General features: G+C 38.7%; 1 protein-coding gene and 2 pseudogenes across 1 annotated transcript; 1 reads left to right on the top strand and 2 right to left on the bottom strand.

The window, feature by feature from the left end:
- Positions 1–11,362: 11,362 nt before the first annotated feature.
- Positions 11,363–11,992, top strand: LOC117024013 (60S ribosomal protein L15-like; annotated as a pseudogene).
- Positions 11,993–32,628: 20,636 nt separating this feature from the next.
- On the bottom strand, positions 32,629–45,435 carry TMCO5A (transmembrane and coiled-coil domains 5A). The gene is made up of 11 exons (XM_033106864.1): positions 45,401–45,435; positions 44,246–44,395; positions 43,716–43,836; positions 43,296–43,346; positions 42,521–42,592; positions 39,989–40,045; positions 39,475–39,534; positions 38,983–39,047; positions 37,880–37,937; positions 33,159–33,177; positions 32,629–32,849 (listed from the first exon to the last, which is right to left on the bottom strand). Exons 1-11 carry the CDS (start codon positions 45,433–45,435, stop codon positions 32,629–32,631), a joined length of 909 nt encoding a protein of 302 aa, XP_032962755.1.
- On the bottom strand, positions 35,557–35,672 carry LOC117024338 (uncharacterized; annotated as a pseudogene).
- Positions 45,436–72,089: the final 26,654 nt, after the last annotated feature.

Consider the following 72,089-nt stretch of genomic DNA (forward strand, 5'->3'; position numbering starts at 1 on the left):
GGGTCTCATGACATAGTGCTCAAAATATCCAGATTTTAAGAAAATAAATCACTTGTTATATCAACAACCAGGAAGATCTCATACCAAATGAGAAAAGACAATTAAAGATGCCAACACTGAGATGTAAGAAATATGAGACTAATGTGCCAAAGACTTTAAAGCAGTCATTATAAAAATCACTCAGTGAGCAATTATGAACACATATGAAACAAATGAAAAAAAAAAAGAAACTTTCAGTAAAGAAATAGAAGATATAAGGAAGAATGAAATAGAAATTATGCAACAGAAAAATATAATAACTGAAATACAAAGCTCAGTTTATGGGTCCAACAATAGAATGGGGAGGAAAGAGGAAAGAAATCAGTGAACTGGAGAATATAACACTAGATATTACCCAAACTGGATAACAGAGAGAAAATAGACTGACAAAGAATTTAACAGCGCCTCAGGGACCTGTAGGCCTATAACAAAGACCTAACATTTATGTCATCAGAGTGCTGGAAGGAAAGAACTTTAAAAGTACTTGAAGAAATAATGACTGAAAACCTTCTAAATAGGGCAAAAATATAAATTTACAGATCCAAGAAGCTGAGCTAACTCTAAAGAGTATCAACCAAAACGCACACTAAGATACATCATAATCAAACATGTGTAAACTAAAGACAGAAAAACTTGAAAGCAGTGAGAGGAAAATGGTACCTGACATATGGAGGCAAACAATTTGAATCATAGTGGTAATTTATCAGAAACCATGGAGACAGAAGGAACTGATATAATACTTTTTTCAAGTGCTGAAAGAAAAGAACTGTCAGCCCACGATCCTATGTCCAGCAAAAATATCCTTCAGGAATAAAAGGGAAAGCAAAACATTTTTGGATGAAGGGAAACTTGGAGGATTTGTTGTCAGTAGACATACCTAATAACTAAAGGAAATGTTAGTTATTCTCTCTTTCTTCTTTCTTTCTATCAGAAAAGAAATGGTAAAAGAAGTAATCTTAGACCATCAGAAAGAGAATTATTTAAGATAATTACAAACAGGAGGGTAGGAGGATATTACAATGATAAGATTTCTACACTTCACTCAAACTGGTAAAAGGACTATTAGAGTATGATAATTTACATGTATGTATATGTGCATAATATATATATATACATATATATATATATATATATATACAGACACACATGTATGAAATGTAATACATAGAGCAATCACTGAAAAGCTATACAAAGAGATACACTCAAATGTTCAAGTAATTCATAAGAATGCAGGAAAGGAAAACAAATAAAAAATAGGAAAAACAAACAGAAAACAAAATATGACATGACAAATTTAAGCCCTAATATATTAATAATTATATTATGTGTAATTGTCCAAATCCACCAATTAAATGATAGATATTGACAAAGTGAATTGAAAAAGATGACCCAATTACATGCTGCTTATAAGAGGCTCTCTTGAAATATAACAATATAGGTATGTTGAAAGTAAAATGGTGGAAAAAGAGAAATTATGTAAACATTAATCAAAAGAAAGCAGGAGTAGCTATATTAATATCAGATAAAGTAAACGTCAAAACAAAGAAATTTACTAGAGAAATAGAGGGACATTATATAATGTAAAAAGGCCAATCTACCAAAAAAATCTTGTTGCAATCCCGACTATGTATGTACCAAACAACAAAGCTGCAAAATATGTGAAACAAAACCTGATAAAATTGAGAGGAGAAATAGGCAAATCTATAATCATAGTTGGAGACTTCAGCACTTCTCTCAACAATTGATAGAACTATTAGGTTAGTGCAAAATTAATTGCGCGTTTTGCAATTGTTTTTAACCTTTTAAACCACAATTACTTTCACACCAACCTAACAGATGGAAAATTAGCAAAGATATAGAAGAACTCAGTAACCAACAGGATCAAATTGATAATTGAAGAATATACCTTGCCAACAGCAGTAAAATACATATTTTTTTCAAGTGCCCACGGAACATATACCAAGATAGGTAATCTCCATGTTTATAAAAGAAAAAAAAACAACCCTCAACAATTTTAGGAGACTTGAAGTCATACATATTGTACTCTCCTACCACAATGGAATTAACCCAAATATCAATAACATAATGATAACAGGAAAATCTCCAAAGCTTAGAAAATAAACAAAATACCTCTGAATAATCCATAGGTCAAAGAAGATGTCTCAAGGGAAAAATATTAAAAAATCAAGCTGAACTCAATAAAAGTAAACATTAACCTGAATGAAAATAAAAATAAAGCATTTCAAAATTTATGGAACAAGACAAAGATATCTAGTCTTACCACTCTTATTCAACATAGTGCTTGAAGTTCTAACCAGTGCAATAAGGCAAAAAAAAAGGGCATGCAGATTAGAAAGGAAGAAATAAAACTGCCCCTATTTGCAGGTGACATGATTTTCTATGCAGAAAAGTTCAAGGACTCTACAAAAAAAGAAAAAAAAATCTTCTAGAAGAAACGAGTTCAGCAAGGTAGCAGGATACAAGATCGACATTCAAAAATTAATTGTATTTCTATATCCTACCAATGAATATGTGGACACTGAAATTTAAAATACTATATTATTTATAATTACTCAAAAAATAAAATAATAAAAAAAATCATGTATAGGACATATATGCTAAAATGAAAAAAATGCTGATGAAAGAAATCAAAGATTACCTACATGTACAGTGAGTGACATACTATCTTTATGGATTGGAAGAGTTAACAAAGTAAAGATGTAGTTCTCTCTAAATTGATATGCAGATTTAATGTAGTCCCTATCAATGTAACAGCAAGATATTTATGTAGATAATATTATTCTAAAATTCATGAGGAAATTCAAAAGTACTGGAATCAGTAAAACAATTTGATAAAGACAAAAATTGTTGGAGGAATCAGTCTACCTGATGTCAAGACTTATTATTGAGTTACAGTAATCAAGATTGTGTGGTATTGGTAGAGGAATAGACACATAAATCAATGGAACAGAATTGTGAACCCAGAAATAGATACACACAAATATGCCCAACTTATTTTTGACTAAGGTGAAAAATTAATTCAATGGCAAGCTACAGTCTGGGAGAAAATATTTGCAAGCAACAGATCTGACAAAAGAATACTATCTAGAATATATAAATAACTCTTAAAACTCAGCAGTTTCTTAAAAAAATCCAATGAGAAAAATTTATGAAGAGATTTCACTAAAGAGAATATGCTGGTGGCAAATAAGCACATTAGAAGATGTTCAATATCATTAACCATTAGGGAAATGTAAATTATAACCACAATGAGATATCACTCCACACCTATCAGAATGACTAAAATAAATCAATCAATAAATAAGTAAGTAAGTAAATAAATAAATAAGTAAAACATCACCGAAAGCTAGTGAGGATGCAGAGAAACTGGATTGGATTACTCATACATTGCTGATAGGAATGTGAAAAATCCTAGTCACTCTGGAAAATATTTTTGCAGTTTCTTAAAAAAAAAAAATATAAAACTAAATATGCAATAAGCATTCCAATAGGTGTGTAGTAGTATCTCACTGTTTCTTCCTAATCCCATTTTGACACTCTGTCCTCTAATTAATTGTCATTGTCTAAAAAAAAAGTCTTTGCTATGAGTATCTTTAAATGCCCTGGAAGTAATTATGTTTTCCCCTTTTTCTACTGCCATGGTGACGCATTATGGCATTTTGAAAACTGGGTAGGTAGGTATAGAGACCGTTTTATATGAGAAAATAAGTGCATGTTAAATAAAGAAAATATACATGAAGCAAAAACCAGGTAATATTCTGGTTTAAGTTTAGGAAGGATTGTATGATAGGCAGAAGCATGGCCTCCCAAAGAGATATCCAATCTCTGGAACTTGTGAATATATGATATTAACTTTCCTGGCAAAGGACTTTGCAGATGTGATTAAATTAAGGATCTTCAGGTGGGGAGATTATCCTGGTGGGACCGCTGTAATCACAAGTGTCTTTGTATTATACAAGGGAGGCAAGAGGTATAAATCAGACAGAGGACGTCAGGACAGGAGCAAAGGTCTGAGAGAAGATGGTACACTGCTGGCTTTGAAGATAAGAGGAAAAGGCCACGAGCCAAGACATACAGCTTGCCTTAGAAGCCGGAAAAGAAATGGATTCACCCATGGAGCCTCCAGAAGGAAACTTAAGTTGTCTAGGAGCCCACCAAGAGCAACCTTGTCAGCATCAATTCAGGGGCTTTTATGAATAACAAAAGTTACTCCTCTTACTCCCATCACTCAGGAAATTCCAAGGGTTTCAGAAACTCTTGTGTTTGGAACTGGGACACAGACCTTATCATTACAATATCACAAGCAGCAATTGAAATCAGGTAAAAATTGTCTTTAATCTTAAAGTTTGGTATCTGGCAAAATGAAATAGAAAGAAATACTATTAGTGTGAGCTTTAGGAAATCTCGATAAATGTGTTTTATTTGCTATTTTCAGTTGTTGCATATTAACGTAATAGACTGGCTCTTTGAGACTGTCAAACTCAAAATGTTTCATAGATTGGATTAAGGAAATTGGAGCAATACCACGGCATCATGCAGGGTATGCAGCGTCTAATGTCCCTGGGTGTTAGTAAATTTGTAGAGCTGAGACTAGAGTTCCTGCCTCTACACTGATGATGAAAGTGTGCCCAATATTGATTTATTGCCTCTGAGCTCCAAGTCCATTCTTCATCATTATGCTTGAAATGGATCTTGTAAACATTTCTTCTTTGTCTCTTGGCACCATGTTAAGTTTGTCAATAGAGTGCAAAAGAGGCACCCTGCAGGCAGGAACTTCTCTTCCTCGTTCAGATGTGCTGTTCTTTCCTTCTTGTTCCTGTGGTGCTGGTCATCCTGCTGCAGAACAGCCTGTGGAGGTGACGTACAGCAAGTTTCAGTGGTACCATCTTCAGGGAGCTTCCTAGGTCACTGGCTTCCCATTGAGCCAAGCAGTATTCTTGTGGGTGGCTTCCAGGTGAGTTGTGTGGGTCCTTCCGACAACTGCCCAGTGAACTCCACAGTACCCTTTGCTGGCAGCTTCCATTGGCGGCCAGTGATGGTTCTCTGCCCACCAGCCTTGGCCCCTGACTGTGGACCAGTTGTGGCCTAAGGCAGCCCAGCAACTTCTCTTCAGTCCAGGAGACTACATTCATAGCTCTCTAACCAGGTCTGATTCCCAGCCTTGGGGAGGGGCCTCCTTCCTCCTTGGGTTCTGTCATGCAGACCTAGGGTAATCTTTAGGATTCTCTTTTATCTCTTCTTGATAGCTGTAAATAGTTAATAACTCTTACTATTAAATCTTCCCTGTTCAAATGACTGTGGAGTTTCTGTCTTCTGATTAGTCTTTGACTGATACGAGGACATGAAGCCAAGGAAAGGATGTGATCTACGTGGGGCTAAGTTCACACAGTAACTTCACTTCCTTTCAGAATCCTGGATCTATTTTTCTTGTTCTAGCGTGGATTTTGATGTTGCTTACAAACATTTCCTGAGTACATATTGTGTATTTGAGAACTAATCAGTGTATCTAAAAGGAGTTCATAATGAGCAACACACACACACCCCACACACACACCCCACACACAATCACTCACTGCATTAGGATTGAGACAATAGGCTCTAGACCCTAACTCTAACTAGCACTGAGAGTGAAAGAGACTATCAGAGAGAAATCACTGAGCTTTTCTCTTACCGAGTTTGATTAGACAGATTTAAGATATTTTCAGCTCAAAGGCTGTATGATGTTTGATCTGAGTGGTATGAACATTCAAAGAGCAAAATGTTAGTGAAGTAATAGGACCGTTTTGAAGGCTAGCCACAGATTCTGAGGTGGAGAGAGACAGATGTGACAGTGAGACATAGGGTATAGCCATTGAAAATGAGAAGAGACGTTCTGGGCTGGAAGTTGCAGTCCTTGTGCCAAAGGCAGGGAAATCTAGAAAAATCCTCTCATCACAACAGTGGCTGGTAGAAGTCATTCCTCAGCAATCACATAGCAGATGTTTTTTTTTTTCAGAGTTGGAGGAGTTACACAGAAATACATGGAAACAGATGTAAAGCCACATAAATATTGTTGATATTTCTGTTTTATTTTAAAGTTTGAGTTGAGCATTTGCAGATTGAAAGACTGGGAGTTTTTTTTTTTTTTTTTAATTAACAATCCTGCATTCTCCAATAAGCAGATCAACTGAGTTAGATTAGTTCAATATTCAGAAACAATCCACTGATGATGAAGAGGCAGGATAGCTATCAAATAAAAAGATTGTTTGCATTAATTATCCTGGGGCATTAATGGTCTTAGACCTAGTGGATGACTTCTAACAAAGACAATGGAGCAAAACGATGGTTAAAAAGATGTTGACTTCCATCTTCTCCCCTGTCTCTTGACTCTCTGTTGCGCACTCTGATGAATTCAGCTGCCACGTTGTGAGCTGCCCTGTGGAGAAGCACATATGACGAGGAACTGAGGGCAGCCTCTGACCAACATTCAGTGAGAATCTGAGGCCCTGAGTCTAGCAGCTTGTGAAGAACTGAATCCTGCGTAGATTTTTCCTCATTCAGGTGTTAAGATGAGACCACAGCCCACATTGCAGTTACAGCCTTGTGAGAACCTTTAAGGCAGAGACGCCTAGCTTAGCTGTGCTCAGTTTTTCTGACACAGAGAAACTGTGAAATAATAAAGGTTTGTGTTAAGTCCCACGTTTTTTATGCAGCAAGAGGGAATCCATTACCTATAGAAAATGTGTTCATTTCTATGGCTGCTCTATCAAATTACCACATACTTGTTGGTTTAAAACAGCGAAGTTTATTCCTCTCACAATTCTGGGGGACAGAAGTACAAACTCTATCAGTGGGCTGAACTCAAGTGTCGCAGGGCTTCATTCCCTCCTCAGGTTTCTAGGGGAGACTCATTTCCTTGCCTCTTCCTGCTTCTGGTGGCTGCTGGGCATTCTTTGGCTTGTGACCACGTTGCTCCAATCTTGAAGGCCAGCTCCTTCAAATCTCTCTCTGTTCCATCTTCACATAAGCATTTCGCATGCGCGTGCGTGCGTGTGTGTGTGTGTGTGTGTGTGTGTGTGTGAGAGAGAGAGAGAGAGAGAGAGAGAGAGAGAGAGAGAGAGAGAGAGATTGATTTTCCCTCTGTCTTCCTCTACAGGATGCCTGTGGTTGTCATTAGGGCTCACTGAGATAATGCTGATATTCTTCCTGTCTCAAGATCCTTACTTAATCACATCTCCAAAAATGCTTTTTCTATGTAAGATAACATTTACAAGTTCCAGGTTATTGGACATGAATATCTTATGGAGGCTATTTTTTCAGCCTACCACAAATAGCTAACATTTTAAAACTCTTGTGCTGTAGATACCATGGTAAAAACTTTATGTGTATTTTTCATTTACATGGTTCATTCCTCATTTATGTACAAAGAAACTGAGTCTCAGAGAGTTAAAGTGACTTGACTTGGGTTACACATCTATTAAGCACTGAAGCCAGATGGTACCCAAACCATCTGACCTCAGAGCTTGTACAGCTAACTGCTATGTTGTGTTAGCTCCCTATAGGTTCATATACTTACCTAACTAATCGAAAAGGGTGTTCTATTTTAAAACCACATGCAATGTATTCAGCAGTTGGGTTCTTAGTAACAGTGTGTCTTTTGGTACTGTTGACAGTCTAAGTTAAAAGAAACCCTTCAGTTATTTTTAAAAGATAGATACTTGAACTGTGAGGACATTATCTAACATTTGGAACCAAAATCCTGTTGCCTAGAGAGAAGATAGACCAAGTCATTCACCTTTCTTATAGAATGGATCCTGGATGAGGTCTCTTCTTTTTTGGATGTGCCACATTTACATAAACCAGTCTCTGATGTGGTGGATTGAAAAAGCTGGAATAGCCAAACTACTCTTTTCTACAAGATTCTCTAGGAAAACATTATTTTGAGCACTTAGAGGCATCATTGGTTTTGGGTGGATTTATTTTAGCTTTCCTGGGAAAAGGGGTCTAGAGATGAAATCCAAATGAAGAAAGAGAAGAGGTGATTCTTGCATTTATCAGTGTTCAAAATGAGAATGTGTATAATGATTCCAGATTAGGTTCTGGTTAGCATTTTCTGTGTTATTCCTTTTACAATTTGCTGATTTTCTCTGTATGACCCAGTAGTCTAAAAAATTCAGATCACACAGAAACTTCAGCCCTGTGCAGATTTAAACTTTAGGCTTATGAATCTCTTTTCCATATGTTTCTTCGTGGAAGCAGATTCCAAAGTTAAGGAAGTAATGGTGTTGGAGGCCTTAGCGCTAATCTTGAGCTTTTGTTTTTATTGCCACTGCATTAATGATGCCATAGCCATCCATTCCCCAATGTGACATGCCCGAGCAGGTGTGCAGATGGTTAAAGGACTAGGGATATGGGACTCAGATGGCAGATGGTGATGCCTTGTCAATGTTCCAACTGGACTTTGAACATTCTGTTCCCCTCTGACTTGCATCACTTCATATGGCAACCTCATTTGGAGGTGAATTGTTCTTTGCTGTTTTCTTTTTTTTTTTTCCATGTTGGAGTTGACCTCATGCCTGGCACTGTGTGAAATGTATTGGCCTAGTTTCTGCGCCAGAGATGACAGAGGCTTATTGGTATTTAGTGTATGCTTTGTCATGTTGATTTTAGAAAATAAAGCCTGAAGAGATCCTCTAATTTTATTGAGATTACTCAGTCTCTGGCACTATTCTATTTACCTTAGAATAGTATCTTTCTAAGGACAGATGCTTCATGGATAAAGGAGTCAAATTAGTTGGGATGCTTCATGGAAGAAGGTATTTTGAGGGGAAAGGAGGTAAGGAAATGTTGATTCTCCTCCCCCATTACCTCTGTAACAAACATGTTGACACCCATACCTTATCTCTTTTACACCTCTCTAAATATAGCCTTGGTAGACGTTTCTGGCATGTTCATAGCTTCCCACCTTAAGCTCTCTTCTTTGCCTGAGGGATTTCTTCAGCACTTTGGGAGCTTCCATGGGCTCTCTGAAGGTACAACTCCAAGTGTGGGAGCATGCCCTCAAGATAACCCTCAACCATTGGGAGGTTGGACTTGATAAATGCCTAAAATTTCCCACCTTCTGGAATAATTTTGAAGCTACAACATAGTTTCTCAAAGAGTTTCCAGTAGATTTGAGCTCTAGTTGCTCATAGCAGTAACTTGTTCATTAATATAAGCTGTATTGCTTTTTTCTTTTCCCTGTCTCAATCTTGGCTATTTCATTTGTGTTTCCTGTTTTTGCCTCTGACTAAAACTACCTGTACCCAAGTCCTTGCCTGAGAGTCTGCTTTTGAAACACCCTTCCTTTTGATAGTCCTAATGCATATTAGCTTTGCAGTCTTGGAGTAGAGAAATTCATTTAATCCTGTTTATAAATTATCATTCCACAAATATTTGTTATTTTTTCACTTTAAAATTCTGTCTATCTAATGTTCTTTACAATATGATTTCTGAATTATTTTGGTTCTTGGATTGTTAATAGTGTTTCATGAAAGAGAGTCCACAGATTCCCTTTCACAGCACATTTTTGTTTTTGAGTACCCTTGGCAAAACCTCAAGGTCACAGTTCTGCAAGGGACCATAGAGTCTAGTTACATAATTTTATCAGTAAAGAAACTAAGACCTAATAATCAATAGCATTGTAAAGACTATGTAAGATATCAGGTGGGTAAGATATCAGGTGGACTTATCAGAGGGATCACTTCATAGATTATATAAATGCCTAACCACTGTGCTGTACACCTGAAACTAATATAAAATCATATTGAATGTCAACTATAATTAAATATATATATGTATGTATATATATATATACACACACACATATATATATATACATTTTAAGAAAGGAAAACTGTATTAAAATTATAATACTCAATATATACCAATAACAAAAGATGAATACAAGTCACATTTGACTTCTGCAATTACAAGAGGCCCTCAAAGTGTTTACCATCAGTGTAATTTTAATACAGTTTTTTCCTTTTTTAAAACGTATATACATGTTTTTGGCACCCTCTGTATATATGGTCACGGGAGTAAAGTACAGCCGAGGGAATATGGTATTCAATGCCATACCAGTCAGTGGTATTGTAATTGCTGTGTATGACGCCAGTAGACTTGTGGGCGGATTATCACTTTGTGAGGGGTGTAAATGTCTAATCATTATGTTGTTTCATGCACCTGAAACTAATATAAAAAAATAAAATGCACACACAAAAAAAAGAAAGAAACTAAAACCTAGAGTGGTGAACTGTTATCTGGTTCAAACATCTGAGATTTCATAGGGAGTGTGCAGATATTGTTTAACCCAATGATTAGTAACTATGGCTTATAGGCAGAAATTAGCCTACTGTCTATGTTTGTTTGGTTTGCAAGTTAAGAATAGTTTTACATTTTTAAATGGTTGAAAAAAATGTTTTATTAAATATTTCAAGACGTGAAAATCAGTAAGAGATACAAATTTCAATGTCCATAAATAAAGTTTTATTGGAACATAGACACACACATTTGCTTATATATTGTCTATAGCAGCTTTAGTGCTGTAGTGGCAGAGTTGAGTAGTTGTGATAGAGACTAAGATATTTACTGTCTGATTCTTTACAGAAAATGTTTGACAATCCCTGCATTAGATTCTCAAGCCATTGTGAAGGGAATTGCATAACTAAATATGAATATTGGCATAAGTCAACAGTGTAGCAGAGAAGTCACAAATTTGGGAGTAGTGCATGGGAATTCTATTCCATGCAGCACTGCTAACAAGCTTCATTAGATTTTGGACAAAAGACATTACCTCTTTAAATATACATCATTTCCTCATTTATAAAATGGAGGGACTAGACTGAAGTCTTTGTAAACTCTTATAGTAATGTAACTGTTTTCTTAGATTCTGTATTTGTCTATTTGGCATCTGTTAATCAATCAAAGGGTCAAACTAATGGCCAGAGTTGTTTATATCTCATCTATGATACAGCTTTCACAGGTGCACAAAAACCATATTATACATTATCTGTTCAAGATGGCAGAGTAGGTAAACACTGTGCTTGCCTCCTCTCATGACAACATCAAAATTACAACTAAACTATAGAGCAACCATAATTGAGAATCACCTGAAGTCCAGCTGAACAGAAATACTACTACTAAGAACATTCAGAGAAGCTATCTTTACAAGACTGGAAGACTGGTAGGATGGACAGAGACATGGAATGGGTAGATCCTACACCCACATGTGACATTTAAAAATTGGGAGGGAGGTCTGGCCACAGCCATCAGGTAAGCCAAGATGGGCATTTACAAGTATATTCAGGAGCTATGGAGGAGAAAGTAGCAGCAAGGTGTGCTGCTGGCAGTACTGCCAGCTTTCTGCACTTTACAGGGCCCCCCAGCCCCACCTGGCCCAATAAAGCACACAGGCTAGGATACAGGCAAGCACGGTCATATCATATATCAGATTTGTGTGTGCCATGGTGGCTGCAAATGCCCGGTTTCTAAGGGTGCGACCTGTGGCAAGCCTGTCCATCACGGTGTTAACCAGCTAAAGTTTGCTCGAAGCCTTCAGTCTGTTGCCAAGGAGTGAGCTGGATGCCACTGTGGGGCTCCGAGAATCCTGAGTTCTTACTGGGTTGGTGAAGATTCCACGTACACATTCTTTGAGGTTATTCTCATTGATCCATTCCATAAAGCTATCGGACAGAATCCTGATACTCAGTGGATCACCAAACCAGTCCACAAGCACAGGGGGATGTGAGGGCTGACAGCTGCAGGCCACAAGAGCTGTGGCCTTGGAAAGGGCCACAGGTCCCATCATACTGTTGGTGGTTCTTGCCATGCAGCTTGGAGAACGCGCAATACTCTCCAGCTCCACCGTTACCGCTAATATGAGTAATGTTTGTAAAATTCTTACCTAATAAACAATTTACGACTGTAAAAAAAAAAATTGGGAGTGATATCTCGGCGGCGGAGGTCCCTCTGGACAAGGGGTCCCAGCCCCACACCAGGATCCCCAGCCCAGGGTTCCAGTGCTGGGAAGAGAAGTCCCCACAACTTCTGGCTGTGAAAACCAGAGGAGATTGTGGCTGAGTGAGACAGAGGCTCAGATATTCCTCTTAAAGGGCTTGTGCATGGACTTACTCACTGACGGGCTCACTTGCTCTGAGTTACAGCACTAGGTCAGCAGCTCAAAAGTTTCCAGGGACTTAGAGGGAAGAACTGAATTGACTGGCTTCAGGGTGAGGTTGGAGGGCCAGCTTTCTCCCAGACAAAAGTGTTGGCAGAACCTGTTATTTCTTTGTTGAGCCCCCCCATGACCCAGTGTGCAGGCACAGGTGCTGCCATATCTGAGTCTCCATTAACCTGGATAACACTGTTTGTCCTGCCCTGGTGATTCCCTGAGACCCTACCCTACCCAACTTTCAGGTACACCCAAGCTGCTTCCAGTGGCTTTTCCATATAAGTGGCCTATCTTGGCTCATGCTGCAAACTTCCTAAAATCTCTCAAGGTTCACGAACCGCAAACAAGCAGCATTTGGCCTCAGCATGTCTCATAACTCTTGCCCAGCACTAGCGGCAGCCAGCCTCAGTTTGTGCCTTGGTTTCTCCCAGGCACTTCCAAGCCCAGCACAGTGGCTGTCATCTGCGGAATGTTTTGTGGCTCATGCCAGATGTCCCTGAGCAAGGAACAAGCTACAGCAGGAGTTGGCCTGAAGAAGGGTCCTTCTCAGGAGCGTAGCTGGCTTCAGACCAAGCCAGAGAACCACATAGCAGCCTCTGCAGGTGACAAACCCGAAGGACAGACTGGGCAGGCCCTAGAGCTCTGCTAAAGTGATTCCTGCTCTATGAAGTCAGCCTATGAACAACTCCTCCACTGTAGTCACAGCCAGTCCTCAAAACCAATCAGCTTGAGGGTCAACCCCTTCCATTGACGTGCATACAGTAACCAAGGCTCAACTACAACAGGAGGGTACATACAACCCACACAAGGGACACACCTGGAGTACTTGGCTCAGGTGACCAGGGAGACTGCACCTCTGGGCCCACTGCACACCTACTACATAAAGCCACTCTACTGGGAGACATAGCATCCCTACCTAATACATAGAAACAAACACAGGAGGCAGCCAAATTGGGGAGACAAAGAAACATGTCCCAAATGAAAGAAAGAACAAAGTTCCAGAAAAAGAATGAAACAAAATGGAGACAAGCAATCTACGAAATGCAGAGTTCAAAACACTGGTTATAAGCGTGCTCAATAAACTAAGAGGAAGAATAAATGAACTCGGTGAGAACTTAACGAAGAAATATGAAACATAAAAATGAAGATAGAAAACATAAATGAGTCAGAATGAAGACTACAATAACTGAAATAAGTTAGAAGGAATCAACAGTAGATTAGATGAAGCAGAGGATTGAATCAGCGACTTAGAAGTTAAGGTAGCAAGAAACACCCAATCAGAACAGCAAAAAGGAAAAAAGAATCCACCCCCCCAAAACGAGGATACTTTAAGAGACCTCTGGGACAACATCAAATGTACCAACATTCACATCATTGGGGTACCAGAAAGAGCAGAGAGAGCGCAAGAAATTGGAAGTATATTTGAAGAAATAATGACAGAAAACTTCCCTAACCTGGTGAAGGATGTAGACATACAAGCCAGGAGAGTCAAAACAAGACAACCCAAAGAGACCCACACCAAAATGCATCATAATTAAAATGCCAAAATTTAAAGACATAGTGAGAATCTTAAAGCATCAAGAGAAAAGCAATTCATTACCTGCAAGGGAGCTCCCATAAAACTGTCTTCTGATTTCTTAACAGAAACTTTCTAGACCAGAAGGGATTGGCAGGAAATAGTCAACCAAGATTACCCAGAAAGCTATCATTTAGAATTAAAGGACAGATAAATAGTTTCCCCAGACAAGACAAAGCTAAAGAAGTTAACCAACACCAAACCAGTATTACAAGAAATGTTAGAGGGACTTCTTTAAGAAGAAGAAGAAGAAGAGAAAAAAAAAGATAAAAAAATATGAATAAAAATGGCAATAACTACATATCTGTCAACAATTACTTTCAATATAAATGGATTAAATGCTCCAATCAAAAGACACAGGAGGGTTGAATGAATAAGTAAACAAAATCCTTACATATGCTGCCTACAAGAGACTCACTTCAAATCAAAAGACACACACAGACTGAAAATAAAGGGATGGAAAAAGATATTTCATGAAAATGGAAAAATGAAAAGCTGTCATAGCAATACCTACATCAGACAAAGTAGGCTTTAAAACAAAGGTTATAATAAGAGACAATAAAGGACCCAGTAATCCCACTTCAAGTATCTATCTGAAGAAACCAAACTACTATTTCAAAGAAACATGTGCATCCATATGTTCATTACAGCATTGTTTACAGTGGCCAAGATATGGAGGCAACATGGGTGCCCATGAATGGATGAATGGATAAAGAAGAGGTGGTACATATTTACAGTGAATATAACCATAAAAAAAGAATGAAATTTAGCTATCTGCAACAACATGGACGGACCTAAAGGGTATTGTGCTGAGTAGATTAAGTCAGACAGAGAAAGACAAATGCCATATGATTTCACTTATATGTGAAATCTAAAGAAAAAAACAAACAACAAACACAAACTCATAGATACAGAGAACATTTTAATTGTTGCCAGCTGGAGGAGGTTTGGGGGTGGGGAGTGGTGAAAAAGGGAAGGGATTAAGAAGTACTAATTGGTAGTTAGAAAATAGTCATGAGGATGTAAAGTATAACATAAGGAGTATAGTCAATAATGTTGTAATAACTAAAGAAAATCATATTACAGACTCTCCAATGAATTCCAAATCCATACCTCCAATCACCTGCGTTATTTAACTCTCAGACACCAAACCAATATTTGTCCTGCCCTAATCATCCAGGGCAAGGTACCAGACAACTAGAGATCACCTGTTATAGCCCAGAGGTTGCCAGCATTATTCAAACTAGGCAATCCGAAGCTAGTTTCCATTCTCTGCTTTGCCTCTTCCATGAAAAACACAATAAAGGCTCTAGACCATGTTTTCTCTCCTCTCCTGCTTCTATCTCCTGATCAGCTGTTGTGCTTTTCTAGGTGGCCCTGCATGGTGTGCCATGCCTCTCATATCTGGGGAACCTGTGAATAACAATACATTTTTCTGTCAGTGGCACTGACTTCTTCATGCCATCACTCAATCACCTTTATAAATTAAGACTCAGGCACAAATTGCTTAAGCACAAATAATTGATAATTTTGTGCAATTATCTCAGAGTTTAATGTATATAATTCTAGAACGTGCTTTGTTCCTGATGTTCAACCTAAACCACACCTCCTTTATTGCAGCTCAGTTCCATCCCTCCTCATCCATGAGTTGTGGAAAAGTGAACACATAGGCTGCATCCTTGCCACACAGGGAGCCTTGGACTATTTCTGAAGTTCACATGACTTGTTAGTAAGTCTTGTGGTTTGTCTCCTCGTAAATCAAAGGCTGAGATTCAGGAAAACTTTCTCATCACATCATATGGTTTTCCAGTTTTCTCTCCTCTTTACACTGCTCTGAGTCCCTGGAACCCCTTGTGTTTTCTACTTAGTCCAGTATGAGCTGTGCTATATTAATTTTTCTCGAGGTGTTTTCTTGAGTTCTGTCAGATACGACCACGTCCTTTTCAGCAAGGTGTCTGTCTTTTGATACCTCCCCACTCTGTTGGCATTATCATCTTCCCTTTAAGGATTCTATCTCTATGTGGTCCCCAGGAATCAAGATTGATTAGGACTTAAAGGGGAGTGGTGGCAGTCCACTGATGGCAGTTCAGGTATGACATGTTAGGGGTCATAGGAACTGCGGTGAACAAATGGCTACATGCTCTGTTGACTTCGCTGTCATTTCTCAGCTTTGAGTAATTATTGTCACATGAGAATTCTGTCCAGTGAGGACAAGACTTCATTTTTTAAAGAGAAGTCCAAAATCTAGATTTTCAGATGGTACCTCCAGAATTTAAAATATTTGCAACAAATGCAAATTAAAAAAAAAACCCCGAAAACCACTGTGTGAACTGAACAAAATGCAGAGGTGAGTTTGTCTGAGCTTGTGAGCTATCATTTTGCTATGTCTAATCTGTGATAAATGGGAAAATTCTTGCAGACTCATTCTTGCTTGTACCCCAAGTCATTCCTTGGCTTCAGAGCTTATGAGTGCTGAACTCTTTGGTCTTTGTTGACACTTAGTTGTCCCATATGCCATCTTCTCCAGATCCAGCTCCTTGCTATTCCAAGGATTAGTCAATCTAATGAATTCATTTATTCTAATGGGAATTTTTCCTTGGGTCTTTTCTTCCTTCTCTGTTAAAATGTATATTTTATGAGTGAAGATAATAGAGATAATATTCTTAGCAACTCTTTTCTAAAAGTTGGGTATTTTAAACATGTAGAAGGGTCAAAAGTCTATGGCAGGCCAGAGGAGGATATGTGAATATATTGGCAAGTGACACCTTGTGCTGCCTGCCAAATCACAGGTGTCAACAAGCTGCCATTGTCTGGGGCCAGGTTTGAAAACACTTTGGACCTATACCATTGTGCTCGTGGTTGGCATTGTCATTGGTATCTGCATCAGGAAAGGGCTGGTTTATAGAGGACTAGTAATGAAGTTTGGTCAGGTCTCACTTTCAAAAGTTGAGAGTGCTTTTGGTGTTGACAGTTAGCATGTTTTAAACAATCATTTGTTTCTACACCTGGTAATTGGCTCCATTTGGCATCTTCTACATTGTCTAAGTACTATCTAGTACATATTTAATGAGATTCCTCTGAGCTTTTGAAAATATTTAAATGAAAGATTTAGATTCCATAAAAAGAAGAGGCAGCTGGTGAGTGTTGTTCATATGATAGGTGGAGAGCATATTTTTCGGTTGAGAAGCTCAAAACAGACTTTCTAGTTTTTTCTGCCGATTGGTTTGGAAGGCACCCACATGGAACCCGCCTTCTTTTATTCAGTGACACCAGTGAAATGCCTGCTGTTGCCATCTTCTTTGACTGCCAGCAGCACTTATAAGAACCCACTGAAGAGCTTTAGATGGTTAGTTGACCAGCTCCCTCTCAGGAATAATAAGGTTCTGTGCCAGGACTGCACACATCCAACAGCCCTGCATGAGTCACTCTTCTGCCCCAAGATTGGTCAAAATTGAATCAGTGAGTTGGGAATAATGGTGAGTTGGTTTTTTAATTCCCACTGGGAAATAGTGTGGGGATGAAGATTAATATGAAGATTAATATGAGCATGAATTCTTACATGCTTATTTGAAGAAATAATGTGTGGTGCCCTTAGACGGATGATGTCTCGACCATCGATGGTTTATCATCAGTGAGAGGAAAGCGAAACTGTTTTCGTTTCTTTTTTGGGCAATTTTTTTGAGGCTAGCACCACCATGTGGATAAAGTGGATACGGACTTTTCTTCAGTTTGTATTAACAGGCCAGCAAAGTGCCCGTGGAAACGAGATTTTGGTGTTTCTTATATCTTTTCTGAGTTATCACAGAGCAGCATAGTGCTAAAAATATGTATATTTTTGTACTCAGCTCTCAAGGATCTTTGGCTCCTACAAAATGACTGAATTGCATGCTGGAAGATGACAGTGGACAATTCATAGAGCAGCTTTGTGGCAGGCTGAGTGGAAATCAGACACCTTGTTTGGGATCAGCTGATTTGGACTCTGTGAAAAATGCCACGAGCTGTTATTGTGGCAACTTTCTGACCATTATTGCCCAAGGAATGCAGGCTGAATCCGAGAAAAGGAAGAGAGATAAAAATCTTGTTTTAGGGTGCAAAAGAATTTTACCAAATACTACATGTTTTTCTTTTTGTTGTTGTTGTTGTTGTTGTTGTTGATTTCGTTTTTTGTCCTGACTCTTTTGGAAGAATGAAAAAAAAGAAGAGAACGATGTAGAAAAACCTCTATTGACTATGGCTTTCAGTCCTAATAGCATGGTGAGGGTGTGGCTGGCAAAGATAGAAAATTGGATTTCCCCTCCTTAGTGGGCTTTTCTATGTTACTGGCATGAAGATCCTTGGAGAGGAGCAAGTCCTGCTTTTCTTTGAGGGGTTGGTTCCTCATTTCCAAATTATATGTGTGTTGGGAGTGGGCTCTAGATGGAGGTAGGGAGAGCTATTGCTTATAAAAATCTAGTGCCATTTAACACCTAAGTCCATTCTTCCATTCTTATTCTTTTCTTTGCGTAGTCTCCTAACCCCAAAAGGATAAAGTTTTATCAGCACTTAAAAGAGGAAATTGTGATTGTAGAAATATGGGGGAGTCAAAAACAAATCAGGATATGAACATTTTTCTCTGTTTGAAGAGCTACTAAAGTGATAGGACAATTTATAAAACAGTTCCTTGCCACCCACCCCTCACTGTTGCCTTTACACATCCCCTTTACTCTTTCCCACAGCCCCCCTTGCTCCTATAGCTGCAGACATTAATATGTGTGGAGTTTTAGATTAAAAGAGCTTCTTGTGGTTGAATATGGGCTGATGCCAATCTGGAGGGAGTTTCTAGGGACACATTGGGGAGCTGTCCTCTGTAAAAGGCCATTTATCAAACTTAGGTGTGACAGGAAGCTGGGTGAGCCAGCTGATATGTGAAGTGCAGATTTAGCATTGTTATGATTAAAACAGAGGTAAATAGGAACAGAAAAAGAGAAAATCAATTAAGTCAAAAGTTCAACAAAGATCCACAAAAGTGACAAATTTCTAGCTAAATGACTGAAAAAAAAGAATCAAGTAAGTAAATAAAAGTGGGTTTATTACTACCAATGCTACGTAAATAACAAAGTATTATAAGAGAGTACTATGAACATTTGTACTCCAACAAATTAGATAACCTACATGAAACGGACAAATCCTAAGAATATAAAATCTGCCAAGACTGGATCATGAAAAAAATTGAAAACCTATTCTATAAAATATGTCTATAACAAGTAAGGAGACTGAATCAGTAATCAAAAATCTCCCAACAAAGAAAAGCCCTGAACCTGATGGCTTCAATGGTGAATTTTAACAAACATTTAAAGAATTAACACTAATTACTCTCAAACTTTTCCAAAAAAATTGCAGAGGAGGGAACACTTCTTAACTCATTCTATGAGACCAGCATTTCCCTGACATCAAAGCCAGACAAAGACACTACAAGAAAACTACAGACAAATTTCTCTTATAAACATTAATGCAAAAATTCTCAACAAAATATTGGCAAATCAATTTCAGCAGCACATGAAAAGACTTATGCACCATGACCAAGTGGGATTTATTTTGGGAATGGAAACATGTTTCAACAGATGAAAATTGATCAGTATACCATATCACATTAACAGAATGATTAAACCACATCATCATCTCAGTTGATATAGGAAAAACATTTGACAAAATTCAACTTTCTTTCATGATAAAAACACTCAACAAACTAGGAATAGAAGGAAACTACCTCAACATAATTAAAAGTCATATATGAAAAATCTACAGTGAACATCATACTCAGTGGTAAAAGACTAGAAGGCTTTCCTCCAAAATCAGGAGCAAGGGAAGGATTCACCACTTCCATTTAATGTAGTACTGGAAATTTTAGCTGGAACAATTAGGCAAGGAAAAGTAATGAAAGTCATCCAAAAAGGAAAGAAAGAAGTAAAATTATCTCATTCACAGATTATATAATCTTAAATATAGAAAACCCTAAATATTCTACAAAAAAACCTGTTAGGACAAATTTAGCAAAAATCAAGATACAAAATCAACATGCACAAATCAGTTGCATTTCTAAACACTAACAATGAACAATTTGAAAAAAAATCAGGAAAACATTTCCATTTACAATAGCTTCAAAAATAATAAAAATTCTTAGGAATCAACCAAGGAGGTGAAAGACTTTTATAATAAAAATTACAAAAAATTGCTGAAATTGAGGAAGACAAAAATAAATAGAAAAACATCTCATGTTCATGAATTGAAACAATATTGTTAAGATGCCAATATTATCCAAAGTGATCTATGACTTCAATGCAATCCCTACCAAAATCCCAATGCCTTTTTATTTTTTGTTTTGCAGAAATACAAAATCCCATCCTAAAATTATATGGAATCTCAAAGAACAGTGGATAGCCAAAATAATCTTGCAAAAGAAGAACATAGTTGAAGGACTAACTCTTCCTGATGTCAAAGCTTACTACAAAGCTATATGGTATACTATCAAAACAGTGTGGTACTGAGATAAAGGCATGCATTAAACAAATGAGTCAGAATAGAGAGTGCAGAAATAAACCCTTACATATATACTCAAATGATTTTCAACAAGGATGCCAAGACCATTCAATGGGGAAAGTTCAGTTTTTCAGTTAATAGTGCTGGGAAAACTGGATACCCACAAGCAGAAGAATGAAGTTGGACCCTTAACCTATCATCGTATACAAAAATTAACTAAAATCAATTAAAGACCTAAACATAAAAGTTGAAACTATGAAAGTCTTAGAAAACCTAGCATAAAACCTTCACAGAGACGTCATCAAAATGGCGGTATGAGGTGAGCCTCTGGAACTCTCCCCTGGAATTTACAACAAATTGAAAACTATAACTCCAAAAAGGACTCTCTGCACAGTAGACAGTCAAGCCAAAGAGTCTCACTACTGAATTCACCTAAAAGTGGGCAAATTGCACGATCAGGAGAGGAGGGAAGGGAGAAGTGCGGAGCCGGCGATGCACAAGCACAGTATGTAGACCTAGCTCAGTGCTCCGAGCTCGCTGCATCCTGGAACTACCGCAGCTGCGGGAGAGGGAAGAATTCGGACTGCTAAGGCTCCATTTATGGCCCACAGGGCTGAGGGGACAGCATATAACACGGCTGAACCCAACGCTCATGGAAGAGACCTCGGAGCAAAGACTGAGGGAAGAAGGCTGAAAACGGTGGTTTAAGCCCTCACTGTTGAGCAGAGATTGGAAGCCTTAGGCACTGAGACTAGCCGCCCCCTCCTTACCTTCCCAGACTCGCCCCGCCGCCACCTGTCCAGTGCTAGAAGCAGAACAGTAGCAGTGTCAGATCAAAAGAACAGAATATTTGCAGTTCTGAGAACTGTGGTTCACAGACACAGATTCACAGCCCAATTAGTTCCGGCAAATGGGAAGGAGCTGTGGAAGCAGGACTGGCTGTGGTAGTGGTTGCCGCCATTGCTCTGGGCCACCTCTCACAACTCACCCCGGCCATGTCCCCACCTATCTGGGCAGATTCCTGAAGGAGTAAACAGAACTGCTGAAACATATGGGCTCTGAATCTGGTGCAGGAAGAGCTTTGGAACTTCAAAAGCTCTCCGCATCCCCACAGGGATGTGGTGCCCTATGACCCAGGCGAACTGTTAACATAGGAGAAACCCGCCTTCCAGGGAAATCCCCCCATTTTGTGAGAAGCTAGAATAGTGCAGAGAAAACATAACACTACAGTGTGAAAGAGAAAAAAATGGCTGTAGTCGGAGAGAAAATAAAACATTCTACAAAAACGTACTGAAAAACAGAAGAAATACCTGTTCCTATCAACCTGTTGCAGAACCCACTCCTGTAGATGTCTAGGAAGAGAAATAATAAATAATTAATTGCCATGAATAACCAAGGCAACAAGACAGCTCAGAAAGTGAAAAGTCTCCAGAAAATGAACTTAAAGATATGGAAATATGTGACTTAAGTGACAGAGAATTCAAGATTGCAGTTCTGAAAAAACTCAACAAGATGCAAGAAAACACTGAAAGGCAGTTTAATGAACTCAGAAACAAAATCAAAGAACAAAATGAACATTTTACCAAAGAGATTGAAATTTTAAAAAAGAACCAAATAGAATTTCTGGAGATTAAGAACTCAGTAGAAGAAATTGAGAATGAAATAGCTAGCTTACGTAGTAGAGTTGACCAGATGGAGGAAAGAATCAGTGACATCGAAGATAGAAACCTGGAAATGACACGGATGGAAGAAGAAAGAGACTTGAGACTTAAAAGAAATGAAAGAACTCTACAAGAACTTTCTGACTCCATCAGAAAGAGTAATATAAGAATAATGGGCATACCAGAAGGAGAAGAAAGAGAGAAGGGAACAGAGAATATATTCAAACAAATTGTCGATGAGAACTTCCCAAACTTGTGGAAAGAACCAGATCCTGGAATCCAAGAAGCAAATAAAACACCTAATTACCCTCAACCCCATCAGGCCTTCTCCAAGGCACATTGTATTGAAGCTGTCAAAAATCAATGACAAAGAAAGAATCCTCAAGGCAGCCAGGGAAAAGAAGACGGTAACCTACAAAGGAAAGCCCGTTAGATTATCATCAGATTTTTCAGCAGAAACTCTACACACCAGGAGGGAGTGGAAGCAAATATTCAAACTGTTGAAAGAGAGAAAGTATGAGCCAAGAATAACATACCCAGCAAAGATATCCTTTAGCTATGAAGGACGAATAATAGACCTTTCCAGACATACAGAAGCTGAGGGAATTTTCTAATACACGACCTGCACTACAAGAAATACTGAAGGAGGCTATTCAACCAACATCAACAGGGACAATTTGTGACAACCAAACCATAAAAAGGGGGAGAGTAAAAGCCTGAACCAGAATATGGGAATGGAGAAAGTAACCATGAAGAAAATAGAATACTCTAAATATCAAACATTCTTTTACATAAACTTAATGGTAACCACTCAAAAAAAATCCAGAACTGAAATATATACTGTAATAAAAGAAGAAACAGAGGGAAAAATCATAGAATACCACCACACAGAAATAATAGACAACAACAAAAAGGCAAAGAAACAATGGAGACACAGTCTTACCAGAAAACTAAAGATAGAATGATAGGAAATCCTCACATATCAATAATCACCCTAAATGTAAATGGACTGAACTCACCAATAAAAAGGCACAGAGTAGCAGATTGGATCAAAAAACTAAAGCCAACCATATGCTGTCTCCAAGAGACACATCTCAGCTACAAGGACAAGCATAGACTCAAAGTGAAAGGGTGGAAATTGACACTCCAAGCAAATGGTATCCAGAGAAAATCAGGTGTGATCGTACTAATATCAGATGAAACAGACTTCAGGGTGAAAAGGGTAACAAGAGACAAAGATGGACATTTCATAATGGTAAAGGGGACTATACAACAAGAAGACATAACAGTCATCAATATTTATGCCCCCAATCAGGGAGCACCGAAATATACCAAGCAACTACTAACAGAACGAAAGGGAGAAATTGACCAAAACACAATTATACTAGGGGACCTAAATACATCATTGACAGCTATGGATAGATCATCCAAACAGAAAATAAATAATGAAATAGCACCCCTAAATGACACATTAGATGAAATGGACATAATTGACATTTATAGAGCACTTCATCCTGAAACATCAGACTATACATTGTTTTCTAGTGTACATGGAACATTCTCAAGGATAGACCATATATTGGGACATAAAACTAACCTCAGCAAATTTAAGAAGATTGAAATCATACCAAACATATTCTCTGATCACAAGGCTTTGAAATTGGATATCAACTGCAAAAAGAAAGCAGGAAAAACCACAAATACATGGAAATTAAACAACATACTTTTAAAGAATGACCGGGTCAAAGAAGAAATTAGAGGAGAGATCAAAAGATACATCGAAACAAATGAGAATGAAAATACGTCCTACCAAAATTTTGGGGATGCAGCGAAAGCAGTTTTAAGAGGGAAATTTGTATCATTACAGGCCTCTCTCAAGAAACAAAATCCCAAATAAATAACCTCACATTACACCTTAAAGAACTAGAAAAAGAAGAACAAATGATACCCAAGGTCAGCCGAAGAAAGGAAATAATAAAAATCAGAGCAGAACTAAATGAAATAGAGAACAAAAAGACAATAGAAAAAATTAATGTGACAAAGAGCTGGTTCTTTGAAAAGATTAACAAAATTGACAAACCCTTGGCTAGACTCACTAAGATAAAAAGAGAGAAGACACTAATAAACAAAATCAGAAATGACAATGAGAAAGTTATCACGGATGCCACAGAAATACAAAGGATCATCCAAGAATACTATGAAGGACTATATACCACCAAATTCAATAACCTAGAAGAAATGGACAAGTTCTTAGAAACATATAGCTTTCCCAGGCTGAACCATGAAGAATTCGAAAATCTAAACAGACCAATCACCGGTAACAAAATTGAATCAGTCATCCAAAACCTTCCCAAAGCAAAAGTCCGGGACCAGATCGTTTCACTAGTGAATTCTACCAAGCCTTCAAAGAGTAGGATCTAATACCAATCCTGCTCAAACTCTTCCAAAAAATTGAAGACGAGACAGTACTACCTAACTCATTTTATGAGGCCAACATTATCCTGATACCAAAACCTGGTAAGGACAACACAGAAAAAGAGAACTACAGACCAATATCTCTGGTGAATACAGATGCAAAAACCCTAAACAAAATTCTAGCAAATTGAATACAACAATGCATTAAAAAGATTATTCATCACGACCAAGTGGGGTTCATCCCAGGGGCACAAGTACGGTTCAACATATGCATATACATCAATGTGATACATCACGTAAACAAAATAAAGGATAAATACCATATGATTATATCAATTGATGCAGAAAAAGCATTTGACAAGATACAACATCCATTTATGATTAAAACACTTAATAAAATAGGTATAGAAGGAAAATACCTTAACATAATAAAGGCCATATATGACAAACCCTCAGCTAATCTCATAATTAACAGTGAAAAACTGAAGCCCTTTGTTCTATGTTCAGGAACACGACAGGGCTGTCCCCTATCACCTCTGCTTTTCAACATAGTGTTGGAAGTCCTTGCCAGAGCAATCAGGCAAGAGAAAGAAACAAAAGGCATCCAAATTGGGAATGAAGAAGTTAAATTGTCACTCTTTGCAGATGACATGATGCTATATATAGAAAACCCTCCACCAAAAAGCTATTAGAAACAATCAACGAATACAGTGAAGTTGCCGGCTACAAAATCAACGTACAAAAGTCCATTGCATTCCTATATAGTAACAATGAAATCTCAGAAAAAGAAATAATAATAATAAAAAAACAATTCCTTTTGCAATTGCAGCAAAAAGAATAAAATACCTAGGAATAAACTTAACCAACAATGTGAAAGACCTATATGCTGAAAACGACAAGACATTTTTAAAAGAAATTGAAGAAGACACAAAGAAATGGGAACACATTCCGTGCTCATGGATTGGAAGAATCAACATAGGTAAAATGGCCACATTACTCCAAGCAACATACAGATTTAATGCAATCCCCATCAAAATCCCAATGGCATTTTTAAAAGAAATAGAACAAAAAATCATCAGATTTGTTTGGAACCTCAAAAGACCGTGAATAGCCAAAGCAATCTTAAGAAAAATGAACAATGCTGGAGGTATCAAACTCCCTGACTTTAGCTTGTACTACAGGGCAACAATAATCAAAACAGTATGGTATTGGCAGAAAAACAGACACGTAGACCAATGGAATAGAACTGAGAACTCAGAAATAAAACCACATAAATATGGACAGATAATTTTTGACAAAGAAGCAAAAAACATACAATGGAGAAAAGACAGCCTCTTCAATAAATGGTGCTGGCAGAATTGGAAAGCCACGTGCAAAAGAATGAAACTGGACTGCTGTCACCATGTACCAAAATTAATTCAAAATGGATCAAAGACTTAAGCATAAGACCTGAAACAATAAACTGCATGGAAGAAAACATAGGTACTAAACTTATGGACCTTGAGTTCAAAGAGCGTTTTATGAATTTGACTCCAAAGGCAAGGGAAGTAAAGCTAAAATAAACGAATGGGACTATATGAAACTTAAAAGCTTCTGCACAGCAAAAGAAATCATTGACAAAATAAAGAGGCAACCAACTGAATGGGAGAAGATTTTTACAAGCAGTGCCTCCGATAAGGGGCTAATATCCAAAACATACAAGGAACTCATGCAACTCAACAACAAAAAAACAAACAACCCAATTGAAAAATGGGCAGAGGACCTGAAGAGACATTTCTCCAAAGAGGACATACAAATGGTAAATAGACATATGAAAAAATGCTCAGCATCACTAATCATCAGAGAAATGCAAATAAAAACCACAATGAGATATCACCTCACCCCAGTTAGAATGGGTACCATCAACAAGATAAATAGTAACAAGTGTTAGCGAGACTGTGGAGAAAAAGGAATCCTCATACCCTGTTGGTGGGAATGCAGACTGGTGCAGCCGCTATGGAAGGCAGTGCGGAGGTTCCTCAAAAAATTACGAATAGAATTACCATATGACCCAGCAATCCCTCTCCTGGGTATCTACGGAGAAAAATCTGAAGACATTTATCCATAAACACACGTGTGCTCCAATGTTCATTGCAGCTTTATTTACAGTGGCCAAGACATGGAAACAACCAAAATGTCCTTTGATAGATGAATGGATAAAGAAGTTGTGGTATATATACACAATGGAATACTATTAGGTGGTTAGAAAAGATGAAATAGGTGACAACATTTGTGACAACATGGATGGATCTTGAGATTATAATGCTAAGAGAAATAAGTCAGACATTTGTGACAACATGGATGGATCTTGAGATTATAATGCTAAGAGAAATAAGTCAGACAGAAAAAGCAGAGAACCATATGATTTCACTGATATGTGGTATATAAATCAAAAACAACAAAAGAACAAGACAAACAAATGAGAAACAAAAACTCATAGACACAGACAATAGTTTAGTGGTTACCAGAGGGTAAGGGGGGAGAGGGGAGGTAGATGAGGGTAAAGGGGATCAAATATATGGTGATGGAAGGAGAACTGACTCTGGGTGGTGAACACACAATGGGATTTATAGATGATGTGATACAGAATTGTACACCTGAAATCTATGTAACTTTACTAACAATTGTCACTCCAATAAACTTTAATTAAAAAAACAGAACAAAACAAAACAAAACAAAAAAACCTTCACTTAATTTGGCAATGGTTTCTTGAATATAATACAAAAGGCATGGCAACAAAAGACACACTGGACTTTGTGAAAATTAAAAAAACATGCCTGCATTGAAGATACTATTAACAGAGTAAAAGGCAACCAACAAAATGGAAAAAATATTTGCATATTTGCAAGTTATATACATGATAAAAGATTAATATCCACAATACGTACAGAAGTCCTAAAACTCAACAACTAAAGAGCAAATAATTTAACCGAGGTGGTGAAAGATCTGTACACTGAAAACTGGAAAACACGATAAAAGAAATGAAGAAGACACAAATAAATGGAGCTATATCCCATGATTATGGATTGGAAGAATTAATATCCAAAATAACCTACAAATTCAGTGCAATCTCTGTCAAAATTACAATGGTGTGTTGTCACAGAAATAGAGAAAAATCCTAAAATTTGTAGGGAACGACTTAAATCACCAAATGATTCACACAATCTTGAGCAAGAGGAACAAAACTGGAGGCATCACACTTCCTAATTTCAAGCTGTGTTATAAAGCTGTAATAATCAAAACAGTATGCTGTTGGCATAAAAAGAGACACATAGATCAATGGAACAAAATGAGCCCAGAATTAAACCCATGCATATGTGGTAAACTAATTTTTGACAAAGGCCTCAAGAATGCACAGTGGGAAAAAAATAGTCTCTTCTATAAATGGTTTTGGGAAAACTAGATATCCATATGCAAAAGAATGAAATTGGACCTTTATCTTACACCATACACAAAACTCAACTCAAAATGGATTAACTCAAAATATTTAATGTAAGATCTGCAACCATAAAACTCTTAGAAAATATAGGAGAAAAGCTCCTTGATATTGGTCTGATTCTTTGGAGAGAACTAAGATGAGAGATGAGAATGATGTAGAAGATTCTTCTATAATTTAGATGTCACCAGGAGCCACCCACTCTTTGATACTAGCTAAGATTGCCTTTCCTACCATCCTGCACTTTCTGTCTACTGTTCTCCCCCGACCCCCCCGCCGAGGATTTCTGCAAATCTTTTCTCCTATTTACTTCTTTGTTCTATAACTTTAAGGCTGTTTATCTCTCGTCTGGTATTGACTCAAACTTGAGACATAATCCTTTTCTCCCAAAATTCACTTGTAAGAGTCAACAAAAGGCAACTTGTAGAGGCAAATATCTACAACTATGTGTGGTAGATTTTACTGGCGATTGAAGCAAGCATGTGGGAACATAAGTTTGCAGCACCACTTAGAAAAGAAAACTGAATATTAGCTTTCCCAGTCTTCTGAAAGTCCTGTGTTCATTTCTACCAACTTGGATTTCAGTGTCTCATCATTGTTGCTCAGCTTTCTCTCCTACTTCTTGTCCTCCCAGATGTGACAAAAATTCCTTGTATATCATTGTTATAAAGAGCATTTCAGCTCTAGCACTTACTACTCCCCCATGATTCACACTTTGCATAACTGAAGATTTATTAATGTGCTCTGCTAAAAAAAGGATCATGTGTTTCAAGTGTCACCCTTTCTTCTCTTGCCTTCTCTGGTAGTTTCTGTAGGAGCAGGGAGAGAAATATGGAGGTTTATTTCCCCAGATTATGCCTTTACCTTGGAAGACAGGAGGGTAAAGTTGATTTTGGTTTTAAATAACAATTGCCAAAAAAAAAATCCGTTATGTAAGTGTCCGACTGTAAAGAATTGGGAAATGCTGATGTACTAGAAGTACCACTGAAAAAGGACTCAAGCCCAGGTTCTTATCCTAGTTCTGTTACTAACTAGTTGTGTGATCTTGGGGGAAGTACCACACTGGGCTTGACTGAGCAATGTCTAAATTCCCTGCCAATTCTATGAGTCTATGATTTGACAGTTTCCATGGTGCCTAATTCTATGAATGCAACCATGGCTGGGATTTCCCCCTTCACAGGTGGGTGAACATCCCAGCACTCTCGACTGTGCCTCAACTTCTCCTTGGCCAGCTGTCTGATGAACATCTGCTGTCACCAATAGGGGTTTTACAGGCCAAGTTTTGGAGCCAGACATAGGCTTAGCTGCTGGTTGTTTCAACTCAGAACTTTGTTGTTTCCTTTGCTCTCAGAACTAGCTTCCTTACTTATAAACTGGGTATAATAATATCTACCTTGGAAGACTGTGATTATACAATAATGAATGCAAGCGAAACACTTAGTAAAGTGCTTGGCACATAATTAGTGCTCAATACATGGAATTTATGATCGTTTACATCATATCTGCTCTGAAGGGGCTAGGTGAGTGTCATGACAAACTCCCAGAGCTCTTTCTGGGTCTGCTGAGGCATCGTAGCGTGTGTGGTGGGAAGAATTTGGTTTACAGGTAACTCCTAAACTTTGGTTTTGTTGAGTGGAAAACATAATCTGAGAGGGAGAATGGAATGGTTCTGGGCAGAATTTTTTCTTTTTTTAAAGCTGTGTGGAGGAAGAAGAAGGTGGATTATTTAAGGAATCGAGAGGAGAGAGGACTTTGAAAAGGAAAAATACACGTCACCAAGGGGAAATTTGATTCAGTTTCTAGAATGATGAACAACATGCATCCTTTTCCTCTGTCTCCATGAATCTTCAGTTTGTATATTTATAAAACTTAATATATGTAGCACGGAAGAGTGAGATCTAGTTTGGGGATTTATCAAAGTGTGGAGTCCTGATTCAAGCTAGACATAGATGTAAGGACAGACACTATGTAAGGAAATCTACTCAGGACACATATTCTGAAGATTTTAGGCAGGTAATAATTGCAGGTAGTGACTCAGCCCTTGGGATAGGGTACTACGTTTATTGCCTATGTTCTTGATGTTCAAACCGCTCTGGTCTACGAATCTGAAAAAGTGGGGCAGGTTTGCTGTTATCATGGACCTTCCTCCATCTGGTCTGCATCTAACGCGTATAAATTACCTATGGAGAAACAGTTTCTGAGGAGACGCACAGTCACCGTGGAACAGTGCCCTCTACTGTTCCAGAGGGAGCCATGCAGCGGTGGTCAAATCATGAGGGAAGTGCATTGCTCCAGAGCCAAAGCAGGCTGCTCTGCACCATCAAGACCCTGGGAGGGAGGCCAGCTGCTGGTACCCAGAGCCCATTTCAGCTGTAAACATTCAGCAGCAGAAGAAAGACGGCCCAGCTAACAGCAGCTTACTGCCCCTACATTTGTTTGTAGGCAGAAACGCTGCATAGGAGTGCTCCCTTCCTAGTTTTCACTGCAAACACAGAAGAGCTTCTCTTAGTTAGGTTTCTTAGCAGAAAGAATCTTCAAAACAGGGATTTTAACCCTTGAACCTTGCCTTTAGAAGACCACTACTTCTCAGTGTTATAAAATGAAAAATTTTAAACCACTTTAGGGAAGCTGTGATGAAATAAAGTCAGCATATAAAACAGCAGTGCAATGTCCAAGTTTACACCAGCAAAGGATCGACATATGTTTCTTCCTTTCTTTCCTCCTCCCTTTTTTCACTTCTCTCCCTCTTCTCTCTCCCCTTCCCCTCCCTTTCCTCATCTTTTTAATAAATCCATCTAAAACACCACAGAATCCTTTTCTACAGTAATGATGTTACATGGTGGAAACTGTTAACTTTCTCTGCCTTCTGGGAACAGTTTTCTTTTTTCTTTTTTTCTTTTTAGCTGGCTCTCCTTACCGTTTGAGCGGACATCTGTGCTCTAAATTCTCACTCTCAGTTACTGTACTCTGGGTATGACCCCAAACAATAGCCAATATTTACCTTTACTTTAAACAACGAAAAGGGGAATTCTGTGGATTTTAAGGGGGCATTAGGGATACGCACGATCTACAATAATTTTTGAGGTGTTTTCTCAGCATTATGCCACTGAGTTGCAGCTAATAGAGTGATGAGGAATGAAACATGCATGAAAGGAAATTTTTGAGAAAACTTCTCTTAAATGACTCTGACACCACAATATGGATAAGTACTTTTTCGTTCATGATTCCAGAGTTTAAATTCTTGAGTTTAGGGGGTGTGCATTTCTTCTCTATCATGTGGCAGGGCGCTGGTCAATGGAAGCCTGCCACACGTTTCCTTTTGCCAAGAATGAAGTCCAGTTTAATGCGGCATTAGCCACCCAGTGGAAGGAAACTTCCAGATTCCACTGGATCCCGGAATCTCACTGCCATTCATTGCAGGAATTAACAGAGCATTCAATGCAGATCTTGCTGACATGGTGGAGGGTATTTCCATTTAGGGGCTGGGTAAATAACTCACTTATTTGTATTGTCAGACTACCAGTATTTTTGCATTACTCTACCGTATTTCCCCGAAAATAAGACCTAGCCGGACAATTACCTCTAATGCATCTTTTGGAGCAAAAATTAATATGACTCGATATTATATTAATTATATTATATTATATTATATTGCCCAGTCTCATATTACAGTAAAATAAGACCGGTCTTATATTAATTTTTGCTCCAAAAGACGCATTAGAGGTGATTGTCCGGCTCGGTCTTATTTTCGGGGAAACAGTGATGATTGTCAGGAGAAAAGGCTTTGGTTTTCTCTGAAGCCTAGAGTGAAGGAAGAATTTACTCATTCTATAAATTTACCAGATTAAGAAAGTTACTCAATTTTTTGATACTTCTGTTTGGTTATTTCTATTTAAAATATTCATCTAGGGTAGAAGATGCTTTTACTCTTTTAGTAAATAATGGCTTTGCTGACATGTGGACTTATTTACTGACACTATCTTATTTAGTGACTGGCATGCTATTCTCTCTCTCAGACTAGCATCATCCTTGGATCTCATGTCACATCCTAATGGACACTGCCATGGGGAATCACTCCCTCTATTTTTCTATTGTAGGATTGTATGCATATATAATCTATTGTAGGATCATATGTCATGTATGCATGTGACATATTTGTCTCTCCTTCATACCTTCCCAAGGACATTTTACCACCAAGAGGAGAATGCCCATTCAAAGAGAAAAGAGAGAGATGAAACCCAGTAGCCTTGCTTTGAGGCTTCTTGATCCAGCCATGCCTGAAGCTCCAGGTTTTTAGTTCATTGAGGCAATACATTTTTTTTTGCTATAAATTTATAAATTAGCATAAGCTGAGGTTACCAGCCACCAAAAAGAGTTCTAATATAAGTAGTGAGCAGTCTTCCACATTGCAGAGCTCCATTTTCTTAGATTTTTAAGATTCACTAGAAGAACTGATAAACTCTTACGTTTGCTTAGCATCTCTGGCATTATTCTAAAAATGATCTAGTTTGTTTACTATCTGGTACTGTTTAGCTTATCCATATAGCCACAGAGATCTATAGACACAGCTCTTTACTGAGCAAGGTCAATCTTGGAAAGACAACATAGGGAGGGAATGTAATCAAATAGGCAAACCTCAAGGGGAAAACTGAAGAAAACCTTTTCCCTCCACACGCTCCTCCATCTCCTAGACTGATACCACTTGTTTCTTTCGCTCAAGGATATTTCTTGGGCATCAGTGCGGTAACATGTCCTCTGTCTCAAGCGTGAGAGATGGAAAGAGGAAGCAACTTAGTTTCCACAAGATGCCCCTGCTCAGTATCTTGGGCAGTATGTTGATAAGAACATCTGGATTTATAAAAGTTATATAGAAAAACAAGTAGCCAAGAAGTCTGATGAAAAATAGGGTGCTGAAAAAGAGATGTCGAAAAATCCTGAAAAGAGAAAGCCAAGAGACTATTAATCAAAGATTAGCAAACCTGGAACAAAATAATAAGTCATACCTAAACACATGTCTGGCTCCTTCTTGGTATTCAAATGTCTCCCACTCATTGTCTCCATTCCCAGCAACCACTGATAAAGGTAGACCCTTCCCATATGCTGGCCTGCCAGCTACTCTCTCTTCTATCACCATGTTTAATTTTTGCTTAGTATTTGTCACTATCTGAAATTATCTTGTTTGTTTATTTATTATTTTCATTTTTATTTCTGAAAATTGTTTTACAAAGTAGTGGCACCAATTTATACCCCATCTGAAGGATATACATTTCTGTGAATCTACACCCTCTTCAACACCTTGCTAAGGTTGGATTTTTAAATTTGGCCAATCATATGTAGGTAAAATAATATTTCATTGTGGTCTTGATTTGTATTTTCCTGGTGAACAGTGATACTGAACATCTATCTGTTTATTGGTGTTGTGTGTTTCCTCTTGTCCATTTATCTCCTAGGTTGTTTAGGCCTTGTTATTAATTGTAGGAGTTTTTACATGTTCTTGGTATCAGTCCTTTTCCCCTGTATGTATTTTGAGTATCTTGTCTCTATTTTATAACTTTCACTTGCTCTCAAGTGTTAAAGAACAAAAGTCATTAATTTTAATAAAATAGTTGATCCAGCCCTTTCTTTAAGTAGAATTAGTGCTTTTTGTGTCTTGTTTAAAAAAAACACCAAAAAACATAACATTCTCCACCCCAAAGCTAACATCTTAACTACAACCACATAACAAGCCCTAGCACCACCCAACTAAGAGGTTCACAGATTCCTGATCCACAGAAACTGTGAAATAATACGCATTTGTTGTTTGAAGCCACTGAGTGTCAGAGTATTTGTTATGTGGCAGTAGTAGATAACTAATGCTGAGTTTTAAAGGTTTTTTTGTTTTTGTTTTTGTGTTTTTGACATTGAAGTCCTTAACATCTTGGCTTGCTTTTTGTATATACTTTATAGTAGTATTCCAATTTTATTTTTTTCCACCTTGCTAACCATTTTTTCCCCCACAATATTTATCAAACAGTTCTTACTTTCCCCTCTGACACACAATTGCTGTCACATATCAAAGTTGTATATGTGCACTGTTTCTGAGATTTTTGTTCAATTTCTATTCCTATTCCTATTCCTCTGATAATACTGCACTTTCATAATTATTGTAGCTTCATTGCAAGTCCTGATATCCGGAAGGGCCTGTTCCCCACTCCTAGTACTTCTTTAAAATTGTCCAGGTTATTTTTTATCCTTTACTCTTCCATATACAGTGTTTTTTAGAATCATTTTAATCAATTCCATGAAAAATCTTTTGGCGAGTTTGGAATTGAATTGACTCTTTTAACCATTTGTAGACAATCAATATATGTATGATATTAAGGCTTCCTATCCATGACTATGATATTTCTCTTCTTTCATTCATGTTATCTCTAATATTTCCTAATACATGTCCTAAATTTCCCTATGGTGGTCTTGATTTCTTCAACTGATGAATTCTTTTGCCTTTGTGGTTTTAATGTGATTTTCAGGAACAAATCTCCATTGCTTTCTTTCCTATATTACCCTTGTCCAGCTGTGCTGGGCTGCCTCCTGCCCCAGGACAAATTCACTAACCACCTCCACTCACCCGCCCAAAACAGCCCCTTCCCCACCAGTTTTTTAAAGTTTTCCTGTGGAGTTAATCTTGTTGACAGTAGCCAGGATTCATTCTAGTACAGCATTTTGGTCAGAATTGGAATCAGAAGCCCTTTCTAATTCCCACCATTCTGCCTGAAGCTGGGTATAATATTCATGAGAAGGTTTTGAGATAACCTCTCTGAGATGACATTTCCAGGGAGAATCCTAGGAATCACCTAGCTTTCATGTCTCTGAATGAGTGCCCAATACACCAGTGCCCACAGGATGTTGGAGCAGAACAAGAGGAAAGACATTTGTAATTTGGTGTGATGAGCAAGATGTGCAGGATGTCATGAGGTTCTCTTGGAGTTCTAGGGAAAATTCTGCTAGTTGTTCCTGGACCGTTGTATTTAGGGATACATTGTTTCCTTGAAAATAAGACCTAGCCGGATAATGCGTTGTTTGGAGCAAAAATTAATATAAGACCCGGTATAATATAATATATAATATAATATAATATAATACTGGGTCTTATATTAATTTTTTTCTCCAAAACATGCATTAGAGCTGATTGTCTGGCTGGGTCTTATTTTCAAGGAAACATGGTATCGATTTATGTAATACTTCACTTATCTCATATGAAGGGTTATCCCCTTAAACAAAATTTCTAGATAATTGGAGGTGACCTTTAAACACTAATAATTTTATGTTAATTATATTGATGGAACACTTTCAAAATCACATTTCATACCACTTTGAATGTATGTTTCTCTATGCCTCCTTAAACAGATTCTATTGAACATTGACCTTTTCTTGAAAATGCAGGGGCTTCATAAATACCAATTTTACTTTGCTATCACAGTGATTCCCTCAGCACTAATATCCACTCAGTTGTTTGAATCTTGAGTTCTTATTTAGCTTAACAAGCATTTTAGAGCTATTATGTGCTGGGTAGTGTTAGGTGCTGTTTCTTTTTCACAATCGTTTTTCTCTTTTATCTGCTGTTAGGCAGTAGTATACTTGCATTTAGAAATTCTTCCCCGTTTATGTATGTATCTATTTTTAATGTCAAAGGGGTAATGTGCTGACATTGTTATTGTTATAATAACAAGTGTTGAGGGAGGAACATTGCACACAATAGCGTGAAAACCCAACCATCACGCTTAGGAACCACAGAAGGATCTCTCCATTTCTAATCTGCTGATGCGGCTGGGGAACCAGATACATTACTCTAATTCAAATTGTTAAAGGGAAAAGGGAGTAAGTATGAGATTTGCCGTCTCTCTTTTAGGTGATACGATTGTTGTTTCTGATGGCTACCAGGCTTCTAATACCGAAAGTACCAGACTTCTAATACTGAAAAGTTGAGTTAGTAATTGCCTTTGAACAAGGAAGTCATAACATTAGAACTGAGAAATGTAGTCATTGATAACATTAGTCTGTTGGCTTGACTGTGTGTGTGTGTGTGTGTGTGTGTGTGTGTGTGTATGTGTGTGTGTGTGTACAGGTTCTCCTTGTCTAGACTTTGCTGTCTGCCAGGAGGGCTCAGTAGAACTTCCAGTTTTCCAGATAGTTTACTCAAAGGCATTTACTTACCTTTCACAGAACCATATTCCCTTCTTTAGGAGAGAATTATCCTGAGAGAAGAAGGCACATTGATAAATAAGCAATTTCTGGAAGGTATCATCACTGTCAAATAATATTCAGTGAGCCATTAGTTAAACTTTATATTTAGGTAATATCTTACAATTTTTAACATATGCATAAACAGATGAGATTTTCAAAGATAATTATACATATATATATATGTATATGTGTAAAATGTTGTGTTACCTTTTTCTATACTGATAGGAACAAATGAAGGCATAGAAAAGTAAAGTATGTTGCCCAAGGTTGTACAGCTAGTAAGTGACAGGGCCAGGCCTGAAACCTGGGTTTCTGATTCTGGGCTTTCTTAAGTGCTCCCTTACCTTCTACTTAGCCAGTAATCCTTAGAGAAGTTTACAGGCTATGAAAACCATACAAACTTATTCTAAGGGATACATTTTAAAAGGTATAAAAATGTAAATGTGAGGATATATCCTGGATTTCTGTGGTCTCTCTCTTCTTGAACATTTTCTTGGTTATTTCATTTTCCTTTTAATTTTCTTGTGAAATACAAAGGAAGGAGGAGTGAATGATCATTTAAAATTATGGAAATGAGTCTCGCAGATTAGCGTTAGAAAAAAACTTTCCAGGTTACAAATTTGGTTCTATAGCTTGAGCGAGATTAAGTGGCATGCCAGCTGCTTGGTTGCTTAGGCAGCCTCTCTATAAAGATTGTTCAAACCTCATAGGTCATGGAACCATCATGGGACCAACAATCTTGGTAAAGAGAACTCTGTTTTTCTCTGCTTGGTGGTCAGAGGGAAGACTTTGATGAGCCACTGCAGATGGTGGTGGCGCACATCTGGGGGCATGCCTCGATTGGTTCTAGAGAGGTTAATTTCGGGGATATTGTTTGCTGAGGGGAATATGCAAGCTTGGGGTCCGAATAGCTTGTTCAGGACAAAGGGAACAATGGCAACTGTGAATGTTGTGTAACATAGATCCAAGCATTTGGATGACTCCGACGACAATGGTCAGTCATTGATACTGGCTTTTCAGGAAGAAATGACTTCTCTTTGCTGAGATTATGAAGACTCTATGTCTCAACAACATAAAATTTCTGGTGAATGTCAACCTTAACTCTAAAGCAAATGCAAATTGCAAAATTAATGTCCCCCTAAAACTTTATCTTTCAGCCCTATATACGTGCTTCCATAAGATGCCACATAGGCGAAGAGGCTTGGTGCTCTACATCCAATTCTATTTCCTTCAGACCTTTCCATATATTCTGGTGACATCGTAATGTTAAATATTAGTATAACTGAATCTGTATCATAAAGAAGCAATGACCTCTTATGTTTTAATTCACAGGCCAACTCTGATTAGATGGTGATAGATGCCTGGTGCTCTGTGTGGTGAAAGATTTGAAACCATGTTGGGATCATCAGGAAAGAGGACTGTGATTTTGGGAGATGGAAGGAGTGAGTGGTGTATGTATCATGTATTGGCCTCCTCTCCACAGAGTGTATCCTCAGTTAATGTTCTTTCTTGCTTTTGTTCTGAACTGTCTTAGGTCTTAGGCTAGTTTCTCTGAGAACATGCCTGTAAGAGAGAGAAGACGATTGTTTCTTAGCATCCTCTTTGTTTGTTTAGGTTTGGAATGCTTTGGAATTGTGTCTGGTACTCCTCTTGGAAAATGTACATTGGAAGATTGGTACATGTTTTGTGGCTTGTAGGATGTAGGAAACTCCTTTGAAAGGCAGTGACGCTGAGAGAAGCTGAAGATGGAATGGAGGGCTTACCTTATTATTTTGACTGTCATACTCTTTTCTTGCAGAGTTCATGTTCAAGACTTTTGATCTGGGGAAAATAATTAAAATAGGAATTGAATAAAGTACACTCACATATTTATACTATGTGATGGTTATTTAAAAACAGTTTTATATTTTACAGCTATGCTGTCCACTATTATAGCCAGTGACTACATGCAGATATTTACATTTAAATTAATTAAAATACAAAAAAAGTCAGTTCTTCAGTTATACTAGCTGTATTGCAAGGTCTTTTTCTATTGATCCCAAGATCCAAAATATTTAATAAATAGAATGCTTCTTGACTGAATTAAGATTAAACTTCTAAAGAGGGTCAAGAAATGGAAGTGAGGTTTTTGGTGTCTCATCATTTGGATGCTTATTTATCATCTCTAATTTTTAATATTCATAGTTCAATATAGTATACAGTTTGAGTTTCATACTATGCTAGCTTTACTGTGTGTCTAGAGGTTAGTTTCATTCCTATTCCACATTGTGCGGTTTTTCCATGTTTGGGGGAAGTAAGGATGGTATTAAGTTTTAAGGCCTTTTCTGTGACATATTAAAAATATCCACTTAATCAAACTGCCCGAGCAATAAAGATTTTTTAAAAAACTTTTATTTATTTTAAGTGTGTTTTTCCAGGACCCATCAGCTCCAAGTCAAATGGTTGTTTCAATCTAGTTGTGGAGGGTGCAGCTCACAGTGGCCCATGTGGGGATCGAACCAGCAACCCAGGTGTTACGAGCATCATGCTCTAACCAACTGAGCTTACCCCTTGCCCCCGAGCACTAATACTTTTTAAAGCACATGTTCCTGACTTTAGTGTAAAGTTGAATAATTGATAATGTGATAAACTTATGAAGGGAGATGTGTTTCTCAAGTCTTTTAAGAAGGATGGGAGAGGGCCCTGCAGTTTAAAGTCGGTGTGGATTAGTGGGGGTAAACCAGCTCACTAACAGAGGAGAATGAGATGTGGTCTTGGGGCTCACTCAATTCCATGTAGGAATTGGTCAGAGAAATGTTTGCTCTGACCCAGGCTGAGATGGAGTTACCACTAAAACCAGGATGTTCCTTTGTTTGTCAAAGCTCACACTTCTCTCTCAAGGAACCGAGTCTCTAATTCTTCTTCTATTTTCCTCAAAGTTTCCTGGTACTTCTTCAAAGAGAAATAAAAGAAACCACAGTTACTAATTAGAAGTTTTATGCTTTTTCTAATCATAATAAGCATGTATCATTACATTGTGACGTGAATGTTTGGCGTTCCCACTGCCACTTTATCCCCTTTCTTAGTCTTCACCCTCCCACGGCTGACCTCTCACTACACTTCACCAATGGGCAGGTCTCCGGGATAATTGAGATTAGATATAGGAAAAGAGTTCATTGCTGGTTTAACAGCACTGAGGCTTGGAGACCAGGGCAGTAATAGAATGATATTGGTGGTAGAGTTTCGAGGACCTTAAAGTCCCTTTTAGTGCCACCTTTAAGAGTTAAAATGGTTCCAGACAGTATTCTTTGAAAATCCTGGTTCCATTTCATCCTGTACCTTAACACACCCTTGGCTATTCCTTTATTAGAAGCTGTACCTTTATGCAGAGGGCTTGGTCTTCACAGAGCTGGGCCACAAACGCAAAGTCTTCCATTACCTGAGAACCAAAATTCAGTTTAAAATTTCTCTGAGTAAGTTGCTATAAGAACAAGAGTGTACTCATTTTCTCCATTGTCCCAGACCCTGAATGTTGTTTTCTAATTGTTCTACATATGTTTTTGCTGTATATATGAACGCATGTCCTTTTTTTGAGGATGAATAAGCAGTATTTTACAGTCCCAAATGGAATGATTTGGGAACAGTTGGGAGAAGAATAGATATTAATTTGTTGAAGATATAGATTATGGAATGTACCCTGTAAAAAGGTTAAAGAGAAGGTAACCTAGGGGACTGCATTGATGTTCCTTTTTGTCATCCCCTCCTTGGCCCCATAATGGTCAGGATGTGGAACCTTGTTATAACTAGATCATTTCAGGAATATATTAGGTTGTCTGACCGAGGATCAAATTTCCCTTCCTTTCGAGAAGTACCATTGAAGTTACCATCCTGACCTTGGTCAGTTCCTTCTCTTGGTCAGCACAGGAAGCTTCCAGCTGTTGTAACTTAACCTATAGAAAGGAGAGGAGACCGGTAACTCGGCAAGGTGAAAATCATACAGGATTCCATTCTGAAATGGCAAAGGTTACGTCACAGGTGGTTGGAGTATATCAGGCGAGATATCCTTTGTCTTTTTGATGGAGGGGTCAAGCCATCATCCAGTGTCCTTTGAAGCTGCCTGGTCAACCTGCTCTTCTACACTTTTGACCCCTTAGCATCCATCAATGCTTCCTTCACCCCTAGTTTCCTTCTTACTTCTTTCTTAGCTATTTCTCTTAGGAAAAAACATCAATCTTGAAACACTTCACTCTTCCTTTTATATATTCATTGCTCACTCCTTTCTCCCTCCTTGTATTCCTTATTCCTTCTATTCCTTCCTTAACTATTTGATGAAAGCCTAGTCTATATTGGCCACTGTGCTGGAGAGACAGGGAGGGGACAATGGGAGTGCTGAGGAGACAGTGGTAACAGGATTGAGAGGCTCTCTGCCTCACAGAGCTGACATTCTAGTTGGGGGACAAAAGGCATAAGCCAACATGATAATAACGATAAGAGCTATGAAGGAAATGAAAACAGAGTAACGTGATGAGAGTGAGTGATGGTGCAAGAGCTATTATTGCCTAAGGTCTCTCTGATTAGGTGACATTTGAGCTGAAGTCTAAGTGAGAAATAGTAGACCAATGGGGGATTAGGAAGAAATGTATCCCATGAAAAAGTTACAGCAAAGGGCCAAGACTGTGAAGTAGCACAAATCTGATGTGTGTGGAGAAGTTATGTGGCCGGAGCATAGGGGAGACTGGTAAGAAGGAGATGAGATGGGGAATGGTAGATACAGACGAGAGTATGTAGGGCATTATAGCTTCCAGAAGGAGTTTGGTTCTTTATTCTAATTGCAGTGAGAAGCCAGGAGAGAGCTTGAAGAAGTGGTCACACTCTGATTTGTGTTTTTAAAGAAGACTTTTCTGTGTGCGGAAAGTTGATTGTTAGGAATAAGAGGAGAAGCTCGATGACTAGTTGGGAAGCTACTTCAGCATCCAGGTGAGAGGTGATGATGGCTTGCAAAAGGGTAGTATTAGCAATAGTAGCAGATAGAGAGGAATGGATGCATTTGGGATATATTTTGTAGGTAGAACAGACATGACCACATCTTTCCTTCCTTCCATTTTCATCTCTATTTTTCCACTTTCATCTAGGTACCATTATTTCACATCTGGATTCCTCTAACAGTTTCTTTACCCTCCAGTCAATTACATCCAGGGCCAGACAGCCAAATGTCCTAAGGGCTATATATTTTCAAGACAATGTCTGAGTCGTAGCCAGACTTAAAGTGTCACCACTAGATACTGGTGGGATTTTTGTCAGGAAGACTTTTTCTGGGCAGAAAAAGGAAGAAAATCAATCTCTTGACTGTTGTAGTTATATGGCCAGGATAGGCAAGGGGCTTTTTAATCCTTTCTAGTCTTAGCTCCAATTTCTTTCTGATATACAAGCAGGCTCCAGATTTCTTTCTTTTCAGATAAGTTTCCTGGATGAGCATTGCCAAGCAAGCTTACATGGTGGCTTTGGACTTTCTGTATTTTTGTGTGACCATCAGCACTAAGTTGGCCAACAGAAGGTAGGGGAGTAATTCTCTGTTCTTTCATTTTCTATTTTTAGTGTGTCCATATCTTCAGAGGCTTCGTACACACAGTATGGGCTTAAGTATGGGTTTAAAAAGCTAAAGAGAAATTAAGGCAAGGACAAAGATGTCATTCTACAGAAAATATCAAGAATTGTATCTGCTCTCTGAATAAAATAAGTAAGTCTCAAATTCTTACGTCTTTGATCAGATGGGTTGTGGTTGTACCCAGGTTTTCAGCTATGGAACCCAATTAGAGAAGTGCTAAGCATTGTATGATGTGCTTAGCAGGTAGAGGTAACTAAATACTCAAGTGACCGATTGAATGAGTTATTTTCTGGGTTGGAATCAATGTCAGGGCGTATAAACTGTCTAGCTCCCCCTTGGTGAATTCATACATATACATCAGCCAGACTTTTAACTAATCACTTTTAACTAATTATATGACTTTCCCAGGTTTTAGTCTCCTCCTCCCTCCCTGCAAAAAAGCAAAGAATATTTTACATATACAATTTCATTCAGTTTTCAAACTGAGGCTGGGAGAAGCTGATTAAATTGCCCAACATCATACACCACATTAGTGCTGGGGCCGGGATTTAAATTAGGGACTTCAACTGCCTCCAGTGTTATATATGCATTGGTGCATTCACGTTCTGCTTTTGCTGATGGAAGAGAAAACAAAATATATGGCTTAAGAGTGAAATTCCTTCTAAATGCCGAGGAGAATTCAGCAATCAGTGACCCAGGCTTAAGCCTGACATGGGCTAAAATTATAAAGAATTTATCCCAACTTTGACAGTTGTTTCCACTTGAAGGCGTGTTTCCTGGTCACATACTCCAAACCCATTCAAAATTGTTTTTTGTTTACCGTTGACTCTTCTGGGGTTTCCTTTAGGTTGCCTGGTTCACACTTGGTTGTCTTAAATGATTTCCTTGTAAGCTACGGTTTCAAATAAAAAAATACATCCAATTAAAAAATACAGAAGACAGACATTCTCTAGTGCATGGGGGCTAGTAACTTGGCCTTGATAAAAGCTGCCGGGAAATGGTCCCTTGGTGAATACTTGGTGCCCTAGGAGACATCTTTATTCTTCCTCCATCTTCTTCTCACTAGTCTTGACCACAAAAGATAGAGTCCACTCAAGACAGGAGTACTTCCCTGAACCCCTAATCCATTCTGGGTCACTCAGGGCTGCAGGCATGAGTCAGAAAGTAGGGTAATCATTGCATTCTGAGTAGGAGCTGAGGTAGAGGGAATGCCTGGGTAAGGAAAAGGGAATTCTTGAGAGGTATTTTTTTAAAAGTCTCTGTGGAAAGTAAAATTAACCTCTCACCACAAAGATTCCAGTCAATCACTTCAACAGAGTGTCTGTTGGAATCCATTTCCTTGTGATAGAATGAAGAACCCACTGGATTACTGAATACCCTGAATATCCCACCTACTGCTTTCACCTGATACTTCTAGGGAGAATCCATGGCATTTAGGTCATGAGGCCCAGCCTCAGGAGAGGGGTGCAGGAGAACTCACCCCAGCACAGACCTCTCTGACATGCGGGTTCCTCTGTAATCATTCTCCCTCCTTTGCCTCTTTATTGACCTGGGATGCTGTGGTGACACAGGGGAACACAAAAGACCCATCCTACCTTTCTTTGAAGTTCTGCTATACTGTGGATCAGAGCCTCATTCTTCCTTTCCTGTTGAGAGAAAGAAGCAGAATGTAAGAGTGCGTTTGCACACCACCATCGTCTTTATTCAGTTGATTGTTCTCCATTTCAGCCCAGTGATATGTTCGTGCAGTAACTCTTTTACTGTAAAGGATCTATGGTTTGATCTCAATATATACACAACAACTTACCAGGGGTAAAGGTGCCCACATGCAGGGCTTCCCAATATTAAATATTACCAAAGAAATCCTGCCCTCCACACATCCCCTTCCATGCATGGACCCCTTCTGCCATGACTTTAGAGTTGACTCTTCTTTGTATGTAAAAAGGGGAGACTAACTTATCTGACAGGATAAGGAATAAAACCTATCAAATGGCTCTTCTCAGCTTCTTGCTTACAAGTCTGGCTGTTTCTTCTTCCAGCTCCTGCAAGGCGTTTTCCCTTTCCAGCATGGCGCAATTCCCCTCCCACTCTTCATTTTCTGCTGAGTCTCTGGTCTGAGTGATTTCACTTTCCAGCCTGGATGACACAAGCACACACTGTGAGGAAATGGTACTTTCAAAACCGATAAAACACATGTCAGTTTTAAGCGGACCTCAATGGCAATAAATGCGGATCTCAAGTTAGAAACCTTTCTTTCCTGGATCCTTAGAATCAGAATCACTTTAAAGGCAAGGAAAATAAGATTCCTCTGCTTCCCAAGTCAAACATTCAATGTTCTTTTAACAGGTAAATATCACCCGGTCTTCTGAGACTTGCTGTATTTCAGGATTTAAGCCACAGAGAAATGCCAAAGAATGAAGTAGAAAGTTTTTGCTGTACAGGATGTATGTCTCTAGAGTGAGTCGGAAAATTCAGTTTTGTCTCTTCCCCTCAACATCCTTTTTTTTGGATTGGTACCCTCCCATCATGAAACCCCAGCACTCACCTCTGAATATCATCTTCTTTCTTGTGGATTTTGAGAAGAAGTTCCTGATTTGCTTCATCTATTCTCTGCATGTCCTTTTCAAGGTCCATGTTCAAACTGTTAATGTTCCTCTTTGACTGGACCAATCTTAAGATTTCTACTTTCTCTGACCTATAGACTCAGCCCCCCAAATGAACAATGGCAAGTTATCTTAAGATCAATAAACTTTGGGCCAAAAGGAATATCTAGAAGACATGTAATTCATTAACCTGACTATTTCTGGGAGCATACCTTTTTTTTTTCATTCTTAGGAAATTATATTTCTTAATCACACTCTACAATTTGTTTCAATTATTCTTAACTCATTCAGAAAGGGAAGTCTTTCCTAGGCTTTCTTCACCAAAGTGCTCAGTTTAATAGCGTGCCTCCACTCTGGTTCTAGGAGAAGCTTTGTTTCCTTACGTGCCTCTTACATTGAAGAGAATGGTTTCTCACACAAATTGTTCACAAAATCCGCTTTTATTGAGTACTTTATCCAGACAGCTGGCATCACTTATGGTTGGGTGCGGCTTAATGCCGAGCACAAGAGGTTTCTACTAGTAGCTAGGGTTTTAGTCTTGCCCCCTCCTCCCATCTCAAAACTCCTCCATTGCCTGCTCCAAAGCTTGAGAATCTATCATGGGAACCAGCCCATGGAGCACATACAAATATGATCCTGGCATTCACTTTCAAGAATATAAACATCTTTTTTGAAGTAAATTTGAAAAAAAATAATGGTAACACTCTTAGAGTAGTCTAGAAAGGGTCCCTGGCACATGGGAATCTCTCATTAAGCTTTTCTTTTTCTTGTGTGTCAGTTTATTAATAGGTTTATTTTTGAAGTGATTAACTAGGTTGTGAGGTAGAGGGACTGTTGTCATGAGTAAGAATGAGGGGTGATTTTGGAAAAGAAAGTCCTGTCTTGGAAAGGCTGGCTTGGAAGGGCTGGCTTGGAAGGGCTGGCTGGGATGGGGGATTGACAAAAGCTCTCTATTCAGGCAGGCATGGAGTACGTGGGGTGGAGCGCAGTGGGGGATGGGTACATGGGAGCAGAAGGAGAGGAGGGAAAGCATTAATAGCAGACCTGCTTCATACCTTGGTCCTTCGATGTGGCTCTGCGTAATCATGATTACTTACTCATAATTGAGCAGATTTTCTTTGTGTTCTCCCATTGTAGATTCCCTAAAAATAACAGCAGAGATGTATCTAATGAATTGGGGAAATGAGTCTATTTATGAAAAACAGTAACTAGCTAAGAGTCCCAAAAGATAGGAACAAAATTAAGTTAACCGATTTTCTCCCTCCAACCCTCACATTTTGGCTACGACAGAAACCCAGGCTTTTGATTCTTCTGCCCATGATCTGTTTATGTCTCAGAAAGGATATTGTGCTGGAAAATTCGATACAGGTCCTGCTAGCAGATATATTCAGAGATAGTTTGCCAACCCAGAACCTTTGTGAAATTTATACACAGCAGTAAGAATCAATAGAGATTATCAATTGTTCTTAAGTTCTTTCTTTGCTCTAGGCTCAACAGATTTCTTTAGGGCCCTGCACGCATGTGTGCAGGTACGTAACTGCCCGGAAAACTAATCTGCTCTCTAGCCTGGCCTCAGCAAGGATCTCCAGATACTAAAATTTTTCGTATTAAATAGGGCTCAGTAAAACCAACCAAAAGTAAATAATTTGGCTTGTTCTGCCCCTTAGTTTCTGATTTTTTTCTATTTCTTCGACAAACTCTACCTCCCTTCTGATGTATATGGTCTTCCCGATTCTGCCCTAGACAATTAGCTTCTGAAGAGTCTAATCTTTCCCCACTGGAACCATCCAATAGAATCTTGGAGCCTTCCAAGGGGTCATGATTCTGCTATTGACATTGGATGGGTGGGGCAGCATGTCACAGTGGGTGGGTGGCAACAGTTTCTCATCACTGGTGCAGAGTTCAGAGCTTAGATGAGTACATGTGTTTCGTGGCCGAATTTTCTCTTTGGTAGTAGTAGGTTTAATGAATCTGATTTCTGGGCGGTATGAAGGGATAGCTTCTTTCTTCTACTTCTCTGTCAGATTGAGCTCCCTCCCTGCCCAAGTGTGATTAATGTGGGAACTTTGGGTCCTAAGGCCAGCTATCTAATACCATCACGTGTCCAACTCACTACTCATTCATTCAACAAACACTGAAACATTGAAAGAGCACCTGGGTATGTCAAGTACTGATCTAAGCACTAGGGAGACAAAGTGAACAAAACAGCCAAAAAGTACTGCCCTCATGAAATTTACATTCTAGGGTGTGTGGCGGGTGGGGAGGGATAACACAGGCAGCAAAATGAATGAGTAAATCTATTTTATTTGGTATGATAAAAGAGGAGAATGCTGGGAAGAAACAAATGGGTGAAGAACGTAAGAGGAAATGTAGTACATTGTGTGGGAGCAAAGGGTTTGCGCTTTTAAATAGGGTGGTGCAGAGACAGCAGCTGAGCATCTTCAGCCCCAGAAGTGTGGTGTAGATGTGTCACGAGGCCTAGTAAATGGGATGCCTCAGGTTGTGCTGAGGTGGACGCACAATCCACAGCTCTCACAATCATGGGTAATAACAACGTTCATGGTCACATGGGCCAGCATGCAGCCTGGAAGGCCAGCATGGAGCCTGGAAGGCCAGCATGCAGCCTGGAAGGCCAGCATGCAGCCTAAAAGGTCAGCATGCAGCCTGGAAGGCCAGCATGCAGCCTGGAAGGCCAGCATGCAGCCTGGAAGGCCAGCATGCAGCCTGAGGCCAGCATGCAGCCTGAGGCCAGCAAGCCCACCAGCACAAGCATGAAGACCCAAGGCTCCTCCTTCAGTTCTTTAAAGATACCGAGCTTTTCCCTGTACATCCCACTTCTGGGAAAGGAGAGCTTTGGAGAGGAATAATTTCCCTGAAAGATTAAAAAGTTACCAGAAGAGATTTTCACCTGGGAAAAGTTCATGGTATCTCGAATTGGTCCCAGTGAGATTCTTCTGCCACCTTTAGGCATAGGAGCTAGAGGGGGTAGATAAAAATCGATTGCAGATTATGGTGAATGTGTTTCTGCATACCTGTGTATGTGCACTTTGGCCAGAGTCCGCATCATATGTAACTTTCTCTGTGTGTGAATCATGTTAACCTGGGAAGTTTCGGATCTCGACTTAATAAGGACCGCATTGAGTTGATTTGTGGGCTAGAGTGACTTCTTAACACACTGGAGTTTCTAACAAACTATTTGTAAAATTAATGGCCTCTGATGACCCCCATTACCATCTCCCTTCTTCCTGAAAGAAGGCATTTCATTGCTTTATGAAGCTGTACACAGAAGAGTAATTAAGTAACAATTCAGGCCAATGGCCTCTCCCAGGAATTAATGGTAGGGAGAGTTCATTAACCCCAGCAGGTTATAGCTTCTCCAGGAAATGCCCTGGACCAAGGTTATCGTAGCTATTAATGGATTGGATAGGAACTTTAACTGGGATAAAAATAATGATCTCTGTCCTTCCGAGGGAGCTTTTCTCCTTGAGGGGCTACCACAGGCAAGCCCGTTGGAGCAGCAGAGCCCCATGGGTGGGGCCTTGTGTAGGATGAGGACAACAGATTGCTGTTAGTGAGAATTGCTAAATCAAGGTAAAAACAGGGCATTGGGGACAAATTAAGATCCTTGATATAAGCCTTCCTGCTATTCAGGAGGTGGCTTGATTAACACCCAGTGCAGCTTTAAAGCAGCTGTTTGTACCTTGTTCCCTTTTCCATGCCCTGCCCTGACCAGCACAGCAGAGTCGCTGAGAGGTGTCAGATTGTGTGGCGCTGCTGCCAGGAATGCAGTAGCCTTTGTGTGGAAGTCAGTGGTGAAAACACCCTCTCTGTTTGCAATCTGGGCGTTCAGGCTGTTGGCTGGGCCTTTGCCCTTCTGCTGTGAGGGGACTGGCCAGGTCCGTGCGCCCTGAATGGACATGCCTGGGCCTGGCCTTCCTGCTGCCTCTCAGGGGTGGAGGGCTGTTTCTTCTGCTCACCTCTTTTGCCCACGTGTCACCCTGGCAAATTCTTCTAGGATATTTTTACAAATGAGTCCAATTTTGAGGCTCATACGCAGGCAAAGCTCTAGAACCTCATTTTAGATCACTGTTTTTTTGAATACAGAATCAATTACGCTATTTTCCTTATGTCCTTAACTTATTTTTAGTCACTATTCCTATACAGTGTTTAGGCTGATAAACTCTCTTTGAATTTTCTTTCAGAATACTTCTCAGAATAGCTATCTCAAAAGCCAAAACTTGAACTAAACTGAAATGTGAAGGAGTGAGAGAATGTACCATAGCTAATATTATTGTCATTTACTATGCAACAAACTATGGTAGTTTGGACCGGCAAAATATTAATGCATTTTCTTTTGAAATTAAATATTTTTAATTTATTGCACCATTATTGTTAGAACAGCAATAAATAACTGAAAAAAGAAAGTTCATCAAGGATCTCACCTTAGCGAAATCCCTGTATTTTTCCAAGTTTCTTCTAATTTTTTTTGTTTATTAATAAGTCATCTGTTTATAGTTATAGAATAGATATACTGTTGTGTTTTGCCTTTTCACTTAATTTTTTATAACCATTTTCCAGGTTCTTACATACTCTTTATTATTATTATTTCAATCACTGCATAAAATTCTGCTGAGTCGATCAGATCCATAACTTGCTTCACCATACCCTATTACCATACTATTGATCTGTTTAAATATCTGTCTCCTCTTGAGGGCCAGGAAAGTGCCTGGATTCATTTTCTAGGGCTGCCACAGCAAAGTACTACAGACTGGGTGGCTTAAAGCACAGGAATTTATTTTCTCACAGTTCTAGAGGCTGAGTCCCGATCAAGATATCAGCAGGTTGTTTCTCCTGAGGCCTCTTTCCTTGGCTTACAGATGGCTACGTTCTCACTGTGTCTTCACATAGTCATTCCCGCTGTGTTTGTCTGTGTCCTAATCTATTCTTCTTGTAAGGATAGGATTAGGGTCCACTCTGTTGACCTCATTTAAAATGAATTACCACCTTAAAGACCTTAGCTCCAAATGCAGTCACATTCTGAGGTGCTGGAGATGAGGACTTCAGCATGAATTTTGGGGGATACGACTCACTTTACATGAGGTATTCAACAAATATTTAACTGTGACCACACTTAGGAACATTCAGGGTGTTCTCTCAGCCTCCTCCCAAATAAAAGCACTTCAGAGAATATGTTTGTGCAGTCATTATATTTTTTAGGTATAACCAAAATATGCACTTAAGAATTTTTCGGTTTTGCATGTCTACTAGTATATCAGTCAGCTGCTTTTTATTTTACAGATGAGGAAGCTAAGGACAAGAGAGTTTTAATGTCTTGCTGGGATTTAAAAGAAAGATTTAAAAAAAATCTCCTATACCTGAGAGCACCTACCTCAACATTTTCTGATTTATTCTTTTGTTCACCTGGGAAAGTGTAATAGGAAGAGAGAATTTCCTCAACTATAACATGAAGCTGGTATTACAGAGCAGTTAGTGTACCTCACATCTTAGTGACATAATTTTTGTGTTTAATAAGATCATTTCTTCCGAAGTAACTGATGCTTGACTTCTGCTTTAATCACCCTTTGCTTTATTTTAAATTTGCTTTTTTAGATTTAATTTTTAAAATTTGCAATTAGACTGATCATTAAATGGAGAATTCCTAGCAAAGGTGAGTATAGTCTCTGCAAACATTTATAAAAATTTACACTGAAATTTGGTGTAGTTTTAGACTTCTTTCTCAATTCTTTTGTGTTCTTTTGCGGCATACAGGAAAAATAGTACTTTAAATCTGCCTATTAGTCTCATTGATAATTATAGCGAAGTCTTGCATGCATTGAGATTTTGGGATGTGTTTTGTTTAACAGAAGTAATATTACTCTAAAATATTCATACTATAAATGCCTTACGATTGGTTTAACTTGGGCTATATACAGTCATATACCACTTAATGACAGGGATATAGTCTGAGAAATGCATGACAGACAATTTTGTCATTGTGAGAACATCATAGTGATAATGTCTCACCCAAGCCCACATGGCATAGCCTACTACTGTAATTGGATGTGCTGTACTTTCATACAACTGGCAGGGCAGTAGGTTTGCGTATACCAGCATCACCACAAACACGTGAGTAGGCACTGTGCTATGATATTATGATGGCTATGACATCGCTAGGTGATAGGAGTTTTTCAGTTCCATTATAATATTATCGGACCACCATCGTATATACAGTCCATCGACCAAAATGTTATACGGCTCATGACTATATTCCATCATTCTTCATTCATTTAACAAACAGTTTTATGAGCACCCAGTAATGAAATGACCCAAAGATGATTAGAGTACTAAGTTTCATAAGGCACTACCATGTGACAAATGTTATAGTGTAGGCAGGTAGGAAGTGCTTAGGAATACAGAGGGGACCATATCACTTTATGATTTAAGGAAGCTTCAAAGGGGAGGTGTCTTTTAGGTTGAACTGAGTTCTCTGTAAGGAGAGTAACTTTACAGAAAATGGAAAAGGATATACTAAGAGGAGGTCACAGTAGGTTCAAAGGCACAGTATGCTCAGGGGTGAAAAATGCAGTCATTTCTGTCTAGAGTAGCAAGTCTCAATGTGTGTTACATGAACAATTGATGGTATAACAGATGGTGTTAGGTGGGAACCAGAGGTAGCATTTTAAATTTTGAAAATGAATTTTAATAGCAATAGTTAAATATTCAGTAGAACTACCAGTAGTACATTAAAACTTGATTTAAAGAGATTGCTTTGAATGAGAATAAATTGGAGTAAAATCAGTACTTGGTTTATAGGAAAATATGGAGTAGACAATTATGGGGGAACGTGACTGTGAGAGTGGTGTGTGAGCAACTGAAATGTGGGAATCAGGGCTCTCAGAGCATAGGTGACCCGATGGGGAGAGGACAGCTGGATCGGCTGAGGAACACCGCATACTTGTGCTCAAGACTTTGGGTTTCACCTTGAAGCGACTCCAAGAAGCATCAGACTTTTTAGGTAGAAGAGTGACATGGTCATTGTATTTGAGAAAGATAATTCTGGGCCGGTGACGGGTGGCAGGAAGCAAGAAGCCCCCAGTACTGATTCATACTATGCATTCCAATCAGACATTCAGGGGACATAGATGGCCTTGTTTCCATTTGGAATAGCGGTTCACATTTTTGTCATGTATCGTTTTCCTATTGGAAATCTTATATTGGAATTGTTTCTCCCTTTATATTACTTACTCTCTGTTTCGTTTATAAGAGCAACATTAAATCTTTATGGTGAACAACGTCCACTAAACTTGTATGAAAGACTTTTTATCCCTAACTCCTCCACCTTGACCTATGTAACCATTGCCTTGAACTACTATACTTCATAAATTGTTTTCCTTGGGGCTAATTCTTCCCTCACATGGAAATTTGGCAATCCCATTGATATTTTCCGGTTGCTTTCAGTCACGAAACAATGTTCCAGTTCAGTAATCAAAGGATCCAGTACCATGCCATAGTCAAAACTCTAAACTTGGTGTAGAGTTGAGGTCTCTGTCCTCTGACAGCTGAGGCGGGGTGGAAAGGCTGCAGCTGGGATTGGTCTTAGTTGATATCTCTTTCTATGTGTTCTTCCTCCTCACCAGCTGGCCACACCTTCAGACACATACTAGGTACTAGGAGAGGAAGGGAAGAGGCCTTACTTGCCACGTACTGTTGTGCACTGACACCGTGTACCCTAGGGCCTGGTTGCTATTTAGACCTGATTCTTTCTCTTAGGGATGTTCTTACAAAATTTGTGGAGGTTTCCCAATCACTATCATGACGTATCTATAATCTGTAGCTGTATCCTGGGCAGCTGCTTGTCTACTCCAGCTGTTCACTTGCTTTTTCCTCGGCCATTAAAACTTACGTCATTCTGCCAGCTTCTCTCTGCTGGTCTCTGGCCCTCCCCTGTAGCCAGGACTGGCTACATAATTTGCTGAACTCAGTGCAAAAGGAAAACATAGGACCCCTTGCTCAAAAATTATTAAGAATGTCAAGCCAATGACAGCAGAACATTAAACCAAGCACAGGTTTCTTCTGCAAGCAGGTTCCTGTGTGACTGTACAAGTCCCATGTCCATGAAGCTGGCTCTGCACATGGCTTTCATGAATATGACCTCAGCTAATCCTATGTAGGCAGGACACACTCATATGCTCTTTGTCTAGACAGGCTCTGGAACAGAGACCAATTCCCACTTGTTTACTCTGCTGTCAAAGCAGTTAGCTCACCTGTATCATATCCTTAGATGTTCTAGATGAGAGTTGGACAATGGTTCCCAGAATTTCCTTTGCTGTAGGGCTTATAGTAAGATCTCCTGATGGGCTCCCTAAAACGGTTCTTTTGTTGTAGTCATTTCCTCTTGCTGCTATAAAAATTATCACAAATTTTGGGGTTTAACACAACACAGATTTATTACCATACAGTTCTGGAGGTCGGAAGTCTGACATGGTTCTCACTGGGTAAAATCAAGGTGTTGGCAAACCTGAATTCCTTCTGGAGGCTCTAGGAAAGAATCTGTTTTCCATCTTGTTCTGGGAGTCAAGATGAAAGCGACTCCCAGGGATGAGCATGCTGAGGCCACTGGCATGGGAGCAGGGGAGTTCCGTGGCACCTTACCTGGTCATAGATTGAGACCTGATGTGCTAGGATAAAGAGGCCAGTTAGGTGCATTTACAGTTGTCTGGGAGAGAGGTTCCAAGGACCTGACTTAGGGTGCTGGTGATGAGATGGAGAAACAAAATTTATGAAACATTGCAAAGAAACGAGCCACAGAACTTGCAGGGGTGCTTGAATCAGATATTCCCAGACTGTGCTCCATGGCTTGGGAGCGTGTTGATGTCTTTAACAGCACCGGAGGAGAGAGGAGATGGGCTGGGGAGAAGATGGATTTGAGCATGTAGAAGGCATTTGTAGCCCATCCAGGTAGGTGGAAATAACTTTTAAGAATAAAAGAGAAAATGAGTATGAAACTGAAAAATAAAATCTGTTTCCTTGACTTTTCCAGCTTCTTAGAGGCCACCTGCATTGAGCTTATGGCCGCATCCTTCATTTTCAATGCTAGCAGTGGGCTATCTATAAATCTGGGATTCTCTGACCTGTCCTTCCATCATCACGTTGTCTTTTCTCTGACCCTCTTCCCTCCCTCTTATAAGGACCCTCCTAATTACCTCTGGCCCATTTAAATAACCCAGGATAATCTCTCCATTTTCAGATCCTTAATCACATCTGCAAAAACCTTTTGCCATGTGAAGTAACATACTCATTGGGCGTTAGGGCATGAACATGTTTGGGGCCTACCTCACTTCATAGGAGGAAAGGGAGAAGCAGCTTTCTCCTCCTTCCCTTTGGAACTCACAGGCTGGAGACGCGTAGCACTCCCATGCTCGCTGTTGTGGGTGTAGACTCACAGCACAGCCCTCTGAAGAAATCTTCTCTCCAATCTTGGTTCAGCCTTAATGCTGAAAGTAGGTGAGGGGGTTAAGAATCATCTAATAAGTTTTCCAAATAAACTATTTACACTCAAGCCCTTATCGCAAGGTCTGTTGCAAACGCATCTTTTGTCTTCTGCTTTCCTGATTTCATGGTTAAAATATTCCAGTAGCAATTTGTATGTCCACTTCGGTGCTTACAGAAAATGTTATAGTGGTGGTCAAGTAGGAAAACAATAACATATAATTTTATTTTATATGAGTTAAATGGTTCATTTCCCTCTAATGAAGAGTTAATGTGAAAATTCTGGGAGGTTATTGTTTTCTCCTACACCCCGCTTTGTGTCCTGATACTTTGTAGTTTTCATATTTATGTGACCTAGAGTAAAATCTTCAAGTGATATTTCAAAGGAAAGGGTTTTTTTTTGTTGTTTTTTTTTTTTTTTTTTTTTTTTTTTTTAGAAAATGTCATACTGAAGTGGATAGCTGTGTGTGACCTGTTTGAGGTTCTGCTCCATGGCTGGACAGCTCCTGGATTCAGCCCTGAGCCAGGATCTAGGATCACTCCCTCATGGATCATGGGAATCTTAACTCGGAAGAATCCAGTCCGCCTGCCTTCTTGTTTTCTCTGAATCTGCTCCTGGTCTGGCCCTTCGGCTCGTGCCTCGTTCCCGTGACCAGTGACCTATTTTATTCCTCGGTTTTAGGGTTACAAGTTTACCTGAAAAGGCAGTTCTGGCTAATTCTGCAGTTAGACTCTGTTCTTGTCTGAACCTCTATGCATGGATCTCTGACCCAAAGCCGGGCCATCCCGTGCGTCCACATCTCTCCGAGGTCCTGCCTGCTTGAGTCCCCGTGTTTCTATAGTCTGCCTGTTACTGGGCCATGCCCCGATTACCATTTGTTGAGTTTCCTTGGTTCTAAACACTTGCCCTGTTCTCCTCCTTTGTTTATATATCAGCTCTCTAGATCTCAAATGTTTCATGGGCAACCATCCTCCTCTTTGCTGCTGAATCAGAATCTTAAATAGCTGCCACTTCTAGAAGTTGTATTTCATCCATGTCTCAGCAGCCTCTCTTCATATGGAATATTCTGTTGTAGATAGAATGCTTGTTATAGTAATATTAATGTATAAATTGGGGTATTTACTGTGTTTCCCTGAAAATAAGACCTAGCCAGACAATCAGCTCTAATGCGTCTCTTGGAGCAAAAATTAATATAAGATCCCATATCATATCATATCATATCATATCATATCAGTCCCGGTCTTATAATAAAATAAGACCAGGTCTTATATTAATTTTTGCTCCGAAAGACGCATTAGAGCTGATGGTCTAGCTAGGTCTTATTTTCGGGGAAACATGGTATTATTAAAGTGAAAACTGAGATTTTAGAATTAGAATGTATTTTGAAAATTCTGTGCGTGTTTGAAAATTCTGTGGGGTATAGTCTGGTAACGCTTAAACACATACATCATTTTAGGGAGCTGTTTTTACAAAAAACAGTGTTCTCAAAGGTTGTTATGCTACTGTTCAGGAGAGAAGGTGATTCCCTTTAAAGCTGATATTTTTCTTCCAATATTCTTTGATTTTTTTTGGGGGGGGGTCCTTGTATTATTTAATAGCCCTCTTTTCTGAGAAAATATAAATAAACAACAAAGATCAGGTTGAATGTTTTCTTAACCAATTTTAATTTTGAACAAAACATCTCTGAGGGGTCAAACTCAAGATAATTTCAGAATTCTAAACAGGTTTCCTAACCTCTATTGGCAAGAGATCTGTATGTGCAGAATCCATAAAGCTTTTAAGGTATAGTTGATATTGAAACAATAATGACCCTGGAACAGGATATTTCCTGGAGATTAATGACCAGCTGGGAGGGGTTGATGGCCTGAGGTGTAGTTGAGGGCCATTAACCTCAGACAGTCATTAAAGCCCAGGAAATGTCCTATGTCTAGGTCGTTATTGTTATTATAAATTGAAAATGGAAAAAAGAAACAGGAATACAGATGATCTGAAGGACAACTTGATTTCCAATGGTTTCAACAGGGAGCGTCCTGGGAGAATTTATTCCCTGTCCATTAGCCAACCAATCTCCCTGTATCCTCTTGTCACATCGCCCTTCAGCTGATGGGTCTTTGTGCTGGAAATCCCTGAATTCCGCCAGATACTGATGTAGAGGGTATAGGTCTCTCTTTGTAGCTACCTTTGCTTAGAGTGATTGGATTAAACAAATAGTAACGGTGAATTACTTTGCCACTGCTCTTAATTGCATCCTACATTGCCATCTACTTGCTTCCGATGGGATCAGCTGTTTTCTTTTCTACTTAGCTGCAGTAAATTTCCCACAGCTAAATTTGAAGCCCTTGGATATTTTGTCTGCTTGTTTCCCAGATATTTGGGGGTGAAAGTGCATGTTACTTGCTTTGCAGTTGCACTATCTCTAGTCATGCTAGATATGGCACCTCAGTCCAATTCCTTGTTCAGTTTTCAAAGAGTATTATAAATAAGAGGTATTTTTGAATCCCTAATTAATAACTATTGCTTAGTTTTGAATGTACTAAGTTTCAATTTGCTATAAGTCCTGTAGCAGCAGATTCACCTCTCTCTCTCTGTCTCACTCTCTCTCTCTCTTTTCCCTAAGCAATGCAAAAACATTCAAAATGAAGTTATTACTTAGGGTTTAGAATATCTCCTTAGGGCTTCTTATAAATAGTTGGGTATGAAATATTCAGCTGGAATATTCTGAAACAGAACTTGCGAATTTTATTTGTGGGCTATAGGAAATTTCATGTTAGATAAAAAAAAATCAAAACAGTTTGCTCTAAGCATCATGTAGCTATGGCTCTACTCTTTCATTTATTCAGTGGTCACAGAAGGTTTAAGCCATGTGTATTATCAGCTCAAATTTGTTACCTGTAAGTGTAAAACAAAAGAAAAGCTCAAAACATTTGCCTTGATAACACTGGTCAAAAACATCAGCTTTGTAGAATAGCATATTAATATATAATACTAGGCTGCCAATATTATTACGGATTTTATAAATTCGGAGTCCGTCCTCAAAAGGCCCCCTTTTCTGTAGTAGTGCCTGAAATTCCTGTTACTTATGATTTTGAAAGACCCAGTTAAAATTCATATGCTAAGTTTTTAACCATTGATACCTTAATTTATTAGATCTTTCAGGTCACAATTACCCTGGGGGTTCAATATAACCAAAATGATAAGATTAATAAATAATAAAAGAAAGTATTATGAAAGTATTCTTTTTTCAAATCCCTATCTATGTAATTTGTGAAATCCCTTTGCTTGGCAGGGTCTTCAGAGTAGTTCACATTCTCTTTGATGTCCCTAAAAGTCCTCTGACTCCAGCATACATTCTCATTTTAACAGCCTCTTATTGAACACGTGTTTTGTTGCAGTTTGTGCTTGCTGCTCTCTGGCATCCCTTCTTTAGGCTGACTTTCCTTGGTGAGGGGGCTACCTTTCATGCAGGCTACAGGATTTGTCGTCACCTTAGGGTGGTACAACTCTTGAAATGATTGTCACCCTACAGGGTTGTTAGTGTTACTCTGGTGAAGTGGGGAAGAACTTTTCCTACCATCCATACCAGTTTTTTACAGTAATCTGATCTTAATTTTCAATTTCTTAGTATGCCAATTGATTTCCTAATTTATTTTGATATACTAATTCACTTCCCCACCTCTTTGATTTCCTTTATCACCCCTGCTAGTGGAATTTGGTGCAAGTTATTGTGGGAATGGGTTGGAAATATTATAAGTGATGTTGCCCATCGTGACTCACAAAATCACCCCCTGACCCTCTATTGCAACAGGCATCTTGATTCTCCCATCAGGGTGAATTCCCTCCATATTTCATGCTGCCAAGGAATTCCAACCTTCTCTCTTTGAATGTTTATGCAATCACAACCCTATCCCTCCAGTCAGTGCTCCTTGATGATGGCCCTACAATTGTCCTGTCCCAGCTAGTCAAGGCAGAAGCCCCCTGGCGTGTCTGAATTCTTGCATTGCGAAGGTGAAATAGAGACCCTTTGAAGACTCTTACTTCAGAATTTCCTCTGGAGTCATTTTTATTGTAGGGGATACCAAGAGGCGTAAGGATCCTAAGTGCACGGCCATAATATAATCCAGACAAGGGAGAGAACATCAGATACTGATAACCTGGCTGTTCTTATTCTAAAAGAAGATGAAAGCGTGGGAAGATACAACTAAATATATTTGTTGAAGAGTTTCAGTTCATTTTGGGATAAGCTTCCAATTACTGCTTTTCTTCATTGTACCCAATTTTATACAATTAATAACAGGAAACTTAGTGATATGTTGGCTAGATTGCACAATGTTCTCGTCACTTTTAATTAATAGAATAGTTTGCATTATTGTTTCAAAATTTTAATTTTAAATTAAATTCAAAGCTCTTTTCCTCCCTTCATTCTCCAAAGAATTGACTTCTCCCTCCTCTGTCTTCTGGCCAGGAGTTTTTCGGTCATGTTCAGGCAATGTAGAAGAACAGGGACAATGGCAACTGCCTTCTTCTTTTATTACCTATGGTGAGATTAAGTTCTCTGCTTGGTTAGTTGTCCTCATTTGTTTGGTTCAGGGTAATCATTAATGCCTTCTGATTGGAAGGCATGTATTTACTGGTCCTCTCATGGGGGTTCTTCTGAACATCTCCAGAATCCTTCTCTTCCTAATCCATAGTTCCTGATGTGAGAAATTTGACTTTACATTGTCCACTACCTTCGCCCCTCCAACAGTTGCCCACCCCCAAACAGATCCCCTTTCTTGCTGGTCAGCTTTCTTGGTGAAATCTGAGAAAACGGCTGGATTTCAGCAACTTTTCTCCTTGTGCCTTAGAAAAGTCATCCATCCATGACATGTCAAATAATGGGGCAGACAGCTTAATGGTTTCCTCTTCCCCCAGCCTCACCATGCCTTCCGATTCTCTTTTCCTTGGCTCCGGTAGCCCAGGTGTGATGGTCAAACAGATTCCTAACTGGAAAATGAATTTCCCATCTTCCCTTCATGTAGTCACTCCTATTCTTAACATGGATTCCCTTCGAACCCTCTTCTCTTGGTTTTAGTAACAAGATAACCTACTTTCCTTCTCCTTCATAGAATAGTATCTCTTTAATAAACTACTTTCCTCACTGCCCTCTAAGTTCCCTTCTTACATTGCCCATGAAGAGTTGGTAATGGTTGGTAGTAAGGCTTACTCTAAACTGATGCCGATTAGTAAGCCCTATAGAGATATTCTATATAGTAGAATATGGGAATCTTAGCATATTTTAGTCTTCAGCTTTGAACTTGAATACAGTTCTGGGGAAACTGGAAAATTCCCACTTAATATCCTGCTTTAATATTTCAAAAGAAAAGGAGGAGACTTTAAAATAAAATCACAATTGCTTTTCCTGTCCTAAAAGAATGAAATTAGAGTCAGATAAGCAAAGAAGAATGGGCATAAATCAAAATGAACCATTTAGAGAAATTCACTGGCTCAGAGAGGGAGAAGCTTGCCAGAAATCCTGAAAGGAATCCAGAGGGATGAGACTTCTTTCAAGGGCACCTGGTACAATATTAACAGTTAACAGAGAAAACAAAAGTTACGTTCTGCTCCTGTTGGCTCTGAGTACCTGACCTCCCTCCTGAAAAGAGTAGACCTGAAAATATGAAGACAGAATCAAATCATGAGAGTGGGGATGGGGAGATGGACAGAGAGTATCAATATACTTCAAATAAATTCAGATTTTCCGGCCCTGATACATTATACCTCAGGATGCAAAGAACCAACAAATTTGATTTCTGATTACCTTTTAATCACCACTTAGTGCTTATTTTTCTTGTTGTTTCACTTTATTTCTTGAAAGTTCGCAGAGATATTTCAGAGAAAATGTCCAAAAATCAAATGAAAGAAATAGAAAAGGAAAATGATTTTGAAAGCTATCGCCTAATAATTTTGATGTCATTGTAAGCATGATTATTACCTTGACTATTTAGTAGATGGTTTATGAACAGTTATGAAGGGAGGGTGATCCCTGAGAGCAACATGGGTTTAAGAAGAATATTAGCTGGACTAATCATATCTCTTTCCCAATTTTAGAGTAGTAATTCAGAGTAAAGCTAAAATGTAATGCATACTAAATTCCATAAATCATCTCAAATTCTCTCACTGCATCCTGAAAGATGTGATGGGGAAATATGGGTAGATTATTGTTTGCGTAGGTGGATTCACAGCTGTTTGAGAAACCATTCCTTCATTAATAAATATTTTTGGATTCTTATTGTATCCTAGGCAATGTGTCTAGCCCTCAGGATAAGAGAATAGAGAATTAGCATTCAGTATTTGCTCTGTGTACTCATGCTAGGTGCTTTACACGGAGGATCGCTTTACTTGTCTGAGAGATGGGTATCACTTTCTCCACTTTACAATGAGGAAACAAAAGCTCTTAGAGTTCTTGCCCCAGATCATAATACTAGTACAACAGGGTAGCAGAGATTCAAACTTTGATCTACCTGATGATAAAGCCATGATCTTCTCACAACATGATTTTCATTCTCCAGAGAACAGAAGTAGGATTAATGAGGTGAAGTTACCAAGAGGCAAGTCATAAATAAATTCAGCCTAAGATGCTGAGTCATTGTAGGGAGGAACTCTCTATCACTCAGTGATGAACGCCCTTGAATCTGAATGAGCTTCGTGTATTGACCCTCCCACTCTCACTGCAGGACTTCAAATAGAGAAGGAATGACTATCTGTCAGAGACGCTGTGGATGTGATAGTTGTGTTAGGGGAAATGTTGATCTATATCACCTCTGAAATCCCTGCCAATTAGAGCACCCTCCAAGAATCCATATACTTCTGAGAAAATGGGACAAAGAGGCAAGTAGCTATTAAAAAGAATTTTAAAAGTTTCCTTTGATTATCAAGATTATACTTATAATAGGCAATTTGGAAAATTCAGAAAAGTAGTATGAAGAAAAGGAATATTGTGATAGTCACTATGAACATTGGTTTATTTGCTTCCATATTTTTCTCCGCCTACATAATTTTTCAATCATAATCATATTAAACACAAGATTGTGTATTGTCTTTTTGACTTAAGGATTTAATAAAAATATTTTACTATGGTTTTAAAACATTTTGTAACTATCGTTTTTAATGATATGATTATTGAAGTTTTTTATACATAATGTTTTATTTCTATTTCCGATTATTCCTTAAGATGGATTCCTAAATGTGGAATTATTTTAACAAAATGTTGGAGCCTTTAAGTGTTTGTGTTTATATATTGTCCAATAGTTCTTTAAAAGGTTGTTGGAGGAGGTCATGGAAAGGGTGTGACCACTGACTGACCCTATTGCTGGACCTGGGCAATCTGAGGCTTCTCACCCGTTCTGCTGTCCTTGGAATGTAAGCTCTGTCCATGTTCCCACAGTGGGAACCATTTTCAAGGACGTAGCCTCGAGACAGTAATGTGCTGTTTAGACCATCTGGATGGTATCCATGACTGAGCCCAGTTAAAGCCTCTGTATAACATTTAAGATTCTGGTGGGCCCGTGCGGAGATCTATTGGTCTTGTAGACACCTAAGACAAGCCTCCCACGTAAGTTCTCTTGATTATTAAAACTGCCACCTACTAATCTGGAGTGGCCTGCCCCTTTCTTCTGTCTCTCCTTGCCTTCCATGTACAGGGGCCAGTTTCATATTACACCTGAGAAGCCCCTTGAACCAGTAAACTGTTTATACAGACTTAGACTCCCACAAGCAGTACTTGAGAGTGCTATTCTTATCTCACCTTTGCTTTCATTTAGGATGATTATCACAACTTTTGGGTAAACTTTATAGGTGAAGCATGATACCTAAAATATGCTTTAATTGTAGTTCTTTGATTATTAATATGGCGTATTTAAAAAATTTCATGTGTATCAGCCATTTTATCCTCTTATTAAATTGCTCGGTTTTCTATGCAGTAAAATACTTATAAATTTTTATGAGTAATTTAAATATTCAGAAAATTACCACCCTTATGTGTTACTATATTTTCTCCCTAGTTTTCAGTTTTAATGCTTTTTTGCTTACAAGAGACAGAAAGCCACTTCGAATTAGCTGGACAAAAATGGGAATTTACTGGCTCACTGAAGGCTTCAGAGAATTGCCTTTACATAGAGCTGAGTTCAGGGACTTAATAGCATCATCCAAACTCAAGAGCCTGTTCATCTCTCAGTTCGGATTTCCTCTGATTGACTTAATTCAGGCAGATCTTTTCTATTGGTGACCATGCAGAGATTCAGCCTTCTTAATCACCCCAGTGAAGGAGGATTTTCTTTCCCAGGCATTCTAAAACAGTCTCTTGAATTGAGTCTCATTGGGTGGACATGGCCATGTACCCATTCCTGAGACAGTCATTCTGCCTAAGGATACAGAATGTAGGATTGGCTATACACTTTCCTCACTCATCCATTTTTAGGAGAATGGAGATAGACCCAAATACGCTGAGAGGGAACACTGTTTGCCCAAAGAAATGTAAAGGTACTGATACAAAAAAATCCCCCAAAACTCAACTAGATATCTGTTTTATTTTAATTTGTTCAGGGTGTTTTTTGGTGTAAAAACAAAGTATTACGTTGTCAAATTTAACTTTTTTCTGTAATTTCTTATTTAACTTAAAGCTTAAAAAGCTAGGGAGTTGATAAAAATTACTCTCCCTTTTCTTCAGTTTTTTTCTGGTTTATATTTTTGGACTTACCTTTTAAATAGATTAGGAATTAAATAGATTTAAAAGCAAAATAGTTAGCTAAATAGTTCAGTGATATTTATTGCCGAAACTGATGTGCGTTGTCACATTTACAACATATAAATTTTCATAAACACTGCTTTCTGTTTCTAAGCCATCTATTGACTTTTTTCTGTCTATTCTTATGCTAGTACCACAACATTTTAGTTATTGTAGCTATGTCATATGCTTTGATATTTGGTGGGCCAAATAAATGGCATGTAGCTTGAATGAAAGTGAACAGAAATACCTAGAGCCAGGAGTGTTACCTACCACAGCAGAGCCTATTTTTACCCAGAAGCAGCTACCTGTGCATATGGGCTCTCCTGGAGCTGTTGTTAAGGAACGATTGAAAGAAAGGAGAGAGTAAGAGGGAGGGGAGGGACAGCATAGGGCCAGAGAATCCAAACATTGCTACTGCTTCAAGATATGGCGGTGCCTGTATATTACAAAAGATACAGTCTTCTGTATTTGGAGCTCAAGGCAAATTAAGCAGGCAGTTTCTTGGTAGCATGTTCCTTGGTTTTTTTTTTTTTTTTTTGGCCTCTCTTGTTTTTGACATCTCCAAATCAGGCTATTAATGCCACTCACGCTTCAGAGATTGATGTCAGTCAGATGTCATGCGCTTGCTGCTTCCAGGGCCATTTGCCTGGGAGAGAGGGTGTTGCCTAATATTGAGAAATGACCCATTAATAGTCACATCTGAGCCTGCCATGAGGGTGGAGAAGTTTAGTGAAAGACGGGGCCCCCTGCCTTCCTCAGATAACCACACCTCAGTGATATCCATTTTATCCCCGTGTAAGGCTTATTCTTCTCTGTCTCTAGCCTAGTTCACAGAATCTTACAAGGGACATCATGCTTTTGTTTAGCCATCAAGTGTTTATGAAATCTGTAATACTTGCTGGGCATTGTGTTTGGTACTAGGAATTTTAGCGTAATAAAATATTATCCCATTCTTTGAGGTGTTCATTGTTAGATCCAATATTTCTTAGTTCCTTGTATATTTGCTTTCTGAAAGTTTGGCTTCCCATTCTGAGGATCTAAGACACAAGTGATCAATGTAGAGGTCAGAATAAATTGCCTTCCATATTTAAACAGGTTATGAGCTTATAGGGTTCCCACCTATGCCCACTCTGTGGCAGAGACTCTCCCCCTCCCCAGTGCCCCCTTCCCCGCCCCTCCCCATGCCTGGCTTTGTTGGTAAATGTGCAATGTTAGCATCTCTTTTTGGTTTTTCCTCAAGATACTTACTTTTTCAAACTCTGTGTGCCCCTTTTGCTAATGCTTACATGACAGGTTTTTCCAATCCTAGACATCTTAACCTGGGAAGCCTGAGGTTTTGTTTTTTTTTTTAATTTATTGGGGTGACAATTGTTAGTAAAATTACATAGATTTCAGGTGTGCAATTCTGTATCACATCATCTATAAATTACATTGTGTGTTCACCACCCAGAGTCAGTTCTCCTTCCATCACCGTATATTTGATCCCCCTGACCCTCATCTCCCACCCCCCATGAGAAGCCTGAGTTTTAACTTACATAGCCATACTGTTGCATTCTTGGAGTTTAGGGTACTTAATCATTATATTTTACACTATTCCTATGAAATTCTGTTGTTAGCAGAGACCTTCTAGTGGGTCGGAAGATGAACTTGTAGCTGTGTCAAAACCATCTTACTCTCAACAAGTCAGAAATTCATCAGCTCTGGGTGCTTCTCAGTAGCCAGGGATGTGCTTCGTTCTTCACTGATCCTGTAAAGCGATGAGATCCTGTCTTTTGGGGTGAAAAATATCCATATGATTATATGCTCTAATATATCATGCAATGATCATATTAGCTCTGTCGCCTTCTTTCATTTTGTCATCTAGGCCTCACTGAGCAGTGAGGCTATTACCCTTCTCAGGAAGGCTCTGACTTACTCATCAAGGGGTGGGAGATACTTCCTGTCCATACTGCTGTGTCGCCCTGGAAGCTTTCCAACGGGGGCATCCATCGTTTACAAATTGATTTGCACTGCCTCGGCCAGCATGTCATTCCGATTCCAATTTCTTCTCCTGCAGGCCTTCCACAAAATCCCACTTATTCCCTCCTGAGTTTCTCTCCCTTGTTGTTCAGTAGTTGGTTTCCGTTTTGTTTGTATATTTGCTGACTCTTTGACAAAAATCGACCTTTACCAAGCTTACTGATCCATCAAGGCCCTATTCGTTTTTCAGCTCTTCCAGGAAGCCTACCTGAACTACGTTAACTGACTTTAAAGTCATAACATTGGTAATATGCTATCAATTTGGTACTTAGTTATTAAATACCTTGTATCACAGCGTAGTGGTGGAAGGTCACAGGACTTAGAGACAGATTCTCTGGGCTTTCAAGCTGCTTGACCTTGGGGCACGTTATTTACCCTTTTTAAGATTCAGTTTCTTCATTGGTAAAATGATGCAAGGAATAACCTTTCTTGTCATCACTACAGAGTCCATCTAGTGTTCTATACATAGTAGATGCTCAAGAAGGGAAGAGGAAGTGCTTTGTTTTGCTAACCTTGGGTTTACTTTAGAAAATCTTTCCCTGCTGCTCTAGGACAAAATTTCTTATAAATATTGATTATCAGTCTGCAGGCAAAAATCTTAAGAGAGTTCATAGATTAAGGATTATGGACTAATGGATTACAATCTCAAAATTTCTGAATTAACAATATAAGGAGATGTTACGTCGATGTCCGAGTGGGTGGTGTCCCGGGAATACAATCTGTGCCTTGGGGAGCCGGAAGAAGATGCATGGAGGCAAAGGCAGAGCAGACATGTTTTGTTCACAGGCTTCCTGGGAGGGACACAGCCAGGGGTTTCTCCCTGCTGCACACAGCTGGACATTCTCAGGTTACAACCTGCAGCCAGCAGCAGTCTCATATCTCACAGCATCCTGTTTCTCAGCACCCCACAGCAACAGCCCTGGGGCAGGAACCCCACAGGCCTATTTTCAGCAGCCCTGTACAATAAGCCTCTACCATGGTCTCTACCATGTCTCCATGGTCTCCGCCTCAGCCGTGTCTCTCCGCCTCAGCCCGGTCTCCATCCTGTCCCCTAAAATGGCTGGACCCCTTTATACCATACAGAGACAAAAGAGGCGCACAGCCAAGGTGCTGACATAAGGGTACATAAACAGTAACATCAGGATGGATGGCCCCAGCGCGACCTTCTATCTTATTGGACCAGCAGGCCAGTCAGGATCATCAGCTGGCCGGGGGAGGGAGCCTGACTAACTCTATTGTCCCTACAGGAGATACTAACTCAATTAATCTCATTGGAGCTGAAATCAAGGTAATAGCAATTATCAATACTTACCTGACAGATGTCAAAAGAATGAATAGGACATTGACAAAAGAAGGTGGCTACACATAAATTATATAATTTATTGAAACATTCAGATTGACTGACACTTTTTTCATGAATAATATTGAAATGAATCTAAACAGAATTTTGGGGAGTTTTCTTTATGTTTTTGTTTCTTAGATTTTCCCAGCAACCTTCTTGATCATGTTTAATCATAGACACATAAATGAGGATTGATTTAGTAGAGAGGATGTTTACGGAGAACTTGTTAGAACCGATTGGTCCTAATTTGACCTATCCCTTAGGTCAAGGCATTTCATTTCACATTCTCCCATTCTCCTTTTTATGAAGTCCTGTTGCTTTGCTCATAATTTCTAGTTTGAGTTCTATCACAAGTGATCTGTAGAATTTAAGACCTTAATTTTTAAAACAAAGGGATGAATTAGATGATTCCCAACAATTCTGAAAGACTATTTCCTTTAACATCATCATCAACTTTTTTTTTTTTTGGTGGTGGAAGAAACAATATATTAACTGTACTTAGATTTATGTATTTTTTTTGTAATCGGTGATGCATGTAGTTTCATACCATTGTCACAACTATCACAATCAAAATTTGTGTTTAAGCTTTTTTACTCAAGCATTCAAAGTTTTTCAGTCCCTGGCCTTCATAAATGTGATGGTGGTATACTGCTCTTGTTGCTTGTAACTTCATCCCTTTTAGGACTATATATTATTGAGAGTTCTAGGGTTTTGTTTGTATTTCCATTTCCTTTCTGGTTAAATTCATATATATATATGAAAAATTATATGTAATATATGTTGAATATATAATATATATTATTGAATATATATTATTCAATATATAATTAAATCAAGGGGAAATGACATATACTAATTAATCACATTATATATAATTATATGTTATGTTATAATTATATTTTATGTGTTATATATAATTAATTATATACAATTCTATTAATTATTTTATATTATTAGGTTGGTGCAAAAATAATTGTGATTTTTGCAATTAGTTTTAAGCTTTTAAACTAATTATTTTTGGACCAACCTAATAATATATGTAATTTTACCTTAATTGAATTATATACTAAAACTCAGTCAGAAGGTTTTTGTCAGGTAGATGTTCTAGTTTGAAGGTCAGTCTCCATAACACATATGCTCAATGTTCCAACCTCAACTAACTTAAAAACTGTTGTGTTATTTTGACTGATTTAATACTTTCCATTACCTCCGATCATATTGCCTATATGAAACAAATTCCTGTAAACTGAACAACTTAAATTTAATACTGTATTCAATATGTAATCTTAAATTCAACCATGTTGGATTCAACAGTAGAATAACACAATGGAGGTGGTTAGATGAATATTCACCTTTGAATGTTCACCAGTTTGCACATATGCAAGCAGTAATGATTATTGGCACTTGACAACTTATTTTGCTGCCTGGAGGTTGTCAGATATTTTTTTAGACATCTATTCTATGCATGCAGACATGCGATTCTAGAAATGTTACAATGGAAAAATTATATCTTAGAAACAAGAAAGCATGGGGGATAACTTTGTTAATCAAGTGTGACTTACTTTTCCTTGCTGCCCTGCTTCCAAAGATGGTATTATTTACATTGGTTTATCATACTTATGGTCCTTAAAAGATTTAAGGATTGGAAAGCCATGAATATTGATGATGTTGGGTATGATCAAAATAATGGCCACCAAATTGGTTGGAAAGCTTGGCGAGGGTTTTGGTACCCTCTCATGCCTCGGAGGAGCCTTTCTGTTAGGGTAGCAGAAGCTTTCTCCTTGTTTCAAGAAGCCCATTGTCCTGCTCAGGGAGAGAAATTCAATTGGTGGGGCACTTTGGAGATCTAGCTTGTTCCTCTAGGGCAAAAAAGGGAAAGCCCAATACCTGACAGTCGGAGAGCTCGAGCCTCTGAATGAAAAATGGCCATGAATTTGAATGAAGATAATCGAGAAGGGGACAGTGAAAGATGTTCCAGGGGTGAGGGATTGTCTGTGTTGGCGGCCACCCATCCCTCTTATCTCACCTAATGGCCTGTGCCTGCCAATGTTTATTTGGCCATCGCCATTCACCAGCTGCTCCTCTACCATGTTGTTTTTCTTCCCAGATGGCAACACGATGTTCCACGATAAAACTGACACAAAAAACAATGCAAAATTTGTCTAAGAGAGGTTCAGCAAGCATGAGAAAAACATCTGATATCTCTCAGAGCCCGCCAAGTTTGCGGCTTACAGTGCCAGAGTAATTATGGGATGATTTGAACAGAGGCAATGCATAGGGAAGCCACTTCCAAATGTATCAGGTAGGTTTCCAGAAGAGTCAAAACATTCGGCTTGCTCGTTCCTCTGGCAGCCTGACAGAATCGATGAGTGCAGCCTGTGGCTCCCAGAAGTCTCCTACATTACTGAATCCCTGCTTTACCCCATGCCGCCTAATTAATGGCCCATGATTTTAAAAACTCTTTTATTCAATTAGACTCTGCTTTCAATAAGATAAACACTCTTGCTATCAAAATCCTGGGAAACCAACATTTATAGCCGACCTTCCCGCCAAAGCATCTGCTTTTCTGTTGCTCCTGGTCTCTTATTCCATCCAGTCTTCATTTGGCTATTTGTGTCTGTAAAAATTGACTGCTATTTTGGGAATTAATATGAAAGGAGAGGGTGTCCCTACCATCCTGTTACTTTGAGGGCTATTTCTGCCTTAGCCTCTCCACGAGAACACAAACTAAAGAGAATCATTTTATTATTATTGGTTACAAAAAGCCACAGATGTTATTTAAAATGGGGCATTTCATATTCATCACTCAAAGTACTGCCTTTTTTGTGGGTTACCATTACTACATTCTTTATCAGATCAGATTTTTAGATAAAATGCTAAGAGAGCAATTGTTTCTTTATTTTAGCCGTGTGCCTCTTCATTTGACTCAGAATTGTCTCCGAGGGGTGATTGTATTCATGTCTGTTTGGTTAGATTTTTTCAGTTATTACAGTTTATTTGACTTACTTTAGAGAGAATACTGAGAAAAATAGTCTTTAAAAAAATGCTGTATATCATTTGAAGAGTCGGCCCAGGAGAACCAAACTGGTTCTCCTGAGTAACTGTTGGTTTTAAACTGTTGTTAATGAAAGTAAAGAATAGAAAATGTCCAGTAATCTTTGGTGAAAAATATTATTCTAGTGAATGAATTCATTCTTTCTGACTTTTGAGTGATGTCATAATTGATAAAATTAAAAAAAGACTTTTGCCTTTGTTTGGTCTGGGAAAGAAGTACCCAACAGGAAAATCTGTTCAGGAAACATTGACACATTCCCACATAAAGGAAAAGGCAGTTAAAGGCTCAAGGTTTCCTAAGACCTGAGTTCAAGTCTTATCTGTGCCTTTAACATTGGATGAGTCACTTGATGTGTTGTAATCTCTATTTCCTTATTTAGGAAATGGAAATATGAGTAATAGTCGCCAAATACAACTGTTGTGAAGATCAACTGACAGATACAAAAGAGTTTTGTAAATTGTATAGCATGGCACAACTATTAAGGGTCAGTGTGCTATTGATGACATATTTTCTGTTTAGCTGCATCTTCACGAACTCTTCCTTTTTCTTAGACTATAACTTTCCTTTAATATGGAATTTTTCTTTAATTTTATAATTTGTTACTGCAGCCTCAGAAATCCTGGGAGGATAGGGCAGTGTAGATTTTATGACTGTTGTGAATATTTGACCTTCTGAGGGCACAGGAAAGATCTGAATATATTAACATTTGAGGTCACAGTCTAATTCAGTTTTGTAGGAAGCAACGTTATTTGACATTTCAACCTTTATGCAGGACAGATTGTTGGGCATTTTCCAAGACAGCAAAAGCTGAACTTTTCCTTCCAGCATTGAAATTGCTTGACTGTCTATATACAGGTGGAATTAATATAATGTACATATTCTAGTTCATATTCATGTTGGATCAAAATGATTCCATGGAGCAGAGAAAGGTCAGGTTGAGGATTCTCAGACTATTGAGAGAGAGTTTGATCTTACTAATCCATGCCTGTTGGAGTTCATATTCATCTAGACTAGAACAGTGGTTCTCAATCCTGGCTTAAAATCACCTGTATAGCATTTGTGTCCGCTGGGTTTCAATTTTTTATAGCTACTGTAGCTTACTTAATTATCTATGGTGAAATAAGGAAATTAGCACTGATACTCAGAAGAACCCATGTCCAAACATCCTGACTCAAACAGTTTTGGGGTGGTGTTTAGTAATCAAAACTTTTTAAGCTCACCAGGTGATTCTAAAATACAGCTAGGCTGAGAACCACAAGCTTAGAGGTAACTGGCAATAAGTTATCTACTAATAAGTACATGTTTCTAAGATATTTGAGTGGATGTTGTGTAGCTAAGTGTGATTTTTGAATGATCATTTGAGCCAACATTCCATGATGGAATAAAAATCATGTTTTTTTTGTTATAAATGTGGACACTAAAATTTTACATTTTTTGGAGCATTAATTTATTTAGATTTTTGTTACATTAAACTTGGTGTTTCCACATGAAGCATTAAACATGTCACCAATTTTTGAACTTAGAACAATGGATGAAATAGAATAAATTTCTAAAATGGTAAATATTGACAGATATATAATGCACATATACAAAAGTTTTTGGGGTTCATGGAGAAAAGCGGATGAGGAGACCAAAATGTTTGAGGACCACAGCTCTAATTCATTATTTTACCTTCTTCAGAGCTCTTATGTCTATCTGAAGTTATCTTGTTTATTTATTTGTTTGCACATTTATTGTGTGGCTTTCTCAACTAGAGCACAAATACACTAAAGTACAGTTTATTCACTTCTGGGCTGTGAGAACCTAGAGGTTTCTGGCACATAATAGGTATTATGGATTGAATTATGTTCCCTAAAAATTCATAGGTTTAAGTGCTAATCGCCAGGACATTAGAATGTGATCTCATTTGGAAATATAATTGTTGCAGATGTCATTAATTATGATAAGGTTACACTGGAGAAGGGTGGGCCCCAATCCAGTATGGCTGGTGGCCTTATAAAAGGCAGTTTGGACACACACACACACACACACACACACACACACACACACAAACACAGAATGTCTTGTAAAAACTGGAATTATGCTGCCCCAAGCCAAGGTACTAAGAGAGGCTAAGAGAGATGCCTGGAACAGATCCTTCGCTAGAAACTTCAGAGAGAGCAGAGCCCAGACAACCCTTTGATTTTAGACTTCTGGCCTTCAGAACTGTGAAACAATAACTTTTATTGTTCTAAGCTACCTAGTTTGTGTTACTTCGTTACTGCAGCTCTAGGCAACTAATACAGTAAATAGTCAATACATTTTGGTTAAATGAATGAATCTTCTACTGCTTCACATGACATGTACTACCACATTTTCACAACAACCTGCTCAAGTAGTGCTATTGTTTTCCTCCTTTTGCAAGTGAGGAAACTGAGGCTTACAGAGGATAAGTAACTTACCCAAAGGCACGTCTGTCTGCCTCATTAGCCAGAGCTCCTAAGCTCTATACTGTGTGGTCTGACATATATGATGTATAATAGGCATGTGTGAAAACAGTGAGCAGCACAATGCACAGAAAGCGTTCTCAACTTGGAAGCCCAGTATCTGGAATGTCATATTCAAACTATCATGTTCAATTTAAAGAACCCCTCCTTACCTTCACACACCATGACTCCCAGCCTGACTCAGGCTTAGAAACCTGCAGTGGGGAACGAGGATATGTGGTCTGTCTTTGACTTCTGTATTCCACTTTGTCCTACTCACTTCTCAAGTTCAAGGTGAGGTGAGGGACAGAAGGGGAAGGAAAGATAAAAGTCTTTCTTAATTAGTGCACTGGTCATATGACTTTGTAACCCTCTGAGTGGCAGATGAGAGATTTTTTTTGGTTTCCTAGAGACCTCTATTATAGCATTATTCCCTGGCAAAGGAGATGTAACCTCTGGCTGACCCTGGTCCCGGTTCTTTCTGTTAGAGTCACCTAATCCTGGAGGGTGACCACTTGGGCATGGCCCTTTGATGGCAACTCAAGTCCTGCTACTTTCCTTGGCATTTATTTTGGCTCAAAGGAAACATTTGGCTCTTTTGTATTATAAAATCTGTAAGGGCAGGCTGCTTCTGCCAAAGCCCTCTCTTCT

This window comes from Rhinolophus ferrumequinum, chromosome 6 (assembly GCF_004115265.2).
Source record: "Rhinolophus ferrumequinum isolate MPI-CBG mRhiFer1 chromosome 6, mRhiFer1_v1.p, whole genome shotgun sequence".
NCBI classification, from domain to species: Eukaryota; Metazoa; Chordata; class Mammalia; order Chiroptera; family Rhinolophidae; genus Rhinolophus; species Rhinolophus ferrumequinum.

What these genes read in the sequence shown, in the direction of transcription:
- TMCO5A (XM_033106864.1), bottom strand. Translation starts at nt 45,435, where the DNA reads ATGGGAGAACACAAAGAAAATCTGCTCAATTATGA. An exon ending in GAAAATCTGCTCAATTATGA is followed by an intron (nt 44,396 to 45,400) that starts GTAAGTAATCAT and finishes CTGAGTCTATAG; the next exon opens with GTCAGAGAAAGTAGAAATCT. An exon ending in AAGAGAAGGAACTGACCAAG is followed by an intron (nt 39,535 to 39,988) that starts GTCAGGATGGTA and finishes TTTGGTTCTCAG; the next exon opens with GTAATGGAAGACTTTGCGTT.